At 29.6% G+C, this 71,441-nt stretch overlaps 8 protein-coding genes and 1 non-coding gene across 13 annotated transcripts in view; 5 read left to right on the top strand and 4 right to left on the bottom strand.

The window, feature by feature from the left end:
* LOC124942041 (lysine-specific demethylase JMJ706-like) overlaps positions 1 to 419 on the top strand; it is a 5,744-nt gene extending 5,325 nt beyond the window's left edge. Inside the window, 1 exon segment of the mRNA XM_047482448.1 lies at positions 1 to 419. This exon segment is cut by the window's left edge and continues 365 nt beyond it. The gene's annotated coding sequence lies outside the window, so the exon portion shown is untranslated.
* An 11,418-nt stretch (positions 420 to 11,837) lies between these two features.
* Positions 11,838 to 16,404, top strand: LOC124942844 (probable transcription factor KAN2). The gene is made up of 6 exons (XM_047483413.1): positions 11,838 to 12,721; positions 12,797 to 12,873; positions 13,534 to 13,579; positions 13,667 to 13,841; positions 15,202 to 15,253; positions 15,789 to 16,404. Exons 1-6 carry the CDS (start codon positions 12,127 to 12,129, stop codon positions 15,912 to 15,914), a joined length of 1,071 nt encoding a protein of 356 aa, XP_047339369.1. The 5' UTR covers positions 11,838 to 12,126; the 3' UTR covers positions 15,915 to 16,404.
* A 7,423-nt stretch (positions 16,405 to 23,827) lies between these two features.
* Positions 23,828 to 32,852, bottom strand: LOC124941299 (inactive poly [ADP-ribose] polymerase RCD1-like). 4 transcript variants are annotated; one of them, XM_047481602.1, is made up of 7 exons: positions 32,657 to 32,852; positions 30,590 to 31,838; positions 29,410 to 29,651; positions 28,957 to 29,024; positions 27,573 to 27,719; positions 27,380 to 27,475; positions 23,828 to 24,142 (listed from the first exon to the last, which is right to left on the bottom strand). In XM_047481602.1, the coding sequence occupies exons 2-7, from the start codon at positions 31,663 to 31,665 to the stop codon at positions 24,050 to 24,052; spliced, it is 1,722 nt and encodes a 573-aa protein (XP_047337558.1). In that variant the 5' UTR covers positions 31,666 to 31,838; positions 32,657 to 32,852; the 3' UTR covers positions 23,828 to 24,049. The 4 variants fall into 4 exon arrangements, with proteins under 4 accessions (XP_047337558.1, XP_047337557.1, XP_047337556.1 ...); XM_047481601.1 differs by having other exon boundaries at positions 27,573 to 27,722; XM_047481600.1 differs by having other exon boundaries at positions 27,573 to 27,737; positions 32,697 to 32,851.
* Positions 32,853 to 34,674: 1,822 nt separating this feature from the next.
* Positions 34,675 to 37,846, bottom strand: LOC124942014 (uncharacterized protein At1g32220, chloroplastic-like). The gene is made up of 7 exons (XM_047482420.1): positions 37,688 to 37,846; positions 36,232 to 36,334; positions 36,058 to 36,146; positions 35,893 to 35,948; positions 35,639 to 35,785; positions 35,169 to 35,294; positions 34,675 to 35,103 (listed from the first exon to the last, which is right to left on the bottom strand). The coding sequence occupies exons 1-7, from the start codon at positions 37,798 to 37,800 to the stop codon at positions 34,823 to 34,825; spliced, it is 915 nt and encodes a 304-aa protein (XP_047338376.1). The 5' UTR covers positions 37,801 to 37,846; the 3' UTR covers positions 34,675 to 34,822.
* Positions 37,847 to 39,292: 1,446 nt separating this feature from the next.
* On the bottom strand, positions 39,293 to 39,366 carry TRNAI-AAU. Its single transcript has one exon. It is a non-coding gene; the product is annotated as a tRNA-Ile (tRNA).
* A 1,423-nt stretch (positions 39,367 to 40,789) lies between these two features.
* Positions 40,790 to 42,718, top strand: LOC124942295 (dolichyl-diphosphooligosaccharide--protein glycosyltransferase subunit DAD1-like). Its single transcript, XM_047482769.1, has 5 exons — positions 40,790 to 40,955; positions 41,045 to 41,092; positions 41,777 to 41,864; positions 41,951 to 41,994; positions 42,438 to 42,718. The coding sequence occupies exons 1-5, from the start codon at positions 40,869 to 40,871 to the stop codon at positions 42,519 to 42,521; spliced, it is 351 nt and encodes a 116-aa protein (XP_047338725.1). The 5' UTR covers positions 40,790 to 40,868; the 3' UTR covers positions 42,522 to 42,718.
* Positions 42,719 to 43,750: 1,032 nt separating this feature from the next.
* On the top strand, positions 43,751 to 51,667 carry LOC124941940 (glycerol-3-phosphate acyltransferase, chloroplastic-like). Of its 2 annotated transcripts, none has more exons than XM_047482331.1 (12): positions 43,751 to 44,148; positions 45,767 to 45,864; positions 46,405 to 46,491; positions 46,624 to 46,721; positions 47,335 to 47,392; positions 48,326 to 48,427; positions 48,515 to 48,576; positions 48,646 to 48,756; positions 49,915 to 49,993; positions 50,561 to 50,680; positions 51,007 to 51,120; positions 51,202 to 51,667. In XM_047482331.1, exons 1-12 carry the CDS (start codon positions 43,884 to 43,886, stop codon positions 51,346 to 51,348), a joined length of 1,341 nt encoding a protein of 446 aa, XP_047338287.1. In that variant the 5' UTR covers positions 43,751 to 43,883; the 3' UTR covers positions 51,349 to 51,667. The 2 variants fall into 2 exon arrangements, with proteins under 2 accessions (XP_047338287.1, XP_047338288.1); XM_047482332.1 differs by having other exon boundaries at positions 44,030 to 44,148; positions 45,751 to 45,864.
* An 11,795-nt stretch (positions 51,668 to 63,462) lies between these two features.
* Positions 63,463 to 66,601, top strand: LOC124942158 (alpha/beta hydrolase domain-containing protein 17B-like). The gene is made up of 5 exons (XM_047482591.1): positions 63,463 to 64,069; positions 65,104 to 65,140; positions 65,260 to 65,496; positions 65,825 to 65,872; positions 65,960 to 66,601. The coding sequence occupies exons 1-5, from the start codon at positions 63,744 to 63,746 to the stop codon at positions 66,452 to 66,454; spliced, it is 1,143 nt and encodes a 380-aa protein (XP_047338547.1). The 5' UTR covers positions 63,463 to 63,743; the 3' UTR covers positions 66,455 to 66,601.
* Positions 66,602 to 69,290: 2,689 nt separating this feature from the next.
* Positions 69,291 to 71,441, bottom strand: part of LOC124942950 (probable xyloglucan endotransglucosylase/hydrolase protein 30) — a 4,280-nt gene continuing 2,129 nt past the window's right edge. Inside the window, exon 4 of the mRNA XM_047483518.1 lies at positions 69,291 to 70,101. Coding sequence (XP_047339474.1) covers positions 69,291 to 70,101 — 811 coding nt within the window. The remainder of the gene's footprint in view (positions 70,102 to 71,441) is intronic.

Genomic DNA, 71,441 nt, shown 5'->3' on the forward strand with positions numbered 1-71,441 from the left:
AACCCAAGTTTAGGTAAAAAAAAGAAGGAAATTTGATTTAATACATTCTTTATTTGCAGGCAGGCCTCTCTTGATTCTTATTATTGGGAGGGTTCTCAAGCTGGGGTGTTTTTCAGTCTTTGGCTGGAAGCCCTTTCTCCTTTTCTCGCAAAAGCAAGCAGATCGTAGAATTTTTTTGTTTTTCCTCGGGGTTTTTTAGTCGTAAAGTTTGATGATGTAAAAATATCATCACCCAGTTGTTTATCTACTACCTAACAGTCTTAAAAGAAATCCCACATGATTCTTATCTGATTTTTCTAGTGTTATTTCAGTCTTATTGTTCACACGTTTTGTCTGCCTCCTCTGTTTCTAATGTTAATTGCCATTCTTTTTGTACCAATTGGTTTCTTGTACCTTTTCATGACTTTAATCAAAGGAAATTGGGTTCATTTTCATTGCATGTTCATGAACGTTCTTAGTGAAAATTAAACTCGAGATATATGATAAAAAGAAAACTTTTGAAATTAAAAGGGGGCATATATACTTGCATGGGTTTCCAATTATCTTTGAAAAGATTCATTATGTCTATGAATATCTTTTGTGATTATTGTTAATCTTTGGTCCTACAATTAAGGATATGATAAGAAGAAAAAAGAGAGGAATTTTTCACTTTTAAAAGTGTGGGGATATGATAATGGAAAATCTTTTGCTTTGCTTTGAAGTGTAGTCAAAGTATATTTATGTTAATGCAAAATGTTCTTTTGTTCATAGAAGGAAACATTCTTTCTCACCTTTGTTAGAAAGAATTCAACATCACTCTACTAATATGTTAAATAAAGTGTTATTCTACCCATTTGTCATCAAAAGAAGAATTTGTTCATCATTCTTCTTCAGGAGGTATTTTCTGAGTCACCAACACCATTTCATTCTTAAGTGTAAAGTTTGAGCTTTTATAATCATAGAAAAAAAAAAGCATAAGCAAAGAGATTTATGATTTTTTTTTTTCTACTTAATTTAGATTTGAAATCATTGGATTGATGAAGAGAAGATAATATCGCTTTAAATACTTCGCAATCGAAAACTTAATTGTATGGATTCATTAACACAAACTTTTACCAAAATAACCACACTTCTTTTACCAAAAGAAAAAAAATATGTGGGACTCGTCGTCGGTCGCAATGAATAAGGACCAAACATCTTATGTCAGTGCCATAAATTACATAGGATTAAGTTTCACCTGCAGACACTATACATATTTATAGGACATGACATAAACCTAACATTTGACATTTTTTTAGTTGTTCCCTATTAAACAATATATGAGGCTCACCAATGTTCTAAACCATGAAAAATCTTTCCATGTATACCAGAAAGGAGAAAATCTCACTTTTACCCATGTTTTTTTAATTGAATCTTGTTCAAGGTGAACAATGGACAATATCAAAAGGCCAAAACATTAATAACATTCGACTCAAAGTTCGATTTCTACTTAAAAATGCACTATATAAACTAAACGAGGTTATAACTGCGATGAGTCATTCTAACCACTTTCGAGAGTAAACCCGGGTCACAAAAAGAAAAATAAGACATTTCAATCTTTTCAGTTGTGCCAAAGCCTAAGATCGTGTGAAGGGCTTAAATACATATTAAGGAAAATGGAGGTAAGCGGAACGCTTTAAAGGAAAGCGGAGTATCATGATTATGGAGTGTTATACTAGTTTTTCTTAATAAAAAAAGAAAAAAGAGAATATAAGAATTGCAATCTTCTTTTATATTGATCATTTAAAATTATAATGGGTCTTAAAAGTATATAATAATGGAATGTTTTGAATATCACTATTTGATTTTGTTCTAAGCAATCTCTAATCTTTTCGACTCTAACTATTCTTAAAGCATTATAAATGAAGTATTCAAGCATGTTTCTTTTCTAAAAATGAAAAAGAAGACATGCTTAAACAAGTTGAAAGTGATAATACAATACAACTAATGAGCCAAACTTGTAATAGTTGAGTCTCACTTAATTATATCCCCCACCCTATGATCCCATTGTCAACAAAAGTAGTAGAATAGGAAAGCAAAAGGCAAAGAAGAGACCATTAGTATTTTTGCTTTGTGTGGGAACCAATACCTTTGAATGATACCAAACATACCACAAAAAGTTTACATCCACCAAATCTTTATCATCTAACAATATTAGATTTGCTAAAATTTTATTTTATTTTCTTAAGTTCACATCAGATATTCCATGCCCAATTATTTGTCGAAAAAGACAATAAGAATAGTCCTCATTTCATTTTTTTGGGTTGAAAATGCCTCAAATTCATTGCTATGTAAAGGTCATTATCATTATATAGAAAAGAGTAAAAATGTTTGTTTATATGACAATTACGGTGTTGATTTTAACATATTAAGATAGTTCAAATGACAATAGTGATTTCTATGATATCAAAAATTACGAATTTAATTCTTATTTAAAATGTCTTAAATAAAAATAACCATAACTGTGAAATGTAATACTAATTTAGTCACATTCAAACTCAACTACTATATATATTTTCATTTAATTTGATTCAATTTTTTGGGGTCCATCTATAAAAAAGACCAGTTTGTATGCATTCATGTTTTGTGGGTCTAAAATAAAATGTGGTCTACTTTGTAGACCTAAAGAACATCTTGACCCATATGCATTTATCAAATACCAAATTATAAAGATTTTTTTAGAGATGATGAAAAATACACACTAATATTACCAATGATATCAATGGAACTGGGATAATTAAAAAGTTAATGTATATTGTGCTAAACCTTATAGATTATATATAATAAAAATCCAATTTTAAATATATTTCTTTATACCAAAGCTTATTTCACAAAACAACAACAACCAAATACAAAAGTTTCAAAATTCTCAACATTCTATGCTTATATATATAATAAGTTTGCATATATAGTCAATGGTTGAGACTTGAGATGTTCCATTATGTGTTCTTTGGCTGATGCAGAGACAGTGGGCCTAAATTCGGCATCCATCATTTTTATCTTTTCGAGAATCATCTAATGGTAAAGAAATTAAAAAAAAAACTCGACAGCAATAAAAATAAATGTGATTCATTGTTAATGCTATTATATTGAGTTTGTCTAAGAGAGTTGATGAATTCCGTTGAGGACCGATTACTCTGTCGGATAATACTCTTTAATGTTGTATTTATATTGTTTTGATTGTTTGCGTCAAAGTTTGCTAATTTGTAAGTTTTTTAATTATATTTTGTTATTGTTGCCTAATTTCATTTTTTTTTCAATAGATTATTTAGATCAAAGAAAAGTAATGGAAGAGAATTGATGTTAGACCCTTAACATAAATCCACATGCATATTAATAAATAGTTAATTAATGTAAGATTCGTGATTGACCTAAAATTAACATTATAAACCATTTGTCTAGGGAATCTGAGATATTAAAAATTGAATTGTTCATTTAATTCCTTGTGCAGACCAAAGAAGATGCTTCCAATCCTATCTCTTGTTAGCTCTCTAATTAATTTTGACATTACCGATGAATAGTTGACATTAATCCCACTATTTAGTAATTTGTACCATTAATTCTAGGGTTTGATGATTTTATATATTCATTTCTTCACACATACCCATAAACTTTCTCTACTTATTTGTTTGTGTACGTGCTGTGGATGGATCTACGTGAAGATTAACATGTTTTAAGGGCTAAATTTAACATAAATTAAGTGGCATATTTTGTCCTAACATTATTTGGTTCCCAATGTTGAAATCCCAAATAACAATGTCATATTTGAATCTCATTTATTGCATTCTTCTCTAATTCTTTATTTTTTATATGTTTGTTTAGTACCCATAGTGTTTGTATATTAACTTTATAAATTTTATTACTTTAATTTGTGATGTAGATTAGAATGAGAAATAATATATTCTCGGAGCTTGTTTAGTTTATAAGCATTTTTTATTTATGATTTTTTTTATTATTACTCCCAAATTGTTAATCTTGTTGAATTTTGGTGTGTTTGGTGACAATGTGAACACTCGTATTTTGTATTGTTTTTATTCGGTATGCTTAAAAGACTATAAATTTTATCATATTATATATATTGGTTTTTTTAATGTTATATTTTTTAAAACTTCTTATAGTATTCTTTTTTGAAATCAACTGGATAACTCATATAGAAAAATCTTGTTTAAGAGGCTTCTCAGGTTTAATTCATTATTAAAAACACCCCAACTTTAAGTATTTTAGATGTTATAATTTATATCATCGTTTAGTAGATGTTCTTTTTCTAAAATGTTAATATTCATTTAATTGATCTCATTTAATTTAATTGCGAAGTTCACAACCAAACAATGAATCATTAGAAAGACCATTTATAAGTATAACTTAAGACACTATTTTTCATAAATTAATTTGAAATAATTTAAATATAAATCAAAAGATCCCGACATTTGTGACCATTAGACAAAAACCAACTGATAACAAAAAAAAACAAAACATAATGCTCCTCATTTTCAACTTATAGCATTATTTTAGTGAAAATCAAATAAACAAAATCTTGTCACATAAATTACTCGAATGAGTTAAAACATAATTAACACATTCAATAAGGAAGGTTATACTCTTATGTCAACACACGGTTTTAGAACCATGATCACTTTTCTATATTGATTACCAGTTTCATTATTTTGCATTCTAGTCCCAAGTCCCAACAAGTGCCATGTTCATTGGTGTCTTGTACTAACTATATATATAGTGGTTAGATCTCCTTGAGGTAGTTAACATGAGCTCATCATTAGTCTTTGGGTGGCTTCTTTTGGTTTAGATGATGATTGACACTCTTTTGGTCTTGTTTTGTTCGGATTTTCACTTGTTCTTCTACTCCTTTATTATTTGCTTTTCTTATTCATGCCTTGTCCTTGTCATTGTTGCTCCATTTTTTACTCTAAATATTAACCCCATCAAGGTAGCTCAATGGTAAGAGTCGGATTAAGAGACCAAAAGTTCACGGGTTCAATTCAATCTGTAAGCGCTTTGAGTTTAAGCGGGGGTCATAATTGTGGGAGTGTCATGCTAGCTCTCCTTTATTTCAAAATATGAAAAAATTTACTATAAATATTCTAATTTAAAATGTTATGAAAAGAAAAGTCAGTTGCTAAATTATATTCCAATACAAATAAATAATGCATTTTGTCACAATGGATATCTTAATAGTGACCTAACTTTCCAAATCTAATCAATAGTACTGAATAAGATTTAACATACCGACTTGGTTATTAGTCAGCCTAGTTGGTGCATAATGAAGGCAAGATGTTTTAACAAACAAATCATACATAATTAATTCTAACTCAAAATGACTCGTCAATTTTTTGTTTCCATTTTGAGCTTTAAATGGTAACCAAAGTCTTCTCTAATTGGTTTTCCTTGCATTTGTACAAGCATGGAGAAGTTTCTATTATGGTATACTATTTTACCAATTCCAAACACTACTAATTGTTAAAGCAACTTTTTTTTATATAAAATATAGACTCACCAAGGTTTTACAAGTAGACCGATGTCCAATATATTGTTAATAGAGAAGGGCGTCGTTCTTGGAACTTATGCTATGATCTCAACTTCGACTAACAAAAGAAATTGAGTTGAGATAGACAAAATGTCCTTTCAAAATAAATTACACCAATTGCATTCAATCCAAACATGTTAGTCAATCCGACAATAAAACTCGGGTTACAAAAAAAAAATAAAAAAATGTCATTGTTATGACTTGATTGATGAATGAGTTAAGTTTCTTTTTTCATTTAGTATAGCATATAAATTTTGTTGTTTATATAACAAGTTGATATAATTGTTTTGATTGTTTGAATTATTTGAATATGGGTTTTGGATGATGTTGGGTGTCCCCATATGATTTGAGACTACCCTATTTTTAAGGGCATCTTTTGATTAAGAAATAATATATATATCATAGGGCCAAAAAGTCTTAATTACAAGTGAACAAGCATCCATACTTGTGTAGGGACATGAAATCCTTTTGTATTTAATTAAATGGGAATAGCTCAAATAAAATTGGTTAGTTGTATTAATTTGGCAATTTTTTCCAAAAATGAGTAAGCTGTCATTTGTGAGAGCACAAATATTTTTACTCACACTTATCCTTAGCCTAGATTGGTTAGAAAATTACTTTTATCCAACATGTTATTTTGACTATAAATTTTGGTTGATTATATATGAAACTATCTATTTAAATTACAACTTAATACAAGTAAGTTACACGAGTTAATCATATTACATTTGATTAAAGGGAAGAATATCACTTATAATTGTATCAATGATAGACTTCTTTTATGTAATATATATTATGACCTTCAACAAAATTTATTTCTAAAATAATTTTGTGCAAAATATATGCGAGTTTGATAGAAAATTTTGTTTTCCTTATGGGACATGCTATGTAAAATTATTAGTCATAACTATTTTTTGTTTTTTCGATGACTGGGATTTGTTTCGATAAAACAATTTTATATATATAAAAAAGAGTTTAAATGACTTGTGATGTGCTATAGAATTATTTTGGAACATTGTATCCCCAAATTTTATGGTGTTGTCATTTGTCAACATGCTAGTGTGAGAGATATTGGTTGTTGTGGGACTATATGTTTTCCATCAAACATTTGATTTATAGAACAATTTTTTTGAAACATATCTAGAGATGAAAGAATGTTTCATAGACTAATGCCTTAGAACAAACTTGTTTTGCATTATGTCTTTCTTCCCTTAAAGGAAATCATTGCGATGAGACACTCCGTAAAGAGGGACTCTCACAATGTTGGTGGATCAATAGGTTAAACGCGGTATTTGGATACATTTGCTTATGCGCACATATTGAAAATAGAGATGAATTGTGGTTCTTGCGGATTGAATATCACATGAATATGTATGTGGAGGTATGAATGTAAGCAAGAATCTATAAAGGAGTTGTATTAGGCTTAAATCCGGTTTACTAAAAAAATTATTATCAACTAAATTTTTTTCTATCTCAATATTTTAATATTAATAATAATAATTATATGTATTAGTCATCTAACTGCTTAATAAAATAAACTTCATGCACATTGACATAGGTTTAATTATTTCAAAGTGTATTTTATTTTATAATTATTATTTTTAGTTTAATTTTTTCTTAATACAATCTCTGTACAAAGTAAGATATTTGAATTTGAATGTATTATAGAGTGTTTTGAGTAAGAATCGAAATTAAGATATTTAATTTATTATATAAGCACTTATCATTTAAATTATCTTAATAAGTTTTATTAATGATTTTTGTCATTCTCTATTTTTTTAGAACCGAAAAATATATCAAACTTTTAGATGTCTAAATATCTGGGTTCCTAGCTAGTTTCTATTGGGTATAATTATTGTAAGGATTTGTTTTTCAATAAAAATTATTTCATAAATAATTTTAAACAAGTCAATAATTATTTCAGACATATTTCTAAAATCATACTTTTCTTATAATAAAAGAACTTGTGAGTTAATTAATGCATTTTCATATATGTAAAACTTTAGTCTGAAATTAAAAACTTTCAATTAATACAATCTATTGTATAAGGACGGTGACAGTGTGACACCCTTGTCCCGTGGGGTTATGTTTTTGTTTTGCAGTAGCATTCATGTAGGTTATATTAAGTTTGTGTAGTACGTCTAGAAAACGAGAAATACGTGGACAAGTGTTTCATTTTCCTCGAGTTAGCTACTAAGAAACGAGTTTTTGTTTCGAGTTTTTATAAAAATTGTGTTTCAATGTAGAGTTTATTATTTGAAGAAAATAACACGATCATTTCACGGTTATAACACTTTTTTAGTACAAATATAAATTAAAGACATTTGATTTCTTAGATTAAACTTTTATAATTTTATTCATTTTAAAGTTATTATATTTATACAAATGAGTTTTACTATTTTTTTTTTTCTATTTACCCTCTTAGTAAGAATGTACAAAATCAATGATAGAAAATGAGAAATTGACAATACAAGATTCTGAATAAATAAAGAAAGCATAAAAACAATTTAAATAAATAAACACATGCAATAAATCATGACGTATAAAAACAAGGACGTGATGTCTTGTCTACAATTGATGTAGATTTGTCATTATTTTGTGAGAAAAAATATTTATTTTGTTCTAAATTCTTTTATTTATTGTTATTTTGCTTTTAATTTGTTTTTCATAGACTAATATCTCAATCTTAATTATTGGTTAAAATGTGAACTTCTATTACTTAGGTATTAGATGAAAAAGATTTTTATCTTTATATATATATTTTTGTATCAATTAATTAATTAATTAAATAAAATATTAAAAAAATATTTTATTTTTATTAATTTTTTTACATCTTTTCACCAAATAACACAACTTTTAATAACTTAATTACTACTTATTCGATTGTGGTTATTTCAATAACCTTAACTAAAAATATATCATTTTACTTTCTCTTATTCATCATATCAATCAACTCATAAAAATTATTAAAATATTTTTTATTTTTTATTTTAAATTTTATTTTATCATTATATATTAATAAATTTTAATTAATATTATTTAAATATCATATATTTGAATATATATAAATTAATCACATAAAACTAATAAAAAATCATTATAAATTAAATGATTATTCAAATTATCTTATTTTTCTTGAAGGAAATTGTCCAACTAGAGAAAGTTATATTTTTATTTTTAATTATGACAATATTTCTCTGTGATTTCTCAACAAAAAAAAAGAGTAAAGTGGGATTTTAAGGAGTATATTTTTTTAAAAAAATTTAAAGTATTATTTTTTAATTAAGGAGAACTAACCTAACACTCTACAATTATGACTTTCCGCTTTAACTCAAATCGTTTTCAAATGAAATCGAACTCGTGATCTTTTAGTTTAGTGAACTCATACCATTGCACTACATTGGTGGTTAAATATTTAAAATGTATTAATATATAATGATAAAATAAAATTAATTTTTTTAAATATAAAATATTTTAATTAATGAATTGAGTGATATTTTAATAAATAAATAAAATAAAATGTTGTTTGATTATGTTTAATTATTTAATAACACAAACCATATAATTAGGATTTTACCAAATGATTCTTCCCATTAAGAATTTTACCATTTGAGGGGCGGAAAATTATTGTGATCAAATTCTTCATCCTTCAAGAGATGGGGGTTGAAATAGAAAAAATATATACATTAACTTTTCACCATCCTATTATTTTTGGGCCAAATTACATGTTTTATAGAAGTCTAGGCCCAAATAACAATTTTTCCTCTTCAACCTCAATAGTTCGTTTTTTTTTCACAAACACAAAATTTGTATTTTAACCAAATGAAATCAAATAGTTCATTTATTTATATTTTTTTTTATCAAATAAAAAATAAATTTAACTACTTTTGTTTTAAATTATAGTACCATGATTCATTTATTCACTAAACATTGAATATAATTTAACTTATTTAAATAATTAAAGTTGTATGCATTTTATACGCTTAAATTTTTTAACTTTTATTTTTTATTTTTAAAACTATCTAATTTATTGTTTAATTTTATTTATTAAAATTATTATTTCAATTATAAAATGAAATAAATTAAGGGTTTGTTCTGTTTAGTTAATTAAAATAATTCAATTCAATTAAATATTATTTTATTTTCTTCACATTTATTAAATCGTTTTATTTATTAATAAAATACTAAAATATCTTTTATTTTAAATTAATATTTTTTATTTTATCACTACATACTAATACACTTTTTAATATCTTTATCGTTAAAATCTCTACATTTTTACAATTATTATCAATAATTACATTTTAAATAATTTTAATTATTTAAAAAAAAAAATCGAACTAGCCTGAACTGTACGAATCCAAAATAGTTATATTTTATTTCAAAGTCATAATAAATTTAGGACAGCCCATAGCTGATTGTGGAGCACCGTACAAGTAAAAGACATTCTTACCCTTACTTCTATTACCAAAGCAATTTTGACTTTTTTACTGCTTAGGTTTCAGTAAAATATTTATTATATTCATGTAATCCCAAAACAAAAATATATATATATATATGTTTGAATACTTGAATATACCTTTTTTACCCTCGTCTTGTAGACAGTTATAATTATTGATTAAATAATAGGTTTCCTTAATAATCAAGCAATTTGTGACTAACAGTCCAAGATAAGTGGAATCTATTGAATTAATTAGTCTCTAATCATGTGATAACATTATAAGATCTTGTCTTTTTTACCCTTTTGTAAATAAAAAAAATTGTTAAAGGGTAAGGGTGAAATAGACACTCTTTGGATGATTTTGGTTTGAAATTTGTTTTATTTAATTGTGCAAATATATTTAACCTTTCAAGTTCTTAACTTCTCTTTTGTGAATGATTTTTTTTTTAAATGACTCATTTCATTAATTCAAATTTGTATGTTTGTAATTTTTTTTTATACAAAAACTGTTCAAGATAAGTTATGACATGTATGATAAAAAATTACAAACAAAAATGGCCAACAATTCAAAAAAAAAAACAGAACTCAAAACGAGCATCAAAGAAGGAAAAAGGATTACCACGAATAAAATTGAGATTTAAATCAACACAAATATCAATGTTTTGAATTTTGAAGACTCGGTAATTTGTGATCTTTTTGGTCATAATTAACTCAAAGAAGTTAAAAATGAGAAATTACAGTGTATTTTAAGATAATTGATAAAAATAAAATTCTATAAAAAGTAGAGTTTCATAGCTAAATAGTATAGGGCATAACTCATATCCTAAAGGTTATGGATTAAAGTTTTCATACATCCAGACTAGTTACAAAAAAGTAAAATTCTAAGAAAAACTATGTAATTGCTATAAATTAATAAAATTGAAAAGAAGATAAATAAAGAGTTTAAAATTTTATTTAATTACTATAATTAGAAATTAAAATCAAATCAGGCTAAGTGGTGGGTTAAGATATATATATGTTCTTGAAACTTACATTTGTTTTCTTATGCATCCTCCTCATAATTTTTTTTTTGAAATACTTGAATCCTTGAAATCAACTTATTTGAAAAAATATATATATTTCTTATTAACTACATATACAAAAGATAAATCATTCCCCCAACAACATTATATTTTTCAATTATTTTTAAGTAAGACTATTATAAATTGAAGTTGTATAATGAGTTAGAAAATCAAAATTAATTAAGAGTATAGTAATAATGAAATTGAAATTAAAGGAGATTATTATTGAGGGGCACAAATGCACACGTTAAAAGCTTACACTAAAATCACCTTTTCTTCTCTCAAACAAAAACAAGGAGAGGAAAAGGAAAAGAGTAAGAAAGGGGAATCATCACCTCATCTCTCTTTCCCTCTTTCCCAAATTCATTTTACTTTTTTTTTTCTTTTTTTTTTCTATCTTTATTTCTTACTTTTCTTTCTTTCATCTTTTCTCCCCCCACGTCCACAAAAGAAACATCAAACCTAGCTTAGCTTAGGTTAGTTTGATTGATAATTGATTAATGATCTCTCTATCTTAATTATATGTGATGTTTTTCTATAATGTAGATTTCGTTAGGGTGTTTGATATGTTACATATGTCTAATCGTGAAACTTATAAATTAGCTTTGTTGAGTTTAATTTAGTTTATTTGTTAAAATAGACCAATAGTTAGGTTACGGGTTCGATTCTATATGAAAGTGTTTTAACTAGAAAATATAACTACGATGGTAGGGTGTTATGTTAGTTCTCCTTATTTTAAAAAAAAAATTAAAAACAAACGAGACATTATACCCTCTCTAACCTTCTTATCAAGTGTCATTTTCTCACATATACTTCACACAAAAGAAACAACCATTCACTTCATACCTTGTCATTGCATCTCTTTCTTTCTCTCTCTATTTCTCTCTATCTCTCTCACACACACATATTATCCTAAATTTCTCTGCAACTACACCCTCCTCAAAGAAGCTCCATCCCAAGCAAGACACAAAATTTAACCTTAAACACCAACACCCAAAGCTCCAACCAAGAAGAAGAAGAAGAAGGAAGAGGGTTTTTTTTGTTTGAGAAAGAATCAAGAATCAAGAATGGAACTATTCCCAGCTCAACCAGACTTGTCTCTGAAAATCAGTCCTCCAAACAGTAAACAACCCACATCAGGAACCTGGAATTCAAGAAAGGAACAAGAAGACATAGATTTAGGATTCTTGAAAACAGCTCCTTTTAACTTCTCTCTTTCTAACCCACCTCGTCCTTCTTCCTCCGACTACACTCTCCATAACTTCCACCGATTTCAAACAGCTCCGGTCACCGCCCCCGCCGCCGCCAACAATCTCTTCCCTTCATTCCAACATCTCTATCATCAAAACGTCTTGAACCAAGAACATGGATTCTTGAAACCCATTAAAGGAATCCCAATTTACCATAACCATAATCATAATCATCCTCATCCTTACACTTTCACTCATCATCAACCTAATTCAGACACATCTTTCACAACCAACACTCAAAGTTGCACTAATTTCTCATCCTCCACTTCTCCGGGAAGAATCAACCGGTCTAGGTTTCTTCCGTCGACTAGGTTTCCGGCAAGGAGGAGCATGCGGGCACCACGGATGCGATGGACTACAACCCTCCATGCCCGTTTCGTTCATGCTGTTGGACTCCTCGGCGGCCATGATAGTATGTTTCATTTTAACAATTTTTTTGAAAATAAACATTTATGGATGTTAAAGATCTCACCTTTACATTTCACAGGAGCAACACCCAAATCAGTTCTTGAATTAATGGATGTTAAAGACCTTACCTTGGCCCATGTTAAGTCTCATTTGCAGGTAATTAATTAAACCCTCATTCTCATTCTTCTATCTCTTTTTCTGACTTATTTCAATTCCATAAAACTATTTTTATTATAGATTTGTCATTAATTAATACATAAACTCACTCTCTCTCTCTCTCTCTCTTATGCTCAATGGTCTTGTTAATTTATAGAAAAACCAGATTTAAAGAATAGATTATTTAAGTTTTTTCAACTAGATCTAATATGGATAGTCTAGAATTCAAAGAAATTTCAACCACCCACAAAGAGAAGACATATGAATGTCATAAAACTAATTAAATAAATACAAAGCCCAAGGAGATTGATTATAAACCAGCCATGGAGCCGAGCCGAGACAGCTTTATACTCAGTATCCTAATTTTCAAACAAATTAAAAAAATTTCTTATTTGAAAAAAAAAATAAAATAGAAAAGAAAGAGAGAGAGCAAAATAGTCCAAGAAAGTACAGGACATCATCATTTCTCAATGATATCTTCCATTCTATCTGAACTGGTTAGTTGACCATGGTTATATATATTAACCCTAGTTCTTCATTATAAGTAAAATGTGCAACATTTTAACCTTTTCTTTATTCTATTCTTGCAATTGATCATATAATGTACCCATTATAATATTATCTTGTTTTTGTTTTGTTTTGTTTTATTTTGAATTACAGATGTATCGTACGGTTAAAACAACAGACCGAGCAGCCGGTTCATCAGGTTGGTTATTAGAAAATTTCTTGCTAATTTATTCGATTAATTAAATATCGAAGATTAATTAATTTAGGGTTTGTTAACATTAATCAGATTTATATGATCAAAATGGGTTATCTGGAGATACTAATTCAGAAGAAGGAACTGAAAATGAAATTCAGAAGAAGAATAAAACATCCGACCATGATCATCATCAACAACTTTCAATTCAACATGGAATCAAACAAATTTTTCATCAAGAAAATGTCCTTTGGAGCAATTCCTCAAGGTAAGATCGAGATTAATCTTAATTAACACTTATAATCATATTATGTGTGATTTTATTATGGTTTAATGATTAATTAAACTTTATACATTTTAATTTAGCATGAGATTTTTCATAAACAAGTCATATTTTAGCTAGGCTTCAACTTACCAAAGTTAGACATTTCTAAAGGGTTTATTTAGTATTTGAGAAAACAAACCATTGCTTTTAAATCATAACATCTTGTTCCAAATAAACCCACAGATTTGGTTGGTATTGGGGATCATGATCTGTATATAAGCATTAATTAAGTTAGAAAAATTATTATTTTTGAAAAAAAAAAAATTATTTACCAAGTAGCTAGCAAAGACACCTGCATCGCTACTCTTTGCATTGAGTTGGGTTCAGTGTAAGTAATAAAGAAGGAGATAAATAGAAAGCAATAATAATACATTGATAAAAGTGAAACATTTTCATCTATCCCTTTCATATTGTACCACTTGTAACTTTATTTCCTGGACTTATATTTACAGCTTTCTAGCATATTGTAAAGAATTGTTTTAAAAAAAAAAAAAAATTGGATATAATATGTCTTGATAGTGAAAAAAGATTTATACACTATTTATTTTCTCCAACATATCATAAAAAGAAAGTAAAATGATGAGATTTGGCTGATTTTTTCAAGTTACTATTTAGTTCTCAACTTTGCTATGCTCCTTTGTCAAATTATTCCACAGCTAGCATACTTCCCATTCATTTTCATTATCCTATTATCAATAACCTAAACAAAGAGCATCTCTTTCCTAGGGATTTTGTGGGGTCAAATAATAAATTTGGTCCTACAAATTAGGAGACTTAGTTCCAAAGCTTTGCCTATATGTCTCATGATGGACCCAATTGTTGAAAAATTGGCACCAAAGCTATGTTCCCTTTGAAGTTTTCTCCTAGGGCTCGTTTGATTTAGCATTGACCGGTGAGATTAATAGTGTAGGTCCTATTGATTTCTTGACTTTGGGTGAGGTGGGTATCTAGGGTTTATGTTGGTGTTTTAGGAATTGATGATGTGATTTTTCAAATTATTTCAACTTTGTGTGTTTGTGTGAGTGAATAAAGAATGGGCTATCACATGGGTGTTCAACTTTATTCAAAGGGTTGTACATATAATGCAAAAAGTAGGGTAAGTGAGGTAAGATAGGGGAGTATATATAAGATAGTGAATAAAAGATGGCTTGCTTTTATTTCTCCTTTCTCTCTTTTTCTTCTTCTCTTTTGAGATCTTTTTGTTACTTTATTTTTCTCTCACACACATACTCTACTCTCTCATTTCTGCATGGCTTCCACTAATGGTAAATATTCTCCTTACTTTGTTTTGTTTGCTTTGTAGCATGGAAACATGGCTGCATGACAAATCTTCTCCTAATATACCATCTCATGAGGTACATTACTTAATTCCCGGTCCATTCTACTTTTCGAATACATTTACAATGGTAATTTTGAATTGTTAGATTGATTTCATTCTCCACCCATGAAAAAAGAAGGAATATATCGCTTTTTACATGTTTTTCATAAATGTAAAGTGAACAAAAGTGGGGACAAGGGGCTTTGAGAAAGTTATATGGGTAATCATGTTCTAATTCAAATGCCTAATAGACACTTATTAGCTAAGCAAAGAAGATTTCAATTAAATTTTGCTAACAAAACATCTTTTTCATTAAAAAAAATGTATCATGGTCAACCAAAGTTCACTTAGTCGCTTCTTTATTATATAGTTATCCCCCACTTGATTGATCAATACCTTGAATCAAGAGACTTCAAACTGACCCACCATATATATTAGAGTCATCCATGAGATCAAAGAAGGAAAAGGGAGTATAGATGGATATAGAAAACAATTAAGGATTATTTCTTATATTGACATTTTAACTTCTTCACTTAGTACTAATGCTTTGTTTTGATATTTTGGTTAATCAGAAAGATGTCGATGGAAACTGCTTGAGCAACGAGAGAATGTCTGATGGGAGTTCATGCAACATTAACTCGGAGTCGACGAGCCAAAAGAAGCCTAATCTTGAATTCACTTTGGCCATTCCACACTAATATATAACCATCCCTCAAACTTGCAAGGAATTTTAACATGTATTGCTAGATGGCGAAGAGAATTATGATCAGGTGCCCCTTAATTTGGGCATGGGGAAACTAGAGAAAGATCATAATTAAAGCTATTTTCTACATGAAGATAGATTGAGAAAAAAAGGGAAAAGAAGTGGTTAAAAAGAAGGATAAAGGGGAAGCAAAGAAAGACAAGAAAGCAACAAAAGGAAAAAAGGATGGCTGAGAAAAAGCTAGCAACCATGTATGCATGAGCCTTAGAATTATTACAACTTGATTGCTAAGGCATTTCATCTGACCTAATGGCTAATACTATGTCTATTTATATATATATATTAGAACTCAAATTAATTCTGTCACAATTTTGGAGGCCATGTTGAGTGTATGATCATGATATATATAGTTTCTTATGGATCTGTTTTGTTTTTGGCCAAGTATGAGCTCTTTGATATAATTTTGTATTCCTAATGCTTTATTACTAGTTTGTATTCAAATGTGTGACATTTGTTTTTATCTATACAAGTTTGTAACTTTTTTTAAAAGGCAGTCTATTTGGTCTTTTTTTTTCTTGTATATAAAGAAACATTAGTTATTATTTCTATCAATGGTAATCACTGTCACAGTGAGAGGTTCCATGGAGAATATTGTCAAAGAGATAAACTATTTCAATATAATCGCCACAAGTTTTTGTTAACTAATGAGCGTAAAAATTGATCGTGTTTAATGTGGAGAAAATCCATTGTTATTATGCCTATTTATCATGACAATATTTTCCTTTTAAATAGAGGATCAATAACGACAGGAGGAAACTCGCACTTAAAGATGTGACAAAACCATGTATAGCAATATTGATCTTTATATGTATAAGGCACTAGGGTTATTTGTGGCTTGATTCAATTTTTATAATTTAATCAGATCTGAAAACAAATTCGATCATACAAAAATTGATATTCAATAATTGACCTTCAACTAAAATGATTTTGTTAATGAAGTTTAAATATTGTTGTTTAGTTGATCATAAGTTAGTGGATTATCTATTATATTATATATATATATATATATATATATATATATTTGTTTATAAAATTTATAAAAATAAAGTTCTTAAAATAAATATATGAAAATTAATAGCAATGATGTTAGCTCAGTTAATTATTGTGTGTCTAATTAATTAACGATTTGGAACATTATTCAAATCATTTAAAACAATATCGGTTTTCTTTTCATCTGAATTTGTTCACTCGATTTTTTCAACTTAGTTGATTTATTTGCGCACACCTAATAGATATAATTAAAAATATTTAATCTCTTATATAAAATAAAATATTGAGATTTTGTTCTCAAATATATTTATTTTGCCATTAAATTTATTTGAAAAGAATGTTTAAATATTCTTCATATTGATTTATTATTATTAAGTTAATGTTATATATCAAATAGATCAAAAGGTTGTACTTGAACTTCATTTGCTCGTAGTTAGAGATATATTGGTTTTATGAGATTTAGTTGATATTTGTCTATATAGTTTTCTCTTCCTAAGGCATTGCACATTCCATAACTATGAGCGGTATAAAGTATCGTTGTCAATAAAACACCACTTTTGGTAGGGAATTCAAATTACAAATGAAAATTTAGTCATTGATCTTTGATTGGACAAGACTAAACGACTTTGAATCGTTTTTGTTGAGTGTTTTTTTTAATATATTAGTATATTTTAGTTGAAATTTATGGTGTTATTTATGTAGAGACGATGACATATTTTTGTGAGTTGTCTAAAATCAAGATTGTGTGTTTGTTAAGATATATTACCTAGATGATTATTGATTTTAGACAAATAGTACGAATTGAAATTGATATTTTAGTGAAAAAACTTCATACTCAAGTATGGGAGAAAAACTAAATTAGTTAAATATAATTTGTCACAAATTAATCAACCAAATCATAAATACAAGAAGATGATCAAAACTAAGAAGATAATTAATGTTTGTAGAGATAACTTTATAAATGGTATTGCTATATTTTTTCTTGGAAACAAATACTAAATGTTAAAGTGTGATGATGAAGTGATTCTTGGTTACTTTTATTATATTTTGGATGATAAAAGTTGTACTATTTACCAAAGAAGTGAAGATGATGATATCTCCATTCATTGCTTTTGGCAATATCACATGCTTTATAGTAGTAGTACTCTTCCCTAGCAAAAGGAGAAGAAATGAATTGTGCTAACATCAACTTTGGAAAGAGAACAAAAGATGTTAAGAAAAAAGGGAATAACAAAAGATATATAGCATCATACAATCTTTTTTCAAATGCTATACTTTATATTTTAAAAAAATAAAATAAAATTTTACTTTGCTTAACCATTTATTCTTGAAATGAGAGAAAGGTATATATTCCCAAATTAATACCTTTTTTTAAAACATTTATTAGTTTTGTCCTTTTAAATAACCATATTTGATGGGTATATAAACTAAGAAAATTAACATTATATATATTAAAGGGTAAAATAGTCCATATTATAAGTCTCACATACATATAAACATTAATAAATCATAGATTTCAACATCAAATCAAAACATATATAAGTAGAACATGAGTGAAGGTTAATTATCAATGTGATCTAGAATAGAAAATTAATGCATCATTACTATTATTGCACAATGCAAGGTTACTTACATAGTTAAAATTACATAAATGCCCCCAGACTTGTTGTTGACTACTTTTGAATGGTAGATGACTGTCCTTTTTTCTGTTCCTACCTAGCTTACATTTGCCTTTAGTATTTAATGCATTGCTGTCTAATGTGTGCACGAAATTTAAGAAAATTTATGGGTTTTTTTTTTAAACAAATGCTTTCACTTTCAATTACAAAAGTAGGTTTTTATGGGTGGAGCTCAATATTTGTGTTTTCATCTTTACATATAACAAAAATAGAACTTTTTTAAAACCACCAATCTCATTATTACGATCTTCTTCGACTTAAAACGTTTTACGTAGATTTGAGTTATGGTAATGGTTAAGATTCAAATGTAATTAAAAATGTTAGGATAAACTTTATAGAACAAAGAATTAATTACAGCTTTTATGTATATAAATATATGCTAGTCCATAAGTGTAAGACAAAAGTAACACCACATAAAACCTTTTATGAAAGTTGATTATTCCTCCATCTCTTTCTCTTTTTTCTATCTGTCTCTTCAAATTAACATAAAATGGTCCAAAAAGCTTTAGTTGTACAATGATGGCATACTTTTTTCTACATTCATGCATGATTCAGTGCCCCATTGAAGCCATCCCTCATCAAATTTTTTGATACAGAATGACCATTGATGGATTTGGCAAACTAGAGGACAAGAGGATAGATAAAGAGGGGGCCTTCATTTTTACTATTCTTATAACGCTTTTAGTTGATGAGTACAATGTCACTACTTTGCCATGGAACAAATTAAAGTGGACCGCAAAGATATTCGCAGTTTCCCTTATCGGATTTTGATATTTGTACTTTGAGTTAGGATTGAGTATGATGGGCAAATGATGGAGTTTTCTTTTATCGTAGTGATTCACATGTGTTATATTGACGGGACCTAAAAATTGAAGAGGTATTCTAAATTGGACATAAATGTTATATCACTGGATAAATTTTAAACGGGTCCTTAAGATTTATGGTATTTTCAAAGTGGTTCAAAGTTTTTGAAAGGGTAGAAAATTTTCATTTATTCATGATGAAATAAAATACTTTGGTTAAATTAGTCGAGGTTTCTTCTGCTTGATGGTTCAAATAAATTGTTGTACCGATCAATGTAACAGCTAGTTTCGCAATATATATAGATTCTTCACGGATTTGAAAAAATAAAAAACAAAACGAGAATCCACTTGTTGAGATGCATGATTATGGCGCCCAAACATAGTGAAAAACATATGTCATGAATAATCTCTCCATCCCACACATGGATGATGAAAGCAGGATGGAGATAAAAGAGAAAGGTCTCTTTATGACAATAATGAGAAAAAATTGATTCCAACATCGATAAGATTGAGAATTTATTAAATCATGAGTCGAAAGATAGGAAAAAAATATACAATAATTGAACTAGTTACTACATGACTAAGGGTAGATCTCAATATGACTTACCGCAATAAGTTAACAAATCCAAGTTAGTCTTAAATCAATCAAGTTTGTCATGACCTATTCTTTAATTAATGATTTTGTTTGAATATTACACCATGAATAATAAGAATAATGAAATTTTGTTTTATAAAAAAATGTTATTAATAAGTTATCGAGCTCGTAAATCCTTAAAAATAACTATTAACTCTCCGACCGACTCTACTATCTTTTCGAAACGGATCTCAGAAAACGTCATACTAATAGCATTATAAATTATACGCATTAGATGACTACGATCATTGAAAATTTAACGATTATATATCATATCAGTAACAACAATCTAAAGTTTACAAAAACTACAAAAAATGCTTAAACTACTTATTGTCAATCAAATGCATAGAGACTATTAAAAAATTTCATACAATTTTTTGACAGTTTAAACTAAATAAAGGCAATAAACTATTATATAATTATCTTACATATATATAAATAATTTAACAATGACATTAATTATAAAAAAAAAAAATATAGGTTAGGAACATGATTTGGGCCTTGTAAGGTTTCTTATATTATAACTGGGCTTATAATGACTGTAATCTATTTTATAATATAATTTATTACACAATTATTTAGTTGACTAACTATATATGAGTTATTTAAATAACCTTAATCCAAACGAGACCTATATTTGTTTGATAAATAATAAGGGCTCATTTAACTGGTTGATCAAAATATAATTCAAAAATATATATTATTGAATTTTAAATTTTAACAAAATTATATATTTATGAATGAAATAGTACAGATAATAAAATAATATTAAAAATATAGAAAGGGACTGTAGGGAAGGTGAGTGGGACCCTTAGGAAGGGCAGACCCAAAGAATGTCAAATTATTTAACCATCATTACATTATCATTCAATCTCGACCCACGAGCGTAAACACGTGTCACCATCCTGTCACGTGGGTTAGACAGGACAACACCCTGCTGGCCATCAGATTGCTGTTTTTTATTTATTTTTTTATTTTTTCTTGTTTTCATTCCCATCCCAGAAATTAATTACCACTGTTGAAAAATTCTGTCATTTTCAACTTTTTCATATTTTGTTACTGCTACCCACTTTACTTTTCATCTGGGTTTTGTTTCATTTTGGAATTCATTTTAAGCATAATTTTGTGAGAAAATATGAAAGTTTCTAATATTATTCATTGTAAAGTTTATGATATTGTTTGAACAAATGATTTTTCATCACTCAAATATATACCAACTTTCAATAAGAACTCTTTTTTTATAGTAAAATTTAAATCAATGTTTATTTTTTAGATAAAACTTTGTCGCATTGACTATTAGCCTATATACGCATAAAGATTGTCCTATGTATTCATATACATTTGATTTTATTTATTCGCAATAACTTACCCTTTGTTTAAACTACATTAACAACTTATTACGCAATCACAATATATTTACAATTATAAGCTAAATCAAACTAGTTTATTATATTCTAAGATAATGAAAACATTTGGAAGATCCATTACTTTAATTTGTCTTGACATCTTTGTCAATCAAAAGACTTTTTCCATATCCCAAGAAACATAGGATATATTATCAAAATATAGTTACAACTTTGAATAGAGAGAAATTATCTTCTTCTCATTCAATTTTATTATTAACTAATATTAATGATCACAATTAACATGCAACCATATATATAGATATATTGTGTTGTTAGTAATGAATTTTTCTTTCTTTCCCCAAAAAATAATAATAATAAATGTAATTTAAAAGCTAACTATATATATATATATATATAGCTAGACTTAAATAAACATATGGTCAAGAGGAAAGAGAGTGATGTTGAACAGGTCGAGGAACGTAGCATGAAAAAAGCTGTGAAAATTAAATGAAATGGGTTCCACCAATTTCTGCCAATATTGCATTAAAGGAAAAGTAGTGTTGTTAGCTTTTGGCTTTTCTAAAAGGAAGAAAAGAAACCCCACCCTTGTTTCTAAAAAGCATTTTTATTTTATTTCATATCATAAACATTCAATTTTCGCTTTTTTTTTTCATTTTTAAACAATTTTTTAATTAAATCTAAGATAAACCCACAAAGTAAAACCATCCATTCATTATGAATTCTTCATTATTATTATGTTTTAAAATTATATTTTTTTTTGTAAGATAACTCATAGCTAGTGCACACTTAAGAATTGAAGTTTAAACATATGTCCTTGATGAAAATGTCTTGTAATAATATACTAATATAAAAAGAGACTAGCCTTTATTAATATGGAGGAGGGTGAAAATTTGTTGTAAAAATTAAAATAAATAATAATATGGAAAGTGAATTTACCTATAAGTCCAACATAGGGACAAAATAGACTTTCATTATAAGAGAGAGAAATAAAAAGAAAAATAAGAATGATAGTTAATTAACTTTAATTTATCTCAAACGTAAAAGAAGGCGAGATTCTCGCGGGACTGAAATAAATACCATTTTCTCCTTTCCAACAGTGATGTTTTTGCCTTTATATTTGGAGCCATTTGGTATTATTGTCATTTGGGATTAATTTTAATACTTCTTTTCATTTATATATATTTTTTTTGTTTTTTTAAATAGTTAATATATATTAAAAACGTTTTTACGACAAAAACATTACATTAACAAGAATAAAAACACGTTACTAAATATATTACCGAGCTCATAGATTTTAAGAAGAATGAATAACTCTCCGACCTATTTCATCTACCATTGACTGAACTACTACACTCATTAAAAGTTGAACAATTTCTCTACAACTAGATAGTCTCAAGAAAATAATCGAGATAACTCAAATATGTATAAATCTCAATTATATTCACAAACAAACTCCAAATACTAGTCTAACCCATAATTTTCATAGTTTTGGATTAAAATGACTAAAAATTGTCTTAGTTTAATGAAATAAAAAGTAAATAATTTGATGGATGAATTTGAGAAAAGAGAGAGAGAGAAAGAAGTAATATAATAATGAATAGATCTGAGTAAAATATGGTTTGAAAAAGACGAAAGCTTTAGCATTTGCCCGTGAAGGGCCCTAAGGAAGGGGGGGAGGGGGGGGGGGGGGAATGAAATGATTTTGTAATCCATTGCTTTATGATTGACAGACATAGAGACAGACATGCAGACATAGAGACAGACACATCGATGATTCTGACGATGGACGGACGGACGACGACAATAGTAATAGTAGTAGTAATAGTACGTACTGTCACTGCTGCATGATTTCTGCAAAAATCTCTGCCGTGTCATGTGTCATCGCTTCATCGTCTCATCTTCATGCATCAGCAGCTTTTCTTTCTTTTTAATTTCTCTACACAGAAAAAGGAAAAAGGAAGAAGAAGAAGCAGCTATTGAGAAAATGACCTTACTTATCTTCCTTAATAAAAACAACCCATGTCATGTCTTTGTCTGCCCGGCATTCAAGACGGGCTCTCTTTCTTTTTATCTTATTCTATGTTTCTTTCCTTCTAATTAATGGACCTCTCATTCTATCTATCTTTTACTCCATTTCCATTCATTAACATCATCCATCCATCCATCCATGAATTGAATTGAATTTGATCAAGTGCAAGAATGGTCAATTTGATCAAGTGTTGTTATATGCATATCATAGTAGGCCAATGTATTTAGTACCCTGTAAAGTAAATGAGGATTTGGGATTTGGGTTTTGACCCACATATAATTTCATTGATAATATATGGATATGATGTAATAAACCTTTATAGGGGGTGAGTGGGGGTGGCCTAATATTGAGAAAATGCAAAGCTAATTAATTTGGAGTTGAGAAGATGTGCAAAAGAAGGAATTCCAACAACAACAAAATAACACTACTTAAGTTTGTTCAAATGGAGGGTCTTAAAAAGGTGCTGAAATCTTGAAAACAAAGTCGAAACGATAGAGAGAATTCAAAAGCAATTAAAACTTCCTCTAAATATTCACACATTGTTGTTGATTCTAGGTAATTCTCAATTCTAGAGGCTGTTTGAACTCCCAGCTCCTTCTTCTTTAACTGCTGCTATTGCTACTACTTCACCTGATACTTCATTCTTTGAATTTCCAGTTACCTGTAGAATAAGACACACCAAACATATCTTGATGAAACACAAATTTGTATACTTCATCTGCATTGTTCTTAATTCAATTCAAATGGTTATATATATAACCCGAGAAAACAAGTAATAAATTGTAAGTTCTTACTTTTTTTAGAAATAATATTAAGTAATCAAAGCATGTATTGAAAGAGCTCTCCATAAAGATTGGGTTTTGGAAAATTAGTCAAATAAGATGTTTACTTGAACTAACTGGAACACTACATGTTAGGATGTCCTAGTGGGGAGATAGACATCTGAAGGCCCAAGGTTACATGTTCAGCCCAAACTCTTTTCTTAATAATAAAAATTATTACATTATATTAATTTATATTTGTAACATATGAATTAATTTGAAGTAATATTTTTAGCCTACTTCGCTTTAATACAGATTAAAATTTAAATTTTATGAAGTACAACCGACACTATAATCTATAACCATTAAACCGGATGTCATGAGTTCATTCCAACTAAAAACGCATTAAGTTGAAGTGGAGTCGTAGTAGCTTCCTAAATTAGAAAAAAAAGAATTATATAATTTAACTATTGTTTATCTATTAGTAAATGTATGACCTCAATCTAGTTAAAAATTCTCTATCAATGTAAAAATTTATCTGTAGCAAAGTAATTGTTTATAAGAATTCTTAGTTAATGAAGCATGTAAAGAATTTAAGGAAGTGATGATGGATACCAAATGCACAATTAATGTGATTAAATTTTTTTCTTAATAAACTAATTTGACATGAATATGTGTCCAAGGGGATTGGCAATATGAGTCCAAGGGGATTGCCTTCATTAAGATTAATACGGATTTCACCATAAATTCGGATACTAAGCGAGCTGTTGTTTCTATGATTGATAGTGATGAATTTGGGCAATTGCTACTGATAAATTGGAACCGGATAATTGGGGATGCTTTGCTATCTCATGGGTTATTGCATAGGCTTAATTTCCCTAATGGCGGAATGTTTATTTTGAGTTAGACTCTGTTAATGTTGTTGACAAGGAAATGATTGTTGGACTGTTCACCAACTTTAATCCGAATCGGAAGGAAATGATTGTTGGACTGTTCACCAACTTTAATCGGAATCGGATCAGCTCTTTCAGAATATGTTTCAAATGCTGTACCATTAATAAAACGACGTCGTTTTATTAAAAAATCTGTTTTAAAAAAATTATCCTCTCCCGATTTGACTCTCTCTCTCCGTTACTGTTATTTCTCCGTCTTTGTTAGCAGAATCAACCAGACAAAGACTTAAAAAAGTAAGAAATCTCGTCTTCGTTCTTAAAAGGTAAGACTTAAAAGCGAGGATTTCTTAGTCTTCGTCTATACAAGTCTTACCTGGAATGAAGACGAAGAAATCCAGTTGCTTTTACGTCGTCCTACTTGGAATGAAGACGAAGAAATCTCGATTTCTTACCTTTTAAGTCTTTGTTTGGTTCATTTGGTTAACGGCTCCATGCTAACGAATACGGAAAAATAACAGTAATGAAGAGAGAGAGCGAGTCAAATCAAATCGGGAGAGGATAATTTTTAATAAGACGTCGTTTTATAAACGGTACAGCATTTGATACATATTCTGAAAGAGCTGATCGACTCCCTTTAAACTGACATTGAAAGCTCTTTGGATCTAGCACCAACTTTTGGTCTAGTATCCACTTTTCATATGGCAACAGACTTTATTGCCAAGAAGGCTTGTTGTAGAGATTTAATTTCTATTAAATTGGCTAATATTTTGTACAATAAGCTTCATGATTCTTAATAAATATATCTTTTTGACCAAAAAGGGAAGAAAAAAGTCTTTATTATATAGAAATATAAATTTATTAGATATTATAACCATAAGGGGATTTTTGTTGTATAATCACTTTTCTAAAATGTACTATGAAGAGTGGAATAAGGTCTTTTGGAGCACTAGAGAAGGAAGAAGAATAATTGATAAGATTGATGGTTTGGATTTCAATGCATTTGGAGTGTTGAGAAAGAATGCTTATGGAGTGGGATTTGCAAAGAGTCGGAGGTGTTGAGGTTACTTGGTGGAAAGTTGTGCGGTTAACAAAGGTGATCCCAAGATATCAATTCATGGCTGACATTTTAAGAATTAACAGAATATGACAAGTTAAGTAAATTTGTGCACATTGATAATGTCTAGTGTCTTTATTTCCATGATTGAGATTGAATTGTGTATCATATCTTGTGTGTGCCTATTCTCTTACTCTATTTGGTAAAAGGTGGACAAGTGCATGATGATTCCTAATGTTCCAAGGAAGTGGCATGGGATGAAAGAATATATATTTTAATTTAGGAAGATAACATGACCCCTTCAATTTAAGGTGTTTTAAATGGGAATCGAACTCGTGACATTTGTTTTTTAGGCAAAGACTCTTTCCACTTGAGCATGAAGAAATAGATTACTAACTACAGTACTACACTAAAGAGGATTGTTTCTCTTCAAACATCTTCCAGTGATTTTTTGTAGTCATGCTCAATGAAATTTGGAGAGAAAGGAATTCTAGAGTCTTTTCAAAAATTAGTAGAAATGAAGATGTTTGGAGAGATGTCAACCTTAGTGGACCGACCCTTGCTGCCTTACTGCTATATGGAGGAGGGTCCCAAATCCGTTTCAGAATTAGCTCTTTTGCAAAGAGTGGAGCATTGATAGTGAGAAAGTCATGAAGAATACTGAATACATGAGAAGATAAAAAAATGGATGCGTTGTTTAGTGTTGTGTTAAACTTTAGTTTGAATTGTAGTTGAATTTTTGTTTAGTTTTTGCCATGTTGGAGGCAAAGCCTGTTTAGCTCTCCATTTCAAGTTTGTCATTTTATCTCTTTTTTTGGATTATTAATAAAAAGTTGGTAGTTTAATTTTTGTTTAGTTTTTGCTATGTTAGAGGCAAAGCCTGTTTAGCTTTCAAGTTCGTCATTTTATCTCTCTTTTTTTATTATTAATAGAAGGTTAGTAGTTTTCTCCAAAATGAAAAAGTAAATTTATTTTGATTTAAAAATAAAATTGATTGAATAAGTGAATACATCAAATACATCCTTAATTTAGGTAAATGGGTATACCAACCCAATTTAAATTTTGAGTAAATTGGGTTGGGGTATTTTTTATTTCTTTTTAAAAGGATATTAACTAATGCTCACCCCTAGATGAGATATACAAGCACTAGAAAGATGAAAACATGCACAAAAATAGCTACAAATCCATACCTTATATTGAAGGTTTGTTATTGTAGACCTTAAAAGAGAATCACCAAATGTCAATCTCAGCCCTTTGACAAAGTCATCACGACTTATCTTTTTCATCTACAATGTTGGCGTGGAAAGAGATTGCAGGAATAAGATAAGTACAACCTTTTCATGAAGACAATGAGCAAAAAAGAACATCATATAGATAACATACCAGAAACAACTGGTAATTGTCTTTAACTAATTTCATGTCATTGGGAGGTACTTTGTTTTCAATTTCATGAAATAGAAGAGTAAAAGGCATCCAGGGAGATTTTGGGGTCCTTCTGCCAGTTGAAGCTTGAAATCTCTCCTTCAAGACCTGCTCGCGGTTATTCGCCTATAATAAGTGTATGTCAATTCTTCAGGGGGAGAAAGGTCGTACCTTGTAAATTTAATTAGAACAACAAGGCAACAGGTGCTATTGCAGTTTGAATAACAAGTAATTGTCAATTAGAGTATCCAAGTCAATAGAAGTGAGTAGATGATCAAGCATGAAAAAAAATATGCTTCAACCACCATAAATAATAAATAAAGATGTTGTTAATTGAAAGCTGCAAGTTTAGCTCAACTAAGAGCTCTATTGGCACTACTGCTTCTTAGATTACTCAAAGATACATGAAGGCAAAACATGATAAAAGAACAAATAGAACTCATAATTTGAGAGTGGAGAGTGAGAATTACAAATTAGAAGTACAAGATAAAGAATTCAGAAAATTGTTTCTTTATTTAGGCACTTTCTGGTTAAAATTAAGTATGAATTTTAATACATGAATATTAAATTTTGGGTTCTCATGTTGAACCCCAAAATTTTGTCTGGGCATAAACAATAATAGGTTGGGCACAGCAGATAAACACAAATCACCCACAAGGTTCGATCAGAATGAGCATTTGTATATTCTATTTAGCTTAATCTCATGCTTCGAGCTGCGACAAAATGTGTATTATTGCAGCTCAATAACAAACAGTAAACTCTTCCTAATCAGATTTAGATTAAATTTGAGATAACAAATATTAAATTATTACTTTTTCTTATGTCAAAGTTTGTAGTAATCAAGATGTCATGAATTCATACATCAACCGATACTTATAGTAAACTAATTTTGAATGAAAATCATTTGATTGAATCAACTAATCATCTAATTCATTCTATGAATATGAACAAAAATAATCACATAATAATGAATAGGTAGAGCAACATAAACCCATTACAGATGCTGAAAAAAGTGGTCAAGAGGAAAGATATTGGAAGCAGTGTACAACATGGACTCAGAATGTAAGAACTTCAAGGTCACTAACATTCATGATTTATGTGTTTGTTCATAATAACTGAACATATTCAGAAATTTATTGGTTATTTCTCATCTGGATATCCAGAAACAAAAATAAAAGGTGTTTTCAAATGGGGTCAATGAAATCTATCACCACATGTGCTCATATCGCATATTAGTCCCATATATAAGAGTCCAAAAGACTACAAAGAACAATCAGGTCAAGGAAATCAAAAGCATCACACACAGTGACTAATGCAGCTCTCCATGAATCTAATTGTGACTAACCTGCACTCCCTGAGAACAAGTAGTGATTCCTGAGTTATCAAGCCTACTTTCATTTGCAGCAAGAAATCCTGCAAATAGAAAGAAGCTACTGCTAAATATATTACAGATATTTGATCTAGAGAAAGCAATGATGAAAAGGATACATCCTCTCCCAATTCTGAAAGATAGAAGGCACTATTTTCAAAACAATTAAGATCATTAGCCCCACAAAGGAGAAACCATGAATGATTGAACGCAACATTGCTTCACAGCTTAGAAGCTTTGCACTTTTCATATCGCAATCCATTGTTTATATGAGCCTGGACAGCTGAGAGCATCTGACTTGTCTCAGACAATCCAAGTTTGTCAGTAAGACCGAAAAATCAACCAGATGGAAAATATATATTGCAGACATCAAGCTTATAGTTCAAAATAAAACAGTGTCTAACTGGAAAATATAACAGGTAATGTCACCTGCATCATCAGAAGACACCTTGAAATTGACCACAAATTCTGGGTAAATATGAGTGTTCATATTCATATTCCACACTATATAATGACTTGGACAGTGAAGATCATCCACGCCATTATCATACTCTTCACTACTTGGATGGAACTGATTGGATCCTGGATGAAGAACTTCCGTGTTCCCCATTATTACTCGACAGAATACCATGTGTCGCACCCCATTTTCGTCAACATCACAATAATTTACACTGCAAATTAGGAATAAAAAGAACAGACAATGAAAGGAAATTAGACCCAGGCCAGTAAAAGTTTGACAATTAACTATTGCTATATACAGATGAAACTATATATAATCCTGGGTCTGGAATCTGTTAGCAGTAAGATATATGAATTTTATGTATATATGCATATTGTGTAGGCATGCATACATACATCTCTACATCTTATTTTTGTGGCAATTATACTTCCCATCAGAGTTCAAATGTAAAAAAAAAAAAAATTGTGCAAGATAAGAATTAAAATGGAAAACTCCTGATAAGTTTATATTAAAAATAGTTTTTTATACTGGTAGAAGTATCATTGTCAATGAGAAAATGAAGAAACGATACAAGTGTCACTTGGAGGGGAGACAACGAAAAATTCAAGCATTGAATAAAAGGGACAAAATGCTAGAATAGCTTGGAAAGAATGGGGGAGAGAGATTCACATTTTATTAATGAGGTCTATTTATAACACTATCTCTAACCTCCATTTATCTCATGTGTATGCTAACTGCAAATTATTAACACAGGCCATAGAAAGTCCACAGTAAACATCACAAGTTACTGGCCTACCATCTTCAGCAAACTCCAATGTTAATATGCAAAAGGAGGAAACAGAAAAAACGAGAAGATCATGCTCCTTTCTAGATGGAGGTTAAGTGGTTGATTCCATCTATTTCAATGGGTGATGAATATTCTTAAACTTGTTAACTTGTCATAAAAAGAAATTTCACTAGTTATAAACTTGTGTTAGCTAGTGGCAACGAACCATCAGAGGAACAGAAAACAAGAAGATTGTGCCCCTTTTTGGATGGATCTAAGAGGTGATCCCATCTATTTCAATGGGTGATGAATGGTGAGTATATTATGCATACTCTACTAGGAAAAGACGAATAATGTTTGCGAAGTGGACAAGAAATACTAACCCAGTAGCAACTAAGTTTAACGGTGTCAGATAAACACCAACACCAAATGTGGGCTTAGTTTTTGGCATGGCTTGATACCCAACCCCATACTTCATGATACTGGAAACTGCAGCTTTCGGCAACGGAAGCCAAGCATATTGAACATTTGCATCACCACGGTACTTTTTGGTGATCTCAAGTTGCTTTTGGAATAGCTCCAGACGAGCATCTGCTGAAGCACCAGAACTGCGATAAATTTCGAGGATCTCTGCCTTTACAGATGAGCCCAAACTATTGAAAAACATTTTACTTATAGTATCAGAATCAAGATTTCTAGAATCAGAACTAATGTCATTCACAAAATATTTCACAACTTCGTTAGTTTCTACAGCGTCCCCAGAAACGTTTTGATCAGGTGTTACACAATTCACCTCAACTTCTACATTATAGGTGCCGACATCAGATGTTCTTACCACATCATTTGACTCATCAGTGTATTCGTTCAACTTCTGGCAATCTAATCCATCCACTTCAATTTCCAGTTGAAGATGGTACTGATGAGGCAATCCAGATTGATCATTATGATCAGCAGCTTCATCATCAACAAAGGTCTCTGGGAAGAAGCATTGACCCGCTTCATCAATCCAGGCAATAGATTGCCCTAGGCCGGTCTTCAGGTTCAAAAGCATCATATGCACAAAATCTAGAACAAATAGATTATCATTAAACTCCACTTGACTGGTCGCTTTATTCATCCAGAGATCTTTTTTAACTATATTCACAACATCACAAGGAAAATCACTCCATTCACCGTTCTGATAGTACATCAGCCGCTGTGGAACTCCACTATTCGTAAAACTTGAATAACACTTATACGCAGATCTCACACGAGCAGCTTTATCACCATACAGACCACTGAGTGCACCCAAGTTCACTCTCTTAGTAATCTTCCTAGTTGACGGGTTTAATGAAATACGGCAAGGTAACTTGGAGTTGACACCAGTCGGTTCATTGTCATTTCGGACTGAGCTCCGTCTGTTCATGCCAACCACAACCTGATAGCCATTACCCAACACCTTTGCGGATTCGGATTCCATTTTTTCCAAAAGTATCGATTCTTGAACACGGATACAAAGTCAATAGCACAAAATTGCAATAGAAGTAGAACGCAATTAGTCCTGGTTATGCCTCATAAGAAAAAGCAAGACATTTTTTTGATACTTCCCAACATGAGAAATTTGTTACTTTTTACGTAAGTCAGGAAATTAACCTGAAAAAAAAAGAGAACCCCTCTTAGTGACTTCACAACTTACAAACAGATATCAACAGATAAATTCATATAGCAAGACAAGAAACCTAATGGCTTCCTTAAATAGAAACCATATTCTCCCATGTAATAAAGACAACCCGACAAGGAAACTAACAAATAAAGAACTTAAGATTTTTTGCAAATTCATAAGATGACACAAGTGTAAAACCCGTCTCCTCCACAAATTCTCCATTTGATTCAACAGTAAACAACAATTGAATGTCTAGTAGTTAATTTTATCTACAAAAGAAAACTTGAATCCAATCATAAAAGTCACATCCCTCAGATTTAATATCTTACTGAAATATGATCGGAGCAACCAAAGAAAAGAGAAGTTCATCACAGAAAGATTTTCCCATTCATATGGGTTCAAATATTTGCAATAAGTATTGAGTTCTCTGTGACACCACTAAGTGTAAAGTATACCTTATTGGAGTTATATGAAATGATGGTTTGTGTGATTAGAAGTAATTTTATAAGATGATTATGAATTTTATCCAAACAAACAAGCCCTAGATCTTCAAACAACCAGATTCAAGTACAAGCAAAATATAAACTTCAATTACAAACAAACATTAATCCATCGAAAAAACTCATGGGATCTGATGAATACAGCATGAAATTAGCAGATAATATGAAATACCTAATATGATTCACAAGATCAGTACCGATCGTGTTAAAAAAACAGAAGCAAACACGAAAAAATCCAGAAAATTGAAAAGAAAACAGATAAGATCTAATAAAAGATGGGATTTTAGTGATTGAGTTGGAAAACATACAAAGAAATTGAAGATAGAATTTGTGTAAGGATAGATATACGTATATAAATCCCGATTAACTTGACCAAGCGAAGAAGATAGAGAGAACAAAGAGAAGTCGACGGATTCTTCTTTCTCGATCTTTTCTTCCTTTTTCTGTTGGTGGAATTCAAACCCTAAGTCGGCCTTGCTCAAGTAATCATCCGAAGCCATTCAATTTGGACCGACTTAAGGAAGGTCATGGGTGTGAATAATTGCATGATGCTGATGTTCCATTTTTATTTTCTCTATTTTTAAATTGTCTTTTTTTTAATATTTATTTTTTTTTTTAAAAATATATTTATTCAATACCATTAGATATAAATGATAGTAATTTAATTTTAACAAAACAAAATAATAATAATAATAATAAAATAATGTTTAACTTGTTCACCAAACAAACACGAAACTTATCGATATTAACCTTTGGAGAATAATGAAAAAAACACAATAATAATAAAAACGAATGTTTAACTTGTAAAAAAAACGCACCAAATTGAGATTAACATTTTAGAATAATATAAAATACTTTTCTTCTTTTTTAATTTAACGGCAATAAGTGATGAATATCTCTACTTTTCCTAAGGTCATGGGTTTGAGTCCGTCTTGCGGCAAGTTCTACCTATGTTAAATGGTTAAGTGTGTTTGCAGTATATGTTTAAACCGCGAGAATTAGTCACACTCTAATGACAAAGTCCAGCGTTCTCGAAAAAAAAATCTCATAGAATGAATATTGACTATATTAAAATATAATCTAGACATTATTTTTAGTAATTTGTTTTTTAATTAAATATCTTCATATAAAAATAAATGTTGACAAACCCTTAACTTGATTTATGATCATTTAAAAATAAATCAAATTTAATGTAAAATGGGATTGGACCAAATATTTTAAAATATTATAAAAAATAATCATGATTTATTTGGATGCAAATAACCATTAATCAAACAAGGCATTAAGTAATTTCAACGGAAAAATCAAATAAGAACAACTCGTGGGGCCCGCTTTCAATTTACACGAAAATTCTTAGAGGATTGGGGCCCAAGTCATCTAATATAAACTACTTTGATCTATTTGGAACTTTATTTTTTTTTAATAAGGGTAAGATGGGAAAGATATTTATAAGATTTTTTTCTATCTAAATTAACCTAAAAGGTTAAACAAGGTATAAAATTATAAATGGACACAACTCTATTAAAATATAAATATAATAACTTTTATTCATCTACAAGTGGCATATAAGTCAATTTGCATGAAAAGGGAATATAATTGTTAGCTTGTTTTCCAAGCAACTGACTTAATTAAAATTAATTATTTCAGAAAGAAACAAAAAAAAAAAAAGAGCAAAATTAATTGCTTATTTGAAAAAATTTCAAACATCTAAAATAAGAAATAGAAATTCAATTATTGCTGGTTTGTATCAGATAGTTACAAAATAAAGTTTAGTCATGGTTTAATTTTTTCAACAAAATACATAGGGATAATTTGAATACAGTTTTATTCGGAACTGAATTTGAAAAAATTAATAATATTTTGTTGGGTATTTTTTTTAAAACTTGAGTTTCTCATTTAAAGTGCGATTAATCTCGCTCGCTAAACATATAACTCACAAACACACTTAACCAGATGCAGAACTTGTCGTTTGACGGGTTCGAACCCAGAACCTCCAAGAGTCGAAATAATATTGTGATAATATATTTTAATTATATATATTTAATAATATTTGTCTATTTAAATTAAATTATAGAAAAACTCAATTTGATTTAATAATAATAATAGTCATTGCCGGCTGAAAATTACTAATATTTTAAAGTCTAAACCGTCTCTTTCAAGTATCAGCACATGAAAATTCAGAATAGTAACCCAGTATTTACAAATGAGCTAAGACATCTGTCATTATTATTATTATTTTTAAATTTTAAAAACTAACACGACTCGAAGACATTACCCGACTTCAAAGTGAGAATCGAACTCATATATCATTTCGATCTTCATAACAGATTCAATTTTTTCAGTAAAGATCAAAGCAATTTCTTATAAAATTTGACAGCAATTGTTTGACTTTACCAGTTTCATATATCTATAACAGCAGAATTGCAGTCTTAGTTACACACACAAAAGAAATTTTGTTTCTATAATTATTATTATTATACCTTGACATTAACTGCAGCCTCCTTAATTTGCTCTATAGTAAAGATGCCAAATATGTCATCGTCGAGGACCGAGTTCACAGCTGCAAGTGCTAAGTCATCGACACTAATAGGTGGGGCGAAGAGTAGATCAGAGGCAGGAAGTGAACTTAGAGGCTTAGTGAAATTTTCACTGGCACGAAGAAATTTCTCGAGTGGCTCTCCTATTAAATCGAGAGGTATCTCAAAGCCATCTACTCGCCTTTTCCCATATATGAAACCGGGTCTTAAAACAACACCTGAGAAATTGACGATGATCAAAATGTGTTCAATGGAAATGTGATTGTGACAGGACATCACAAACCTGAAGTCGGGTATTTAGAGAGAACCTCTGATTCTGCTTTCCTTTTTCCAGTGAAGTATCCGGAAGAAAGGAGAAACGGAGGCAAATTGTAATCATGAACCGAGATCAAAATGAACTTGGGAATGCCTGTAGAGAAGAATTAACCAGAACTCAAAGGAATGTTGCGTAATTGAATGTGCGTAATTGAATGAGATATTTGATTTTTTTCATCAGAATCCGAATCTAGATAGAAAAACAGAAATTACAAGTGTTTTCAAACGCTTTGTTTGATGTGGGTTATTTGAGCTTAATTTCAAATAACTCAATATCTAATCAATAATCTACTACTCATGAATCACATCATTCAAATCATTAATCAATATACCCTCTATTTAAAAATATATATTATATATTTATACCACTAACCATTTTACCAAACTAATCAAACAAGATTATATAGAAATAACCCTAGATCAAGCAAGGCCTCTTACCAAGTTCCTTTGAAGCATTTACTGCAACAACATTAGCCTCTCCATTAATTCTCTGCATTTGTTCTTCATTACCAAAACCTCCAAGAGTGGAAACAACAGCAGTTGCCCCAAAAAGTACTTCCTTCAAATTTGCATAAAAGACGTCGCCTGCAAACATTTATAACCAGAACCAGAGATAAACAAAAGCTTTCAACTGTAACAGACTCTATAGAACACTCTAGCAATCAAGTCGTGAAAGGTATAGGAAAACTTACCTGATATCCAATTCACTTGATCAACCCATGCACCTGAATTAGAGGGACGTCCAGACCTGAGCATTTTAGAACTTAAAAAGGTCAAAACGGTAAAAAAAAACATGTTTAGATGACTTTGAGTGTCGAGATGAACTAAAAACGTGCATTGGAACTAATATTTCATACCTGCTTAGACTTACAACATCAATACCCTTAGATACTGCAGCTTTGCATATTGCAGAACCAACAAAACCACTGCCTCCCAAAACAACGATCTACTAAGAGAAGTATGATAATGTCAAACGGGTAACAAAGGTCATCATAAAAAAAAGATTGTGATAAATCTCAGTAAGATTATACCCGTTCAGTCCTAATATCAGCCACAACATCTATTGTCGTGGAGCTATAATCTTCTCTTACACTCGACGACGCATAGCTGCATTTGACCCCAAGCTTGTTGGGGCTGTAAGTCACAATGGAAAATGAAATCATTTATATTTATAGCTCCATTGGGAAAGAAACAAAAGAATGATAAATAAATATAAATACTGTAAGAAGCTACTCCTACTGAACCATCTCTGTAATTAATAACAGAATATCACACTTGAAAATTTGAGTATTTTTTGTTTGTTGAAAATAGTCCGGTTATGAAGATTCAAACCCATGACCTAATCAACATTAGTTCTTGTGCTCTAGTTCTTTTGCTCTATCACTGAGCTAAATGAGTTTTCTTGAAAATTCGAGTTATAGCTATCAACTTGGGAAAAAAAACTAAAGGTTCATAACAAATTTGAGTTCTGAGGATCATCTTAGAGGGGAAGTATTAAAGATTATAGATCTAATTTTTATTATTTTATTTTTTTCAATTAAGGAGAATTAGCATGACACCCACAGTCATGCCCCGCTTCAACACAAAGCGCTTCCAGATAGAAAAGATTATAGCTCTAATTAAGGCAAGGTAGGTGTAAGCAGTTCAATTAGACCGCTAAACTGTTTTATGTTTAACTCTTAGATATATAGAGAACACAGATGACATTTAGCCATATTGTAAAAGGAAGAAACAACTGTCAATCAAGCATGTTTTGTAGACTACATTGAACTAATAGTTAAGTAACATGATACACTTTACAAAAAAAATGCGTAAAATCAGTTTTCTTTGAATTGCTTCAGCTGGTCACTCGGTGGCTAGCTCAAATCGAATTGATCACTAAGTCAACATGAGTAGGTATATCTTTAACTAGGATTTGGAATTTCTGTCCTTTGTTGGACATTTATGCTCAAAGTGATTCTAAACTACAATAATTAGTTATTGAATCTATTGCCTTGAATATAAGAGTAGCTTTAAGTTCTACTTCTTTCGATAAAAAAAAAACTTGATAATTCTCTTTAGAGAACTTTGGATTTAGATATAGGCAATGAGATTCAAATCCAAGAGTCTATATTCAACTCATATCGCTCTCGAATCAAGATAAATTCTTATGACTTTGAATGGAAATGGAGTGTGGACTGACAAATCACTATAGCATAGGGTTTGAGGTTGAGGTTGTTTCAATTCGCTTAAACAGATCCAAATAATGTGTTCACTCTAAATTCAGATTTGATTCTCTCCCTAATTTATAAGCTATAATTACAAACCTAGTTATATGATGTAATCGTGAGAGATATTCATTCAATCAAACTAAGAAAACACAGTAAGGCAGAAGATGATTACACTATTGCATGTTTCATCATGATATTCATCGAAGTTAACAGGTTACAATCACATCAATTAACCTAAAAATCCTTGAAATCAAAGTGATAGTACAGAGAAGCTAACCGAGTATATCTGGAAACGAGTCGAAAGCGTGGATGTGAGCAAATAGATGAAGAAAGTTTCTTCGATGAAGATGGAGGCGAGGCAACGATGGTGAAGGAAGATAACGACGACATTCTTTACACAGGAAGTGATGCAGGTGGCTCTAATGGCGGATTCCAAAATTTGTAATATATATATTATGAAGTTAGGCAAACACAGTACTGTCCTTTTTCTTTTCTTTTTTTCTTTTTTGTTGGAAGCAAGCGCACTCTCCACCTCCCAAAATTTGAAACTCATTAGCCAAAATAAAAAATAGATAATTGATAATATTTTTAGATATGAAAAGTTGAGAATATTCAAAAGAAAAAATAATAATTTTTATGTAAAAATATTATAAAATAATTTAAATATATATTATCTATATTATTAAGATATTGACTAATTTAGTGGTATAATTTATTTGTCTTTCACATCATCAATCATGGTAATTTTAATGTAAATAATTTTGTCTAAATTCAATTCTCATTAAGAAAATAGCGTTAATATGACAAAATTACTTTTTTATTAAAGTAAATCACATTGATGCTAAGTGATTCGTAGTCTTCAATGTAAGTCCAATCACCCCCACTTTTATAGTAGGAGAAAGGGCTCAATCTATGGAGAACGGCCCCTTTTATTTATTTGTTAGTAAGACCTAACTCTCACTCTTTATCATTAAACCGGTTTTTTATTGAGGGTCTATTAATTTACTGTTCACTTTGGAATGCTTCGTCTTCTTTAAAAAAAAGACAGTTGTTAATTAGAATTAATGTTAATGAAGACTATTGATCAAGAACGACTTCAGATACTGTAATTGAATTGAGAAAAAAATAAAAAAGATAGGGCCTAAGTACTCTATACTATTAAGATATATATTATCTACAATATTAAGATATTGAGTAATTTAGTGGTCAAACATAACTTATTTGTCTTCACATAATTGATCAGGTAGTTCAAGGGTGAATATTTTTTTCTAAAATTCAATCTTCATTTAAAAAAAATAGCGACAAAATCACTTTGTTAGTTAAATAATCACATCGATGCTAAAAGATATGCAGTTTTCAATGTGAGCCAAACCACCTACATTTTTAGTAGAAGAAAGTGACTCAATCTATGGAGAACGGTTCACTTTTCCATCTGTAAGACCTAACTTTCATTATTTATCACCAAGTCGCTTTTCCTTATCTTATTGCTCGCTCTAGAGTATCTCGCCTTAAAAAAATGTTGCTCATTAGCACTAATGTTAACGAGGATCATCGATCAAGGACTTCGGATACTAATTAAGAAAAATAAATAAAAATATATATACTAAATTAAGATATTGAGACAAATATTATTAAGATAGTGAGTATTGTGTGGCAGAGCATAATAATTCATTTGTTTTCACGTAATTGATTATAGTAGTTTAAGGTGTCAATAATTTTGTCTAGAATTCAATTCTTTTTAATAAAATAGTGCTGAAACTACAAAATCACATAGATTTGAATTTTAGAAATAAAAATGGCCTATGAACACGAAAAATTGTAACTACAATAGCAGAACCTGTGACCTTTGCGTTATTAACACGACGCTCTAACCAAAAAAAAATGGCCTATGCAGGTCTCGAACCTGCGACCTTCGCGTTATTAGCACGACGCTCTAACCAACTGAGCTAATAGGCCAGTTGTGTTTTTTTATTGTAGAAAATTGTTATTTAGTCCGGCGAGATAATATGAATTTGTATCAAAATCTAGTCAAAGTAAATATCAAAATTCAAAATACCTCCACCCTTTATCAATTTTCGTAATAGTGACACTTGAGTTTCTTTTCATTTTTGTTAATTACTGAATCTTCCCTACTACAATGAGCAATGCAAGATCAATTTTTCTTTTACAAAAGTTTGAAATTGTACACTTAAAGATTTTGGTGTTACATCTGTTGGTGTTTCTTCAACAGAATCCATGATTAAATTACACATAAAAAGATAATTCAGAAACCTAATAATCACTATATGAAATATGAACCTCAAAATAATATAAAATTATTGTCATCAACTATATGAAATATGAATCTCAAATAAACTAAATTTTGACAAGAAAATGATGACAATAATCTAAAAGAAATTGAAATAAAAGAGACTTAACTGAATTATGCGAGGAACCAAAAACTTTAAATCAAACTATAACCTCCAATTTTCGGATAACTATGCTTTTATCTAGAGTAGAAACTAGGTTTAAGTTACAACTTACAAAAATGCCACTTTAAATCGTTTTTTAATTTGGTAAAAACGGAATGAGCTGGTTCAGGTAAAAGGTAGAGCTTGAGGTGAATGAAAAAGTTTGTCATTCTCAGTGTCTAGAACTAGAAATCGGTAATCTACTCACATTGAACTAGAAATAAATAAACTCAATGGGAACCAACAAATGTGGAGAGGGGAACTAAGAGAGTGATAAGTGAGAAAGAAAATAAGTGATTTTTTCTTTAAAAAAAATATGATAAACCCGCTAGGTTAACCCAGGCTATCGGATTTCCAGTCCACCCGACAGGTTTACCGGGTTTAACTGGATTGATTGCATTTCCGATTATTTCATCAATATAACCCAGTTTGACGACCAATTCATTGAGTTTGTCGGTTCGAGAGTCAGACAGGATTTCAAATCTATAGTTCAAACTATCTAAAACTAATAAACTAAGTAATAATTAAATTTTTTTTTTCTAATAACATTTTTTTTAATATAAGAAGAACCTAACATCCTCTCTTCTACTCATTCTTCTCACTTAGAGTTTTTTAATTTCTTTTTTATAAAATGTCAAGTTTCGCTATTCTTTCGAAGTACGATTAATTTTCGCGAGTTAAATATATAACTCGTAAATATAATCAACCAATTTAATTAAACGAGAGAAACTTGTTATCGGATAGATTCGAACCTAGAATATTAGATATCTTTATCCACCATAAATTGTCACTTGAGTTATCTGAATGTATTCTCAATCTAAACGAAAACTTACAAATAAAAGAGATTGATCTCCTACTTAAAATAATATATATAATAAATATTTGCATCATAAAAGTATTGTCTACCCCGGGGTCCCCAAGTAAGGATTATCATTTTCCTCCCTTTTCCAAATCTATTATAACACAACTGTGCAAGACTACCTTCCATAACGTCAATTTAGAGCGAAAATGGCGAAGTCATCGGCGACTAAGGATGCTCAAGCACTTTTCCGTTCTCTCCGTTCTTCCTATGCCGCCACTCCCACTAACCTCAAGGTTTGACTTCCTTCATTTCTTACCATAGATCTGTCCCATACCATGGAATTCATGTCTTGATACTCAATATATCTTGATTTTATTTGCAGATCATCGATCTCTATGTTATGTTTTCTATTTCAACAGCTTTGATTCAGGTAAGTTATCATCTAATTGATTGATATAATCGAATCTATAGATATGTATTTTGATTTTGTGATTCACCAGCTGATGGTTCTGTGTGAGAAATTGAGATTGAATTTAGCTTTTACAATTGAATGATTTCATCTTGTGATGCTGTATCTACATGATTTGTTTATATTATTGAACCAACTACTGTTTTTGATCTTCAAATTCCATAGCTAATGTCCAAGTTCGTGGTAATGTTTGATACAGATCTTCACCAATTTGCTTTAGCCTGTTACATATTTAGCTTTAAAACAGGTGGTTTACATGGCAATCAAATGTAGTCTTTTCGGATGCAAAATGTAGAAGATTAAATTCACATATCTCTCGAACATTCTATATCTAATGTCCAAGTTCGTGTTAATGTTTGATACAGATCTTCACCAATTTGCTTTAGCCTGTTACATATTTAGCTTTAAAACAGGTGGTTTACATGGCAATCCAAACTAGTCTTGTCGGATGCAAAATGTAGAAGATTAAATTGACATATCTCTCAAACATTCCATATCTAATGTCCAAGTTCGTGTTAATGTTTGACACAGATCTTCACCAATCTGTTATTGATAACTCTGTTATATGATTAGTTCAATTCATTATACCTTATTTTGCTTCAAGTTACTTTCTGTTAGCCTGTTACAAATTTAGCTTTAAAACAGGTGGTTTACATGGCTATCGTCGGTTCGTTTCCTTTCAATTCGTTTCTCTCTGGAGTGCTCTCATGTGTTGGAACAGCAGTTCTTGCTGGTAAGCAGTTCTGTTTGTTAATTTATGTTTTAGGTTGTGGTAAAGATTCTTCATTGTTCCTTACTGATTACCTTCTCTGATTGCAGTTTGTCTTCGTATTCAAGTAAACAAAGAAAACAAGGAATTTAAGGTAAGGTCACAATATACTCGTTTATTTGATATTTCTACTCTGGTTTAGTGATCCAGGACTTGTTTGATGTATGTTATTCGAATTTAATTTCAAATAACTCGCTATCATCATTAACCATCAATACTGTAATACCCATTAAAATTTCATACCCCTAATTTTCTTTACTCAAATAACATGGGTTTTCAAGATCAGAGAAGGGCCTAGGTTTTTCCAATTGTTGGGTAGGCTTTTTGAGCTTGTTAGTGTTGTATGACTGCCACTGTCGTTTCCTTGTGCCATGGATGTGATAACTGATAAGCCATTTTTAGGGTTTATATGTCCTGCTAGTTTACCGAGTTTGATATTTAATGAATGGATGATATTGAACAAGGAATTTAGTGAATTCTATGATGAACTTCTCGACTTGTTTTCTCATAGTTGAAGTTGTTTTTATATATCTGTAGGATTTGCCACCAGAACGTGCATTCGCAGATTTCGTGCTTTGCAATTTGGTGCTCCATTTGGTGATTATGAACTTCCTTGGCTGATAGTTGGAGCCCAAAACAGTTTGAATTGCTTTATATTATTCTGGATCTTCATAGTTGGAGTTTTGTAGTACTTTTAGGGTTTTTCCTTTAGTCTACATAACTATATTGCATCTTTCACTATTTCAAATGGTATTCTGAGTTACTTAATGAATTGATAGGTCACTTGACTGCAATTTAATTTCAGATTATGATTTTGATCTGGTTATGACATATCAAAACATATGAATATTTAAGAGATTGATTTGTTGGAAACCACTCACTAGGGATTTTGGATGATCAAGTGGAAAGAGACTAAAAATCTCTTTTCGAAACTATATCCTAAGTTAAAACGAGGATTATGACTATGGAGATAGATTTATCGGAAATTTTTACATAAATAATATAATAGGTAAAAGATAAACTAATGCATAGAACTAGCTTAATAAAATTGAACATTTTGTCATATCTTATCAATGGTTTTAAGTTAGTTAATATCCTTGATTGGTAACGTTTTCACTGAGAATTGAACTCTGTGATTTTTTTTATGTCCCTTATTTTGATTTTTTTTATTTCTACCGGACTACTATGATATTAAAAGTAAGTAGGAAACAAAAAAAAAGACTTTTTGTCATTAAAATTATTTGAAGAATTGACGATTAATTAATTTATACTTTATTTCCAAAACTTAAGAATTAATTTATTTCATTATTCATATACATTAATTTTTTTTGGGATATAAAGCAAAACTACCAATATTTAAGAATTAATTTATTTCACTAATATAAATTATTTTTTTTTTGAAATAAAAGAGAACTAACATAATGACGACTTTTATTACTAGGATACTAGTCATGTAAATTATAAAATAAAGAGTATTTGTTTTTAAAGTTTATTATATTAATATTTATAACTAATTATATAAATATGGATCAATTGTATTGTTTCGACGAGTCATGTCTCGGTTGTGATCGTGATCAATTAATATGTTTATTCCACAACTTTTTTATTATGACAATATAAGAGATCTCCTCTAAAACTTATATAGAAACATTCATTGATTTTTTTAGGATTTCAAAGCTCTCGATAAATTTTGGTTTATGTTTCCATTATTTTTAATTTTGTATCTTTGAATATTTTTGTGACCATATAAATATTTCTTATTAGTGTGGCCCTAAATTTCTTACACGTGTCTTGATAAGTCTTGGTGAATTACCAATTTCAAAATGAGTCACAATCTCTCACATAGACAACAAGAACGAATAACACATGCATTCCTTTCTCTCTCTCTCTCCATAGATAAGGGCGGCTTTCACTCTCTCTCTTTCTTCTCTTCTCTATGCGCGCGCAACCTCTCACAAACGCACACACACACTTCCGCAGACTATGTTGATTCTCTCTGCTCCATCTCACTCTTGCACCTTTGCCACTGCTAGGGTTTCATCTGCTAACTCCAAGCTCCGTCAGATTTCCTGCTCTCTCTCCGTCCAATCGATTGGCCGGCGGCGCTGTGGTTATTCATTCGTACTCTATTGCTATACTAAGGCAAGAGAAATGAAGGAAAATGAGGCGGCGGAAGTATCTGTTGTAGCTTCCGAGGAGATCGAGCTTGGACATTCACGTGCATTTCTTGATATTCGAACTGAAGAAGGTTGGTGTTCTCTTCACTTATATTATACATAGTCAATTACATACTTAGATAACTATTGTGATGGAATGTAATTGATGTCTGTGTGATGCGGTATAAGAATGTAATGCGTTTTCTTATACGGCTATCTTCGATTGTTCGATAGTTATTACTTTGATTGTTCCGTCTGTTAGAGAGTGTTCAGTACGAGATTACTTTAGTTTGATCTGCTTGTCCACGAATTGTGGAATGTTCTCTTCTATTTGAATTTGGACTGCTTATTCAGTTCATATCAGCTTCAGATTGGTGTGCATTTATTGAATACAAGTGATTCTCTAATAACTTTGTTAGTTTGATCTGCTTGTCCATGAATTGTGGAATGTTGTCTTGTAGAGGAAGTCTTCTATTTCAAATTGGACTGCTTATTTAGTTCATATCAGCTTCGGATGCATCTATTGAATACAAGTGATTCTCTAATAACATTGTTAGATTGATCTGCTTGTCCATGAATTGTGGAATGTTGTCTTCTAGAGGAAGTCTTCTATTTCAAATTGGACTGCTTATTCAGTTCATATCAGCTTCGGAATTGTGTGCATCTATTGAATACAAGTGACTCTCTAATAACTTTGTTAGTTTGATCTGCTTGTCCACGAATTGTGGAATGTTCTTTACTACAAATTGGACTGCTTATTCAGTTCATATCAGCTTTGGATTGAGGTGACCGTCTATAGAATATAAGTGATTCTCTAATATCAAAACACTTGCCTGGTCATGAGTCATGAGAAGCTCATCTGGTTGCAGTCTTCTAATGAATGAACTTTTTTCTTTTGGAGTCAATGCTACTGGATTTGAGATTGATTTCCAAAACCTGAAATGCTATGCAGTCTGACTACAATAGTCTCTGTTGACACTTTTCTGTACAAGTAATGACATTTTGTAAATTGTCTTGTCATTATATTTTTAATTCTATCTATTATAGGCAGAGATTCTGTATGTATTTGTTCATGGAGGGTAGCGTCTGTGGTTACCAGGACAAAAACAGTTCATATTTTGTAGTCATCACTTTTAAGACCACATGTGCACAATGTCTTACAGAGCTGGAATATGAATTTTGTGAATGTTATCATTTAGTGATGTATAAGAAACTGGGGTTAATTGACTTTACTTAAAAATAGCATCACTTAAGCTCACAATATGATATTTTTATAACTTGGGAAGAAGCATAGTTTCTTCTGTGGATGTTGCTTCTGAAATTTTCTTTGCAACTTTAACTCTATCTCCTTTATATATGGGGATTGTCAGAATATCTTGTAAGTATCTTAACTTGTTCAACTAGCTATTGTTTAGGGTATAGTCTTCTGTGTGAACATCATAACAAAATGCTCCCTATATTCTTTGTCAAGACCTTTCCAACTTATGATTTATGCTATTTCTATAAACAGGATTAAACTAACAAATTATTGTTTATTTTAAAGCTCTTGCATTGAGATACAGTATTTTTTTTATCTTCTCTTCAAGATTAACCTGATCTGTTAGGTGGTTTTGTGATCTTTATATGTATATCAGCTGTTTCCTCTTTTTGTTCCGAAGTTTGGCTTGAGTTACTGCCTCCTTATGTTGCATCAGTTTTGAGTCTTTGCAGATCTGCTTTCTGGAATTAGAAGAGAAAAGGAAAAAGGAAAGCTTCCTCCAAATATTGCTGAAGGAATGGAAGAACTTTACTGGAATTACCGAAATGCAGTAAAATTCCTTTCTTTTTGTTAGGCTATATTTTCTTAATATCATAATGACACCTTTCAAAAGAAACTTTAAACATCAAGGCCAGGTTGCACATTTTAATACCTTATATTAAACTTTTTAATTATTCTAATGGAACAATGTCACTTGTTAATTACCTATTAAAGCTGTTGTTTCTAATTTTGCTTTCCTTTGCATTTTTTGGGTTTTGTTATGGCGCTCGAGTTTATATATTTACATTCTTGTTCCAAGTAAATAGACATGGTCATTGAAACCATATCCCATCCATGGCATAAAAACGGAATAATCTGGGCATTGACAGAATAGGATAATGATAGAAAAAGGAAAACATAGCTGGATTACAGCTGATTTTCTATGACCAACGTTTTTCTCCTAGTTTTGTCAATCTATTTTTACTTTTCTTTGTAAGTAACCTTTATTTACAAGAAATACTTCAATATTGCAATACAATATTTGGTTAGGTCATACATGTATTACATGCCTCCTTAAGAAATGTGTTTTGGATTGGGTCTTCTTGTTCAGGTTTTCCAAAGTGGTATCCCCAAGGCAGATGAACATGTTCTTTCCAACATGTCCATAGTTCTTGATAGAGTTTACAGGGATGTGGAGGTATCATTCCTTTGATACTACTCTATAGCCTATATATATTGTTTGTTAAGCATGTCCTGTTCCAAACTCTCAAATTATTTCCTTTACCAGAACCTTGTTCGCCTTTTTCATGAACAACTGATTACTGTGCAGGATCCTTTTGTCTTCTCACCCTATCACAAAGCCATAAGACAACCATTTGACCACTATATGTTTGGACAAAATTATATCCGCCTCTTGGTGGATTTCAGGTGTGTATGATATACAACTTGTGATCTAATGAACTTTGACATTGGAAGGAAAATGATGCTTGGACATAAGGATGGAGATTATGAACTTATTTTTTCTTTTTCCTTAGTCACATCGATTTAGATATTTAATATGGTCATGTTTCTTGTAATATATTGTGTTTGGTAGATAAAAGACCACTTTTGTCCATGAACATGGCACTAGTGCTCGTAATTGATCCTATATCTTGAAAATACCCAACTCTGATAAATGTCCTCCATTTTGCACAGTTAATGACAAGTAAGTTACTTTCTGTGGAGAATCAAAACATTTATCAACATTCAGAGTCGATGTTGGGTATTTTTAATGTATATGGTCAAATATGAGCACACTGCACACATGCAATGTTCATGGGCAAACATGAACTTTGTCCCAGATTTTAATATGTGAACTTTATGACAGTGACATCTTAATATGTAAGCTGGTATGTTCTACTTCTTCTTGTTCTTTTGGATAAAGAGGCCTCTATTTTTCACCTGGATCCATTAAACTAGTTATGTGCAGTTCAAGAATTTACATTTCAAGTTTTAAAAAATCACAGTACTGACCAATGACCTTGATTTATTTTTTATTCAGGAACTCATATACTGGCAACATACCTCTTTTTGGTGAAATAGAAGATAACCTTCGAAAGGTGCTGAAAATCCTTGCTTTGATTCTTTCCTTGTTTTTTGTTCCTTGCTTTGTTTTTCCCCTCCCTATCCTTTGTAATGTTTGAACACATCTTCCATTCTTTTTAATGAAAAGTTGACCTTTTAAAAAAGAAAAAATCTTCTGATTCTAATTGTGAGTTATATGTTTGTGGCACAAAATGAAATTCTTGAGTTTTATTAGAGCATGAGTGTGCTTTGCTAATGGAATAGTTCAGCTACTTTAATCTAGATTTGAATCACAAAACTATAACTGTTATAACTACCTCTAACTACTAACTTCCTACACAATGATAATAATATTTACTAGCCTATTGCACATCACTTTAATACACATATCACCATCTTCTATAGTAAAAGTAGTCACCGCTTCCTCATTGGTTGTATAGAAATATCAATTTTGCTGTACTTCCTCCTCAAGGAAAGATTGTCAATGATATCATCCCATGCATTGGCAGCAAAGGACGGGAGTGCCATCCTAGAAAGGGCTTCTGCATGGAATCACTTTGCGTAATAATCCTAGAGGGATTTCATTTCAGAGATGCCTTTGCTTGAGTATTTTCCCAAAGTCACTATTCATATGTCAATATTGAGCCTAACTAGAATTAGAAATTGAAGCTGCGATGGTTTTAAATATTAATGTTTGTGAGAGGCTTGTATAAACAGAATTAAACATGGTTGTAGTATTTATGCACAGATTCCAAATAGCAAATTATCAGTCTTGACCACTAATTTCAAGTATTCCTCAAATTAGGATAAACCTGAAGACTTGTTAAGTTGTTATCTGTCTTCTTTAAATAGTCTTCATCATAAATGATTTATCCTCCCTGCCTATAACTTCCAAATTCTTGTGTCCGCACTGTTTACTGTTTAACTTTCCTGATATTATTGATAATAGTATTGCCTTAAAAACACAGGGCCACAATGTTATACTGATGTCTAATCATCAAACAGAGGCAGATCCGGCCATTATTGCTTTGTTACTTGAAGCAACAAATCCTTATATTGCTGAAAACTTGGTGAAGAAATTTCTTTTTTTTACTTATTATGTTATTTGATTACTCTGAAAACTTAATATTCATCTTAACCTAAACGGTATTTTCCAGATCTATGTGGCAGGTGACAGAGTGATTACTGATCCTCTTTCCAAGCCCTTCAGCATGGGAAGGTGATTGGATGAATTCAAGTATTATGGTATGTCATTTACATAGATTTATCTTTTAAGTATCCTCTGTAGGAATCTCTTGTGTGTGTATTCCAAAAAGCATATGAATGATGTTCCTGAGCTTGCTGACATGAAGAAAAAAGCAAATACAAAAAGTTTGAAGGAAATGGCCGTGCTTTTGAGGTACAATTCCTTCACTTGTTTTTTTTGAATTGTTAAAGTTTGTATTAATAGAGTTGTCACAAATGTAATGGGTTTGAGTCTTCACACACTAACCATTTACAAAAAGAGCGTCATAAATGTGATTTCTGGTTATACCAACAATGTATATACTAAGAGCTTGTTTAATGTAGTTGGTTATAATCTTGATTTAAGAAATATAAATCTTGTTTGAAGAAAAAGTGGATTATTTGGGTTAAATAACTAAAATATTATTTGTATTTAATATTTTAAAATGGTATAAAAAAATAAATAATATTCTAGTATTTTAGTTGTTGATTTGAATGATGATTGGATAAGAGGTTAAATCCAAATAACCCTTCATCAAACAAGCCCAAGTCTTACATGATCTGTACATTGTTCATTGAGCAACTCAATCATCAAACCACATTGAATTGTTGGTACGTTTCAGTTTTACTATATACACTTTTTTATGAATAACAGTTTTCATATGTGGTCACATATCTATAGGCAGCCTGTCCAAGTCACCAATATTAGCAGCATCTAACTTCTTGATTATAGTGGTTGGACCATTATTTTCCTTTTTTTGCACCTCGTGGACTTTGTTTGTTTTCCTAGATTGTGTTAGATTAAGATGACTTCCAAACTAATCCGAATTTGACCTCCCATGGATTATATATAAAGGAGTACGATAAAAAAAATGATGTTAATCAATAGAGGGCCTGGTATTATAAACATGGCCACAAATAATTATGCGATATTGGAATTTAGTCCTAACACGAATCCTTTTAGGAAGAAGTGAAATTTGTTTATGCTTCATCCTAACATCATGATTTCCAAGGCTTAGGTTGAATGTTCAGCAACGGGCTGTTCAAACAAATCTGATCATAGCCATATGCTATCAATTTCTTAGTTTCATATGCCTCAAGAAAATCAAGAAATCTTCAGTGCTTAAAATGAGTTAGGAGTTGCTAATAGCTTACCTAGTGCAGAGACAAGCATGGCACACAAATCACAAACTTGATGATATTTTACTTTTCAAATAATAAGTCTCCTATTCTGAAGGGTTAAACCACATCTGTATGCTCTCTATTATTGGTTCCTTGAAAAAATCCAAATAGCCCAAGATCAAACAAGCTCTTACTCCTGTTTACATGCTAGGGGTGGATCACGAATAATATGGATAGCACCGAGTGGTGGAAGGGATCGCCCTGACCCTATCACAAATGAATGGTTCCCGGTAAGATTTCTACATTTGTTTGTGAATGGATGACGTAGATGGGTAGGGGAGTTTCCATTTTATATGGTCCATAAACCCAAATTTGAGCTCGAACATGGTCAAGAAATTCAAATTAGTGCTAATATTCTTTTAATCTTTCTCGAAAAATTTCTCATTCTCATCATGACAATATTCGGGGTTTGTTTTTGAGTTGTAAGACTTATTTGCAATCTTATTTGAGTTAAATGATATATTTGTAAATTTTAGGGGCTAAATTTGTGTGTTATAAAATGACAGAACTTCCATGTATATCACTGTTCTCATAGGCAAAGATTAAGCTGCGCTGATTATGTAGTTTCAACTGCTTAGTTGTTCACAAACTCATTTTTTTTTCTTCTAAGGTCAATATAACGGAAAAGAAAATGCTGCATACATTACAACTAGGTTACATTTTTATATTAAAATAAGTTCTTGTCTTAGGAGCAACTACACTACATATATAAGAGAGTTAGTCGATTTCTTCCCTTGCTATATTTGATATATTTTCCAGCCCATATTAATCACTCATACTGATAAAAAGAGGTTCAGGCACCCTTTGACGTTTCTTCAGTGGACAATATGAGAAGGCTAACCGAGCATGCTGGTGTTCCTGGTCACATTTACCCCCTATCTTTATTATGCCATGATATCATGCCTCCACCTCCTCAAGTATGTTTTTCTTCTTTTCGTAGACCAATCATATATATATTTGTTTCTGTAATGATAATAGGATGTAGTAGTATAGGTAATATGGTAGTTAGCAAAGTACGTTAGTAGCTTAATCGGTTAGTAGGCATCATTTGGAGTAACGAATGAAGCTTACGCCATTCTTGGGTCTTCATCTTCATTCATCACTCCAAATAATACATACTCTTACTATTTATATGCTACTAACCCATTAACGTACTAATTTAGTATGCTAATTACCAAAATACCCCTATAATATTATTACTAGTGTTACAGTTTCACATAGATGATACCCTTTTTATCCCCAGGTTGAGAAAGAAATTGGAGAGAAAAGAATAATTTCTTTCAGTGGAACCGGATTATCAGTAGCACCCGAAATCAGTATCCATTCAATTGCAGCTAGTTCCGGGAATCCTGAAGAGGTTGGAAATTGTAAAATAATTCTTCTTTAAAGATGATTCCATTATTAGCTATTAAACCTTGTTTTGATTGTAATTTTGTAGGTTAAGGAAGCTTATTGCAAAGCTCTGTACGATTCGGTGGTTGACCAATATAGTGTGCTCAACCGTGCTATACATGGAAAGAAAGGCCTTGAAGCATCTGTTCCGAGTGTCTGCTTATCACAACCGTGGAACCAGGCTGCCTCTTGAACATAAACAATTTTCTCATTTTACATACTTCTGATCAGGTTTGTTGAGTTTGGACTGGAATTGTTTGCCTTTCTCTTGCGCAATATATTCAGGTGGTAGGTCAAACTAATATTTCCTCAACGGCACTTCCGAACTCTCTGCCCGTTCCAAATTTGGGCAACATTCAGATCCGGTAACTTCGACTTCATGGTATATACACTATATTTTTGCCCGATTCATTCACTTGTAAAGTATTTTGCAGAGTCTTCTAAGCATGAGATCTCTTATTTACACTGTTAATCCTTTTTTTTGAGATTAATTTTCTAATGATAATGGTTTTGGAAACTCGATTTCTATCAAATTTCTCATCCAAATCCAGATCGGGAATGAGATTGGAATATGGAAACGGGATGTAGGCAGACTTTCGGATCCGATTCCATATTCAATTATTCATAAACAAAAGTGTTTTCAAATACCCTACAAAAATAGCCTAAATTATTATTAACCTCTGTCCTTCTCATGTTATCTACAATTTATTCTCTTTTTGGATGTATAAAAAAATTGGGTTTATGGCAATGCAAATCATCTGATTCTTCTTCACTTGTTGAAGTCCTTAGAAAAAAACAGAAAATATATTGCTTGTTTTGTGTCTATTAGTGCTGGAAAATTACATGCATTGAACCTTTTCTAGCTTTTATATTTCTTATTTTATTCTCCCAATAGTACAAAGATGAATGCCTTTTTTCTTTCTTTCTTTTCCACCGGATAAATTTGCTTTTTACTGTGCTATGGTGGTAGTACCACTTTATTACTTTTCCCCCCCCAAAAAAACATCAACTAAAATATTTATTTCAAAATTTAAATTAAATTTATCTTTTTTTTTTATCAATATCATTTTATATAGTTTTCTTATACAACTAACAAAACAAATTACATGAAAGTAGGAAGTTCAAACAAACTAAAATGGAAAATGTAATTTATTCTAAGATATTAAGTTGGGTCAGGTTCGGATTCGGGTTTTATGTTATAACTCGATATTTTAGTATTTAGTTTAATGAATTGAGATGATGTTGGGTTATGTTGAATTTTTTAAATAATTCTAACTAAAAAAAGTTGTTGGATTGAGTGGTTTCTTTTAGAAAGCTTAGTTTTTTATTTTTATTTTTATTTTAAGAGGGATTGAGGAGTTCTAATGGATTCATAGTGGATTCATACTTTTCAATTTTGGACTAATATGAGAATTTATAAATCTAAGATAAGCATAGTATAGTCTAATAATGAAGATTAATAATGACTGTCTAAAATAGTTTAATTATTACTTTAAATATTTTATTTATTTTTGTCTCCTTATAGTTCAACACATGTGGAGCTAGCTTGTTTGGAGTTTGGAATACACTTCTCCATAATACAGTCTTATTTGGTTTTGATTTTCAATTTTGAGGGTTTCTTTTCAAACAATTTACATGATCATTATTAAATATTCATTCAGGGATAATTCTGTAATTGTCCAATTAAATCCCATTATCACATTCTTGATTCCTGTCTGTGTTTGTCAGAAAACAAACAAAAATATAAATCTGGATTTTCCTTCTGAAACAATTCTAGACCAATCAAACTCATGTTTTGCCAGCCATTTTTAATTAAACAAGTGTTGAAAATTGCAAACCACAAATTTCCTTCCTTTAAATTAAAATGATTGCATATATTATTATTCATTATTACCACTGTTTAAAAAAAACAATAATATCCTCCATTTCAATAAGCTCTAGACTTTATATTTTTAATTTGTTTTATTTTTTATTTTGTGAAAATATATAAAAAAAAATAAAAGGGAATCCAAACAAAGCCATGCCATAAATATGTAAACAAAAACAAGTAGAAGATGTTGATGTACATAGCAAGTACTATTTTATTAAATTTATGATATGAACCGGTCCGGTTCCCTAAGTAGTGGTTCATTGATTCGGGTACATATATATTTATTTATTTATTAATTAATTAAATAAATGATGTATCTCCCAGATATTTATTAATTTATTTTGCGTCTCATCCACGAGGTTATCGAATCATATCACGTTCTCCAACGTTAAAATAAATGTAATATTAAAAACCACTATTTATTTTTCACATTAAATGCTATATATGTTTTCTATTAATAATATTTTTCAATAAATTATTATTATTTATTTTTGGTCATTAACCCAATAATACAAAATACAAAACATTGAGTCAGAACATTATTTATTGTTTAATTCAATGCTCAATTATATTTTATTTCTCTTTCATTACACATTATTTAATTTGGGAGGATGATCACAAAAAAATAAAAGAGGTAACAATCATGAGATGTATGAGGTTGTGGACAAATTTGTAAAAGCAGAAGCATTAATAACAATAATAATAATATTATTATTATTATTATTATTATTTGTATCTCATAATGTTGATTTACTTTATTGTTGGATGCGTGTATCTATAGTCAACTAATGCAATCTATTGGTTTTTCTTAAATAAATTCAATTATTCCGGCTTAAAAGTAAATTAATCTATAAATCAATGCTTAATTTATTTGTTTTCCTATATATATAAATAAATAATACATATAATCAATTTTAATTTAAAAATGGATTGCAAAACCATATATGAGCTTGTCTCATGTGGATTAATTTTATATAAATTGATTTAACTATCAACTAACATTTATCATTTAATGGGTTATTAGTATTTTCAAACAAAGTTTATCCTACATTTAGAGGCGGTCTATGTTAGGCTTAACGTGGTTCAAACCTACTCGGAAAACAAATTATTTTTTTAAGCTAGTAGTGTGACAAAATCCCATAATTTTCTATTTTATTAAAAAAATTTAATTAATTATTTATTTGTTTTTTATGATTCTAAAAAAATAGGCAAAAATATGTTCATCTATATATCCGTTTTATTCATAATTTATTAAATTCTTCCCTGATAGTTTGGTTTTTATTAGAAAGATGGTAAATTTATTTAATGCAACCTCCATAAGATATAGAAAATCTTGTTTGTTGGTCTTTTTAGAATTTTATAGTTTATCATTTTTAAAGATAAGTCTTGTTCATTGCACAATGATCAATACAAAATGTTTATCTTATTCAAGTGGAGTGAATATTTGGAAGAAAGTATAAGAATAAGAATACCTTTAATATTTAACATTTGAAAGAACTTATAAATAATAAAAATAGTTTCATGTTCTAATAAATAAAAACTTTTCAAGAAAATGTTGAATCAACCGCTCAATAACTTTTGCATTGTCGAGAGTGAATAGTATTTGGAGTCTTTTGTGGGTTACCATCCCAATTATTCATAATACTATTATTATGATGTTTTTTGAGATTCGTTTGGGAAAACCAATAGAATTTATCGGGAAGTTAATCTTTCCTCTCGAGGATTTACGATCTCGATAACTTTTTAAGTATTATTTTTCTTATTTTTTTTAATGTCATGTTTTATTATTTTGTTTAAACGATTTTTTTCATTTTTAATATACATATATTTTTTCAAAAAATAATAATAAATAAATAAAAACTTTTCATCATATCTATCTATCTATATATATATATAATGATGCTTAATTTTTAAAATGTCCGGATTGTCGGGTCGAGAGCTGTGGTTAATTCGGATTGTGGGTTGATCCGCCCATAAACTTAAAACGGTTAAAAATAAAATTAAAAATGCTATAGGTATGGTTCGAACTTACAACCTAACAAAACAAGTACAACCTTTTAACCAACTAGGCTAATAACACTTTATATTTTAAATTCAACCCAAAATTTGATAAACGCGTGACATTTTAACAATATAAGTTCAGTTTTTTAACTAACTAATCTTTATATATATATATATATATATATATATATATATATATATATATAATGATGCTTAATTTTTAAAGTGTCCGGATTGTCGGGTCGAGAGCTGTGGTTAATTTGGATATATGTGAGAGTAAATTGATACTTGAGTCGGATTGTGGGTTGACCTGCCCATAAAAATTTTACCGTAATATTTTTTCACGATTTTTTATATTATTACTCGTGAAAATGCACGGGATACATTCTAGTTTTAAATAACAATAGTCTTTTAATTAAAATAGCTTAAATTCACTAAAATTTAAAGTACACGACACATGCCACAACTATTATCATGGATTAAATTATGTTTTTTCAAATAACAACAAGAAGAAAATAATGAATGGATGAGATATATGTTTATAATTATATAAATAAATTTAGCCCTTATTCAAATAGAAATAATGTGAAAACAAGTTATTTTTATTTTCATATAATGCATTTTGTTAGGAAAAAAAATTTAATAATTTGTTGGGATGCAATCCGTGTGGGGGACCAGGTAGTATGATCTGGTAAAGTCAAAATGAAATCAATGTAGAATAATAAAGAGATGTGATGGATGATGGATTGACCCACGTGTCTCTTATTAACATGAGAGGGTGCATTGTTACACATGTGACTGGGATGCATACGAACCCCACCGGTCCCCAGTTCAGGTAGATTTGTTTCGCCCGGTGGTGTCCGGTTATTACATCCTTCCAATGACCAACCACTATCTGCATAACAATTAACACCAATTTCAATTTTACAATAAAAGATCTACTTTTAATATCAAGATTATACACCAAAAGATATAATTTTCTTTTGTTAAATATATATTTTTTTTTTGTATTAAGATTGTGCACCATTAATATACCATATTTGTAATATTGTAAATTCATTCTCAACACTCCACCTTGATTTATAAGTTATCTCAGTCTTGTCTTCTATCATTTGATTTGTCAACAAGCAAAATTCCGTAGCTCCCAAATTTAGGAACCGCCAACATATCAACAACATTGTCACCATCTTCGTAACAACTTCTCTTTGCTCGATTATGCTACTCTCGATGCCCCCACATCGAACTTTAGCATGGTTAACACCTTAGACAAGAGTAAAACCAGGGGATCTTTAGGCCGTTTATGTCATTCACTATATTACATATAATGAGTTATACAATGTTTTTGTAAATTAAGATTTGTAATATAACGGATTACATAAACCTTCAAAAACATCATCAAAGATGGTACATACATATAAAATGTATCTTCACCAATGGTGAAAAAACCCAAGCCTAAGTATCTAGAGAGTGAAGAGAAAGTAATTGAAGAAAATGAACTTTTTCTTCCTAACACATGCCTTCGTCTTGATTCGTCTATCTCTCTTTGTCTTGTTCTTATCTCTGAAATTTACAATCTAACTGATTACGTAAATTCTCAAGAATAACATCATCATGAAAGATGACTTATACATATATAATGCATATTTATAAATTGTGGAAATACCTAATCATAGGTATCTAGGTAGTGAAGAGAAAATAGTTGAAGAAACATATATTTTCTTCTTAACACCTTCATTCGTCTTGATTCGTCTCCCTTTCTCTATCTTCTTTCTTTTCAAAATTAGATATTTGTCGAAACTAAGGACACTTAGAACGAACTTCCATCGCCTAATCATCAAAATAAGATACCAATCGAATTCTGAGAAGACCCAAGACGAACTTCCATCGTCTGCTTCTTCAAAATCAGATATCTATCGAAACTGAGGACACTCAAGGCGAACATTCATCGTCTACTTACTTAAAATAAGATATTGATCGAAGTCAATAAGACCCAAGATGAACTTCCATCGTCTACATTTTCAAAATCAGATATTTTTGGAAAACTAAGGACACCTTAGACGAACATTCATTGTCTACTTCCTTAAAATTAGATACTGATCGAAAGCCGAGAAGACCCAAGACGAACTTACATCATCTAAATAATTAGGTATCCAGCGATATCTCTTTACTCAAGCTCAAGATCTAGAGAAAACATTTTCCACTCATCTTACCTTGAACTTTGCACACTCAACCAACTTGAACCGCATAACTCTCTAATTGTCTTCAATTGTTCTTACCATGCTTCATAGTATCTTCGAAATAAATCGCAAATGTCCTTCCATTTGAATTGATTGAGTCTCTCATTAATCCCATTTTCATGATTATGAATCACATTCAAAGTCTCATTCATCTTCTCGCATTAGATGACAATTCAATGATATCATTCGCCTTCGAATTGACCGAACCTTTCATCTAGTCACCTTTTCATGATTAGAAATATCATTCAATATCTCAATCCTATTCTCAATAAGATGACAAATTAATCATCTCATTAATCTTAACTATGATCCACAATGTATGGACAATTAAGATAGAACAAAAGAAGTATCTAAATTATCATCTTTGAATTGACCGAGCCTCCCATCTAGCTCCTTTTTTTACGACTAAGAATCTCTCACTCAAGGTCTTATTCATCTTCTCACATTGAAAGATAATGCAATGATTTCTTTTTGGTTCGTTTGAGAGTTGCTTCATGATGTCTCCACCTAAATTTATAAGTGTCTTCCATTAATCTTCCTCTTATTGGTCTTTTATTCGAATTATGTGTTAACTAGAAATATGTCAATCCTTAATCACCCACCAACTCAATACAATTTTGCAATTTGGCCTAAAGGATTGCCTTGTTAACATGTTGACTATGTTGTCATCAATAAATGCCTTTTTGATAAGACTTGTTGTGTACCATTCTTTCTTTCATCTATGGACAAGAATACCTCTTCACCAAAATCATCCTCCTCCCCAATATTTGAAGAAATCTCAATGGTCCCATGACAATTCTTCCTTGGCAATATGCCTTTTGATGACATATCTCCACCTAGTTGTGATTCCTCTTAAATCACTACTTGTGTCTCCATTGTGTGTGATTTAGTTTTTTCAAACTTTACATTTTGACCTAACATAACATTATCTTTACCTTCTTCTAGCCAAACTCTATACCCTTTGACATTCTTTGAAATCCAATAAAGAAAATTTTCTTTGTCGTTGGATCCAACATCCCTAGCATTACCATGAGTTAAAGTTTTTGTACTAAAAAATCCTTTCTAACCCAATTCTTACAAGCCTTTGAGGTCAAACCTCAGATGTTGGAACTTTGATATATATTGAGTGACCTCGAAGATAATAACTAAATATATTTATGAATTACCTTATAGTGAATACACATTGTTTTTTACTCCTTCCATAACAACTAAAATAGCCTACTCACCAGAAATGGTCCATATCTTGCCTTCCAAACATAATTTTTTCTATTATGCTTCTTTAGTTTAGGTAGTCTTTTTTGAAGTGTCTTTCATCTTAACACCGAAAGCACTTCACCATTTTCTTTAGTCTTCAACATAGACTTAGAACTCTTATTGCTCTGCCTACTTTCTCATTATGTTGTTTACCTCTTCGAAATATGTCTTCTCCATTGTCTTCTTGTCTATAATCTATCATCTTGGTTTGTTCCTTAGACATATGTAACTCGTACTTCTTCCACCTCTTTGCAGTCATTCATACAATCAAGAACTACAACTTGGACATCTTTTAGAAACCTCCTTAGAACTTCTCAAGTACCCTTGAAGGATCATCCAAGCTCTTTAACTTCCTCTCCTCACGAACAGCCTCGCTCTAATATCACTTGTTAGGATATCAGGAGATGAAGTACCCCTTATTACAAGAACAATAACAGCATCAAACAATTTTGGAAATGATAGAAAGCAATTAAAGAACGCAAACATACAATTTATAGTGGTTCGGCTAAAATAGGTTTACATCCACTTTCGAGCATAAGAGACTCTTAGATTTATTAACAAGATTATTATAGAAATATTACAATAATTCTCTCATAATGAAAGCTCACACACAACTCACAAAGAAGCAATACTCTCAAGGTAAAGACTTGGTTTTCTAAAATACTCGATTGCACCTTTAAATAAGCACCAATTAGGTCAATATTAATATCAATATCTTGTTCAAATCTCTTAAAGAGCTTCCAAAATATTCTTACCAGATTTCCTAATTGTATTTCAATAACAAAATATCTTTTTTTCTTTTGTGATAATCTTATTTCCTAATATCAAGATTATACACCCAAAGATATAGTTTCCTTTTGTTAAATATACCCTTTCTTTGTACTAAGATTGTGTACCATGAATATACCATATTTATAATATTGTAAATCCATTCTCAACAGAGGTTGAGATCGAGTATCTGTCACCACAACACTTGGGTTGCGATGCCACCTTAGATCTAGATGTCGACAAAGGGGAGAGTGGGTAGGTGATACCATATCAAAAGTTGATGCCATCTATCCCTAATCCTATTTCGGATTTGTTGTCCAAACAAAAAGCGATTGATTAAGTAGAAAATGAATGCTCGTCAAATGTAGACGACATAATTTAAGATACCCCTATTAGAACCCTTTATTTTGAAATTAAAAATAATGAATTGTCAGTTTTCATTCATAGTGTGTACGATGAGGAATCGGTGGATTTTGATCTAGATTATGATGTCAATGAGAATATTTTAATGTAATTCTCGACACATAATATGAATTTAAATGAAAACAAAAACTCCCTTGTGGGAGATCCTTGATTAATGACTTAAGTGTGACCTAATGTGCGCAAGTTATCACTCATTCCGTATACTTTCTACCTAAGTCATTTTTCGTCGAACAACTACCAACGTTGTCAGTTGAAAAAGCTAAATGATCTACCGCAATGTTATATGTAAGAGGGTAAACGTGTTTCGAATCCGAAAAAAGGATATTGCATTTTGATTTTATCAATGATTTAAAGGATTATTGCTTGAATGTTTATGGATCAATTATGGTGTAAAGAGAGTCGTCATTAAGTCACTATTGGGAACTCTTCTTGGTTGTGGCATATATTATTTTAGTGAGTCTAAAATTCGAAAGATGGATAAGTGGATTGTAAGGGATATATATAATTGACGGTTCATGTGTTGTTGAGAGTTTCTTAATTCTATATGGGTGTCTCGTGGGATTCTTATGACATTATGAAATAAAGTTGCATTATGGTAAGTCGTTGTCATATGTGTTATAAGTAGGTGGAATCGACAATACACTTGCTTTTGAATTGTCAATGGTGAGTCTTTTGTGTAGTGTAATTGAGACTTACTAGGTGATACCCGAGTCTTTGAGTAGTTGCTGTGAAATTTGTTTGAGACAGTTAATATGACAAAAATAAATATTTGGTTTACCATCCCAATTATTTTCTAATCGTTTATCTTCAATTATTATAGTTGTCCGATATATCATTCATAATTTTATTATTATAACGTCTTCTGATATTCATTCTCAAAAATTGGTGGAGTTGGGCATGTGTTTGTATTTTTTCTTATTTACATTTTTTTTTATATTTTCTATTTTAAAAAAATATTTCATGATTTATGGTTATGCTTAAACGATTTTTATCCTTCTTAATAATGATTCTTAATAATGATAGACCTCTTTTTTTAAAAATAATAAAATTCACATTCATTTCCCTCTTTATTTTTTTTTCAAGTTCACTCCTCTCTAATTTCACGATATGTTTCAAATGTTACTTCAAAAAGTCAAAATAGAGCCTATATGCTTTCTTTTATATAGATACACTTAAAAGTAAAGCTATACTTCAAAAGTATGTGAATTCAATTCAATCATTATTTAAAATATAAAAAGCTAAAACTATAGTTTTGCATAGACTAAAAGAATATATAAATGGTTTATTTCATCTTATGAATTATAGTTTTTATCTAATCTTAAATAATTTCAAATAAGTCATGATGTTTAAGATAATATTAATAATTTTTTATCTTATATTCTATGATATTATCAAACTTCAATTAAAATTTGTTTATTTCAATGATTATAATTATAAACATATCATGCCACAATAATACATCTTAATTAAATACAAAAAAATAATCAATAGTATTGACAATATCTAACTTTTAAATTAAATTAATATATATCAATATTAAAATATAATTATATCATAATTAACTTTTGAAAATAGTCTTCTAGGCTCACTTTATGACTAGGAAGCTTGCATTCTTAAATCTGAATTAAATGCTATTTTCATATCATATCATAGTTTAATAATATACTATATACCATCAATTAATTGATTAATATTTAGTTATTTATGATTTTTTGAGACAATTATAATCATGATAGTTAATCGTTATTTAAGTTTTTTAACTAAAAATTAGTATGGTTATCATATTTATGACTATCTATTTCAATTTAAAGTATTTTTAATATAAACTAATTTCGAGACATTATCTATGATGCAAGACTTCTTATTTAAATTATACCAGTGAGTTTTAAATTTTAAAAATAAAATACAATCAGGTTTATAAGAAATAAAATAGAGCACTAAAAGTATATATTTCTAATTGTGACCTCTATATTTTGCTAGATAAGAATATTTTGTATAAGGATTATATTTTGGGATAATTATAAATAGAATGCCTGAAATAATAAATTGGGGCTTAATTGTAATTTGGAATATCTTTTTTTGAACATTACAATTTGATATTTTTTATTTAAGGTCAATTGCAATTTAGGATTCTTCTTTTAACCTCACAATTTCGTCTACTTATTTAAGACAATTGTAATTTGAGATATATTCTTTTGAGCCTCACAATTTGGAGCTCTACATTGTCAAGTTTGTACAAAATTTAGTTTTGCCCTAAAATACTATACATCCGTAAAAAAAAAATTATTACGTGGCCTTTAAAATAAAAAAAATTAATAGTGACACGTAATTTAAACCCGACTCAATTTTTTAATTTGTATAAAAAAGTATTTTAAAAAATTCATAATAGATAATATTTCTAAATAACTAAAAAAAAAATTAAAATAGTATATATATAAATATAATGATGATAGGAATAGTAATAATTATTTGTAAGAAAAAATAAATATTAAATTAATATAATGGGAGAGAGAGTGAGACATTTGAGTCCCCATCTGTTCTACTTCCTACTATCTGACAAACAATATTTGTTCAAACAAACCAACAATAACACTCATTACCTCTATCTCACACACTCAATACATTTTTTTTTATATATATATATAATTTAAAAGAGGAAATTATTGAAGAAATAATAAAATTTGATTGACTAAAAAAAACTTATCCTTTCTTTCTACCAATAAAGTTATGAGACGTTATTCTCTCTAAAATACAAAAATACAAATTTAGTATAGGTTTGATTTCATCGATGTCGTTTTGATAAGCAATTTGAGGTTTGTAAGATAAAAGAAATAATTCAAAACTTTAGATAAATATATTAATAAATTATATTTGACGGATATTTAAATAACTTAAATTATTTAACGAATAATAATTGGTGACGATTTTAAATATATAATTTGTTTTTATATTTTTTTAAAATATAGTAATATATAATAATAAAATAAATTTTATATATTTTTAAATAAAATAAAATTTATTATTTTAGTTTAACGAACAAAGTGATATAATGTTCGAGGGAGAAAATAAAATAAAATTTAATCACATTGATTTATTTAAATAACCCAAATTAAATAAGACCGTTATACAATTAATTTATTTAAATAAACGGAAACAAACCAATCTTAAAGGTCGTTTGATTTTTATTTAAAATCATTTATCCAACATATAATTTTACAATAATTAAATTACTTAATTTATAAATTAAAATACATATTATTATTTTAAATTTATAAAATTAAATTTAATATATAAAAAAATATAATAATTAAATCCACTAAATCCCAAATAATTTAATTTTTCATCATTTTTTTAAAAATATTAAAAGCAACACCAAACTAGCTCTAACTCTAAAACTAGTTTATTTATTTATTAAAATTTTTCTTATTAAATGACTCAAATATCTATTTTATTTTACTTTTTACTTGATGATAAAATAAATAAGTAATCTAGAGCTAGTTTGATCCGGGATTTTTTTAGATTTTTTTTGGATTTTATCTAACTTTTTTTTACAAATTATCTTTATATCAAATCATTATCATTCTAACTCTTCCATTAAATCAATTTATTCATTTAACATATAAAAAAACCCAAATAACATACTTTCTCATCTAACAAGTTTTTTATTTTTTTTCAAAAAATTCCAAAAATATCCTCAAATAACCCTAATAACTGTGCCCTAGATTAACCATTAATGAATGAATGAATCAATCTCAAACAAGACCTAATCGTCATCAATCTCTGTTCATACTTAACTCGAACTTTCACCAATTTAGAAAGACATTTCCAGTCTTCCAAACCCCATAAATTTTACCTTCTTTCTTATCTCTCTCTCTCTCTTCTTTCTCTCTCTACATTCTTTACTAAAAACCCTTTTCCCAAAAACAAAATCCCAAGATAAATCACACGCATGATCTCTTAAACCCACTTGTAATAATCTCAATATGTATTCATGATCTATACCCTCTCTCCCCGGAGAGTCGGCGACCGGCGACAATGGGTTGTCTCATATCTCATCTTGCAGCAAAGTTTGCATTTTTCCCACCAAATCCGGCGACATACGCCGTAAAAAAACATGAAGACGGCAGCTTTACGGCGGTTTCAACCACATCTCCGGCGACTGTTCCGATCGGAGACGACGGAAACCTATTAGATGTTCTTATGTTGAATACTAAGAGAGGAAATCAAATAGTGGCGTTTTATCTTCGAAATCCGTACGCAAGACTTACCGTTGTGTATTCTCATGGAAATGCAGCTGATCTTGGTCAACTTTATGACCTGTTTGTTCAACTTAAGGCAAATCTAAGAGTTAATTTAATTGGGTTAGTAAATTTTTTTATTTTTTTACATTTATTATTTACCTATCTTATTAATTGTTGATGGGTTAATTTCCTTTTTTCTTATTAGTTTAAAATTTACCTTTTTGATATACTTCAATTTGGATACATAACACAAAGGGTAATTTTTTTTTTTACTTTGTTCATATGCATGTTATCTTGGAACTTGACTGATTTTTTTTTTTTTACAGTTTGGCAAATTTGTTTTTTTCTTCATGTCAATTCAGATACAGTGATTTTTTTAAATAAAAAAAAAACCCAGATCTTGAATTTTGTCTATTTATTTTTGTATTTTTATAATTTTTTTTTATAAAAGAGAAGTGTTGTCTGAAGACTCTGAAATATTTATTTGTTTTTGTACCTTTTTCATCTTCTTGTATATGTTAATGGGCAAATCCTGACATTGGTCTGACATTATTATTATTATTATTCATAGATATTTACTTTACTTTATTGATATTGTTATGTTTATATAGATTTATGGGTTTTGTAATATGATTGTTTGAGTTTAATCAATTTAAATTTGGAGATAAGGATATTTTGATGTTTTTAATTAATGATTTGATAAAGGAATTGATGATGGATTGATATGATGTTGAGTTAACCCACATCAATATGTCACATCACTTGTTTTTTATCATTTCATTTAAATCATTGATAATAAAATAATTTTACTTTATTTTATAATATTTTATATATTTTTAAAATTAACATGGTTTCTAGGCTATGTTTGATATTGGAGTTGGTTTGATTTTGGGTTATTTGAGATTTTTATTGATTCTTTTTTTTGTTTTGGAAAGAAATCTTGTTTGATGCAAAAGTAAATTATTTCAATTAATATTTGTTAGTTGAAAAGAAATATGAGGAAAAAGCTGAGTTTTTAATGTTTACTACCTAGGGTAATTTGATTGTTATTGAAAATTGTTGATTGATTGGATAAAAGATTGTTTTCAAATAATCTCAATAATCAACTTTTAAGTGAATTAACAATTCATGAGATCTCTCCAAATATGATGCAGATATGATTATTCTGGGTATGGAGCTTCAACAGGAAAGGTAATTTTATTTTTGTAATCTTTCAGTTACTATACTCTCTTGTTATTAGATCTAATTGCACTTTTTTGTTACATTTGTTGCATTGAAATTGAACTCATTTAATTTTTGTTTAATTGAAGCCGAGCGAAGTGGATACTTATGCCGACATAGAAGCAGTATACGAATGCTTGGAAACTGATTACGGAATAAGTCAGGAAGACATAATTCTTTATGGACAATCTGTTGGAAGTGGACCAACATTGCATTTAGCTGCTAAGTTGCCAAGATTGAGAGGCGTTGTTCTTCACAGTGGCATCCTTTCTGGTCTTCGTGTAGTCTGCCATGTCAAGTTCTCGTTTTGCTTCGACATTTATAAGGTACAAACTATGTCCTATCTTATGTAGTACTATGTTTTGTGTTTTGTTTGATGAAGGGTTATTTGCTGATTGTTCAATCTTGGGTTATTGAAAATTTGAGTTGTTTAGGTAAAATGACATTAGGACTATAAATATATAATGACGATGGAACAAGGCAATGAATTTAATCCAAATAATCCAATTTTTCATCAAATAAGTTTTTCTTCTTCTTTTCTATCATGTTATTTTAAAGAGAAAAGTACATTAAACAAGCTCCTAGTGTTCGAAAGCCATTCGATTCGATGACTTATTGAGCTAATCTTTATATGTTCTTGCCATGTTAATACAGAATATTTACAAAATTCAGAAAGTGAAGTGCCCTGTATTGGTGATACATGTGAGTACTCAAACTCAAATCCAATTTATAGAAGCAAAGTGAGAAAACAAATAATTTTATAAGTTTGAATTTATCATCTATGAGCAGGGTACAGAAGACGATGTAGTGAACTGGTTACATGGCGATGGACTATGGTCATTATCTCGCGACCCATATGAGCCCTTATGGATAAAAGGAGGCGGTCACTGCAACTTGGAGCTATACCCGGATTACATTCGCCATCTTTGCAAGTTCATAGCAGAAATGGAAAACGTAACGACAGAAACTCATCTTCGAAAGTCCAAACAAGGTCTTAATATTCAGAAAAATAAGTGTAAGAACAAAAAATGGTGCTGCTTCTGCAGCTGCAGCTGTAAGATTAAGCTTTGGAAACCAAAATTTCCAAAGTGCCTTAAGTTGAGCTGCTGTTGTCAACTGAAATTCCCAAAATGGCCTTGTGGATGGCCAAAATGTAACTGTAAGTACCCGAAATGCTCGAGCTTATGCTTCAACTGCACGATTAAATGCCCGAGTTTATGCGTTAACTGCACGTTTAAATGCCCTTCTTGTTGGAAACCGGGCTGCTTAAGGTGTCTCTGCTAGTAATAGTGAGAATTTGTGGGGGTATACTTGCATTGTTTTTCTATATGTATAGATTCTTCCTAAGACCTTAGCTGACATGTTTTTTTTATAATGTGAAGAACATAAGACTGTCCATTCAATTTCCTGGTTTAATTAGTTGTTTGATAACTTACTTTGGTTAAGACTCTATTTAGAAAATTCTCCTATTTTTAGATTGATTGAGAATGGTTAGTGCTAGCAAATGGAATTTTAAGAAAATTAGGCTGTTTTGCCCTGTTTGATGGTTGTTATGCTCCATTTAAAAATATAGCAATTTCATTATTGATTTGAGCAAAAGCTTGATGGGTGATTGTGCAATTTTGATGTACACCCAAATAATAATAATAATTTGGGCTTTGTATGTTCTATTATTTGAAAGATGTTATTGTGAAATTTGGGTTGTTTGGATAATTTTAAATTAATTTAAAATATCTCACATATTAAGAAATTTAGCTTATTTGTTATTTTTTTATTATTACTTTTTTTTGGGTTAAAAAACAAATTCAATCATGTTTGCTAAATAAAATTTATTTAAATAATTTTTAGTCACTTGATTTTCTTCATTCACTTTTTAATTAAATTTTTATAATTTTTTATGACATAATTCATATCAAAACAAAATTACTTTCATTTTTTGTTTTATCAATATAAAATGATTGTAATAGGGATAAAATACTAATTTATAAATAACAATGATTATCTTTATTTACTTAATTTTGAATTATAGACATGTCTACAAAAATCAGCTATTGGAACACATGTTTTTTTTAAGATATATATATAAATAAATCGAGATTTAATAATAAAAGATTGATAAATCACCTCATAATTTTTAATTATTTTGACAAGACGGTTAAAATCTTGAGTTAATTCTTAAAATTTTAAGATTTTACGATTTCACATGAGTTTAATAAGTCGGTTTTAAGTAAACTCTTACGATTTCAAATTTACGATAATAAAATTTTACGAGTATATAAATAATTTTGATTTTACGATTTAATACGACTTTACATTTTAAAAATAAATTTATATTTAAAATTTTAAAAATAAAAATAAATTAATTAATATAATTAATTTTGTAAAAATAACTTTTTTATAGTCTTATTTATTTATTATTAATTTTATATTTAAATATATAAATTTTTTAAACTGATTAAATATAAAATACTTAATTATATATATAAATAATAATAATATATAATTAATATTTTTTAAAATTAAACTGTTACAATTTCAAATAAATTCTAAAATTTTCGAGTTCACTTAGTTAACAATTTTAAATAAACTCTTGATTTTAAAAAAAATAAAAATTCAAAGTTACCTTAATTCTAACTATACTCTAAAAAAAAATAAAAAATTTGAGAACTCTCCAACAAAAATGTAAATTCAGACATCAACCAATTGTGAGATGCGTTTAATATGATTCATCCATATATCTTATATTCTTGTTTGCCTTAAAGATGTATGGCTTATTTGTTAAATTCTTATTTATTAGTAAAAAATATTATTAGAGTTACTCAGGGCTTGAAAAATAAAAATAAAAATAAAAGAAGAATTATGAATAAAAATAATTATAAAGGTGATATTTTTGTTTTTGTTGTGGGCTTAGCAGAGCTGTCTCTGTGTAATTTGTAGGTAAGCATAGCAAGCCAGTCCATGGGCAAAGGCAGACTAAGTCTAGGACAACCCATTCAAAAATAAATTAATTAACTTAACAAACTCAATAGGCCCAAAATATATTTTTTTCTAAGTTATTATTTAAAAGAATTCAATTTAAAGATAAAAATAATAAATTTATATCTACTAAGTATATTCATTTGGATTAAGATGGAACCTAATTGAGTTCGGAATTAAATTTGCATGGTAACAAAATAATCAAATAAAAATATATATTTTACCTCAATCTAATATATATTTTCTTTATTTTTGCACTTAGTCAATATTTTATTTATTTGTTTATTTTTTAAATTCATTTATTTTTACTTTAAAATTTTAATTAATTAAAATATTGGAAAGTAATAAACAAAATTAATTATAACATTAAAAATTTAATATTTTTTTTATAATTAAAAATATTAAATAATAAAATAAATAAAAAATTAAGTAATTAGATAAAAAAATATTAAATTAAATTGTATTAACTATTTCATTATGGATTAAAATCAGATCGTCGGATTGATTTGAATAATCCAACTAATTCCATATAATTTAAATTAAAATATTTTTTTTTCTCTAGTTATTATTTCTATCTGATCTTACCAAATTATCACAACTGTTCATTCTTTGTAAACATCGTATAGAAATAAAGACAAATTTATGTTTAAATGATATTAAAATTTTGAATGAATTATTAAAAGAAAATCTTTAATTAAATTATAATTTTATTTTCTTATATATATAAAAATAAATATAAACTTATATATATAATATAATTAATTCATTTTTTCATTTTTAATTAAATACAAATAAAATTAATAAATAAATTATAATTTTTTTTATTATTAATTTCAAGTTGACACGGACAAAATATATAAATATTTTCTTTAATTTGGAATATTCAAATCATATTCATTCTAATCTATATCCTGATAAAATGGTTTATAATATGAATTTAATAAATTTAGTTTTGATTAATACAAATTGAACAAAAACACACATCCATTTTAATTTTAACCGTTTGTTCACCTTTAATTACATCCATTTTAAACTCAAAATCAGTTAATTTGTATGTAAATTTAATATATTTCTAAAAAAAAGTTCTAGATAACAGTAAACCCCTTATAACCAATAATAGACAAGAAAACAAACAAATTTGAACCTACAAAAATCCACTGGCAGTTGCTTCTGGCGGTGCCGGCCTGAACCTCCTCCGGTGTGGTGGCGGCGGTGGAGTAGTCTCCTTCGGTTCCACGGCCGGTGAAGGGATCTCCTTCGGTTCCACGGCCGGTGAAGGGATCTCCTTCGGTTCCACGGCCGGTGAAGGGGTCTCCTTCGGTTCTACAGCCGGTGAAGGGGTGTCCTTCGGTTCTAGTACTTCTACGACCACTGAAGGGATCTTCTTCGGTTCTACAACCTGTGAAAGGGTTGTTTCCTTCCGTCGTCGTAAAGACTCCTTCCGACGAACCCTAGAACTCCTCTTACGCATACTCCGATGATTCCTATGTTGAACAAATCTAATATTCTTGAGTCTGCCCGTTTCCTTAAACAAATTCTGTTCTTCCATAACGATCACACATTCCGGCGGCGGAATAGGATACCGAACTGTATCATAACAATATGAATAATACATAAACTTTCTCCTAAACCACCTCATTGATTTTCTTCCCTCGACGGTTATGACCGTTAGTGGATTAGCCTCGAGGTCGGCGATCTTGTCTGAACAGTTGTTGGAAGTGGAAGTGGTGATGGAGACTATTGAAGGGTTAACTGGGCAGCCGAGAAGGACTAGGTCTTTGAATTCGGCTGTGAAAGGTTGGAAACGGTAGTTGACGTGATAACGACCACCTTGTGTAGCCCATGTTGAACCGTCCCATATTGTGGAATAAAGTGACATGGGTTTTGATGGATAATCTGAACCCATTGCTTCATTTCTTACTATTTCTCTTATTGGAACTTCATCAACGTAGAATCTGAAACAAGAAATATCATAATCACATTTACACAAACTCCTTTTCAATATAAGAAATTAGCATAACCTATAGTTATGACATTCGGTTTCATAGAAATTATTTTCATTTGACTTACTGAGTTAAGATTACATGATCTAAGTTAAGTAATAAGAATGATTCTCTACTCAAGAGATTAGATGTTACAATTCTATCACTTTAAATGAAAGTGAAAATTATGCCGTGGTGCATAGATGAATCTATGTTGATCTCATAATTTGTTTTTTTTTTAATTTAATTGATTATCTGTTGAATTATTAAAAATGGATAAAATATGCCTTCGTTTTATCCATATTTTGTTATTCTTAAGCCCGTTCATTTTTTTTTAATTTCACCCCAACATTTACAAAAAATAAAATAAAATAAATAATAATAAAAATATGAAAGGTTGATTAAAGCTTCTATAATAAGTGCAATTTTATTCCTTTGTTATGAGTGATAATTACAAATCAAATAATGTAAATTAATTTGTTAGTTGGGAGTGTGTGTGAGAAGAGCCTCCCTTAGTCAAATTTGTTAATAAAATTGTTAAAATTTCAATATATAAAATGTTTTGGAAAGTAGAACAAAGAATAAATTTGAGCTTGTTTGTTTATGGGTTATTTGGATATTTTAAAATAATTTGTTTTGGTTTGGATTATTAAAAACTTTCTTATTTGGGTAAAATATATCAAAATTAATGAACAAAGAAATTTTAAAAAAGATACTATAACATTTTTGATATATTAAGTTGATTACTTGAATATGTTATTGATAAGGGGATGTATGATTAGATGATGAAATAATAAAAAAATCAACAAGGCCTAAGTCATTTTTTTTATTAAAAAAATAATTATTTGAATGTATGACTAATATATATATATAAAAAAAACATTATTAAAATAAAATATTCTAATCTATTGAAATAGTTAAAATAAAAGATAACCCATCAAGTGACATATGTGTTTCATAAGTAATCAAAAGTCATAAAAAAAATCAAATAATAATCTTTGGTTTAGGAGAAAGATAAAATCCGAAAATTTCTAATGTAAACACTAAAATAGTAAAAACATTTTAATTTGCATCCATATAAAAGTAGTCAAACTATAGAGATTGAAACTATATATCACCCTGGATAATACTAATCCTAAATTTATAATTATTTAGTTTTTTTTTTATAAGTTATATATTAAAGTGACAAGAATAAAAGTAAAATCATGACTTTCGTGTTCATTTTAGTTTTCTATATTTAATTTTTTATTTATAAAATGTTCATTAAAACTTCTATAATAAGTGCAATTTTATTCCCTTGTTATGAACGATTA

This window comes from Impatiens glandulifera, chromosome 6 (genome assembly GCF_907164915.1).
Source record: "Impatiens glandulifera chromosome 6, dImpGla2.1, whole genome shotgun sequence".
Classification (NCBI taxonomy): Eukaryota; Viridiplantae; Streptophyta; class Magnoliopsida; order Ericales; family Balsaminaceae; genus Impatiens; species Impatiens glandulifera.

What these genes read in the sequence shown, in the direction of transcription:
- LOC124941299 (XM_047481600.1), bottom strand. Translation starts at nt 31,665, where the DNA reads ATGGAATCCGAATCCGCAAAGGTGTTGGGTAATGGCTATCAGGTTGTG. An exon ending in CTTGTTCTCAGGGAGTGCAG is followed by an intron (nt 27,738 to 28,956) that starts GTTAGTCACAAT and finishes CACTTATTATAG; the next exon opens with GCGAATAACCGCGAGCAGGT. An exon ending in ACAATTACCAGTTGTTTCTG is followed by an intron (nt 27,476 to 27,572) that starts GTATGTTATCTA and finishes CCAACATTGTAG; the next exon opens with ATGAAAAAGATAAGTCGTGA.
- LOC124942844 (XM_047483413.1), top strand. Translation starts at nt 12,127, where the DNA reads ATGGAACTATTCCCAGCTCAACCAGACTTGTCTCTGAAAATCAGTCCT. An exon ending in ACTCCTCGGCGGCCATGATA is followed by an intron (nt 12,722 to 12,796) that starts GTATGTTTCATT and finishes TACATTTCACAG; the next exon opens with GAGCAACACCCAAATCAGTT. An exon ending in CTTTGGAGCAATTCCTCAAG is followed by an intron (nt 13,842 to 15,201) that starts GTAAGATCGAGA and finishes TTTGCTTTGTAG; the next exon opens with CATGGAAACATGGCTGCATG.
- LOC124941940 (XM_047482331.1), top strand. Translation starts at nt 43,884, where the DNA reads ATGTTGATTCTCTCTGCTCCATCTCACTCTTGCACCTTTGCCACTGCT. An exon ending in CTTATATTGCTGAAAACTTG is followed by an intron (nt 48,428 to 48,514) that starts GTGAAGAAATTT and finishes GGTATTTTCCAG; the next exon opens with ATCTATGTGGCAGGTGACAG. An exon ending in TCACAAATGAATGGTTCCCG is followed by an intron (nt 49,994 to 50,560) that starts GTAAGATTTCTA and finishes AAAGAGGTTCAG; the next exon opens with GCACCCTTTGACGTTTCTTC.
- LOC124942014 (XM_047482420.1), bottom strand. Translation starts at nt 37,800, where the DNA reads ATGTCGTCGTTATCTTCCTTCACCATCGTTGCCTCGCCTCCATCTTCA. An exon ending in GATGTTGTAAGTCTAAGCAG is followed by an intron (nt 35,949 to 36,057) that starts GTATGAAATATT and finishes TAAAATGCTCAG; the next exon opens with GTCTGGACGTCCCTCTAATT. An exon ending in TCAAGTGAATTGGATATCAG is followed by an intron (nt 35,786 to 35,892) that starts GTAAGTTTTCCT and finishes AAATGTTTGCAG; the next exon opens with GCGACGTCTTTTATGCAAAT.
- LOC124942158 (XM_047482591.1), top strand. Translation starts at nt 63,744, where the DNA reads ATGGGTTGTCTCATATCTCATCTTGCAGCAAAGTTTGCATTTTTCCCA. An exon ending in ATGGAGCTTCAACAGGAAAG is followed by an intron (nt 65,141 to 65,259) that starts GTAATTTTATTT and finishes GTTTAATTGAAG; the next exon opens with CCGAGCGAAGTGGATACTTA. An exon ending in GCCCTGTATTGGTGATACAT is followed by an intron (nt 65,873 to 65,959) that starts GTGAGTACTCAA and finishes ATCTATGAGCAG; the next exon opens with GGTACAGAAGACGATGTAGT.
- LOC124942295 (XM_047482769.1), top strand. Translation starts at nt 40,869, where the DNA reads ATGGCGAAGTCATCGGCGACTAAGGATGCTCAAGCACTTTTCCGTTCT. An exon ending in CCACTCCCACTAACCTCAAG is followed by an intron (nt 40,956 to 41,044) that starts GTTTGACTTCCT and finishes TTTTATTTGCAG; the next exon opens with ATCATCGATCTCTATGTTAT. An exon ending in TGGAACAGCAGTTCTTGCTG is followed by an intron (nt 41,865 to 41,950) that starts GTAAGCAGTTCT and finishes CTCTGATTGCAG; the next exon opens with TTTGTCTTCGTATTCAAGTA.